At 43.1% G+C, this 62,085-nt stretch overlaps 3 protein-coding genes across 6 annotated transcripts; all 3 read right to left on the minus strand.

Moving 5' to 3' along the window:
* Positions 1–20,796: 20,796 nt before the first annotated feature.
* Positions 20,797–27,806, minus strand: LOC115195418 (sperm-associated antigen 6-like). The gene is made up of 11 exons (XM_029755251.1): positions 27,507–27,806; positions 27,263–27,358; positions 26,946–27,112; positions 25,469–25,652; positions 23,936–24,141; positions 23,526–23,699; positions 23,202–23,354; positions 21,990–22,181; positions 21,710–21,826; positions 21,099–21,244; positions 20,797–20,946 (listed from the first exon to the last, which is right to left on the minus strand). Exons 1-11 carry the CDS (start codon positions 27,529–27,531, stop codon positions 20,883–20,885), a joined length of 1,524 nt encoding a protein of 507 aa, XP_029611111.1. The 5' UTR covers positions 27,532–27,806; the 3' UTR covers positions 20,797–20,882.
* Positions 27,807–32,557: 4,751 nt separating this feature from the next.
* LOC115195419 (polycomb complex protein BMI-1-A) lies at positions 32,558–41,631 on the minus strand. 4 transcript variants are annotated; one of them, XM_029755254.1, is made up of 10 exons: positions 41,266–41,631; positions 37,079–37,209; positions 36,654–36,750; positions 36,359–36,414; positions 36,038–36,088; positions 35,580–35,703; positions 35,265–35,310; positions 34,875–34,973; positions 34,547–34,627; positions 32,558–34,043 (listed from the first exon to the last, which is right to left on the minus strand). In XM_029755254.1, exons 2-10 carry the CDS (start codon positions 37,194–37,196, stop codon positions 33,711–33,713), a joined length of 1,005 nt encoding a protein of 334 aa, XP_029611114.1. In that variant the 5' UTR covers positions 37,197–37,209; positions 41,266–41,631; the 3' UTR covers positions 32,558–33,710. The 4 variants fall into 4 exon arrangements, with proteins under 4 accessions (XP_029611114.1, XP_029611112.1, XP_029611113.1 ...); XM_029755252.1 differs by lacking the exon at positions 41,266–41,631 and adding an exon at positions 38,264–38,763; XM_029755253.1 differs by lacking the exon at positions 41,266–41,631 and adding an exon at positions 38,264–38,761 and having other exon boundaries at positions 35,595–35,703.
* An 886-nt stretch (positions 41,632–42,517) lies between these two features.
* Positions 42,518–48,102, minus strand: LOC115195420 (COMM domain-containing protein 3). Its single transcript, XM_029755256.1, has 8 exons — positions 47,917–48,102; positions 47,081–47,192; positions 46,699–46,762; positions 46,548–46,582; positions 45,228–45,288; positions 45,067–45,123; positions 44,916–44,978; positions 42,518–42,818 (listed from the first exon to the last, which is right to left on the minus strand). The coding sequence occupies exons 1-8, from the start codon at positions 48,053–48,055 to the stop codon at positions 42,759–42,761; spliced, it is 591 nt and encodes a 196-aa protein (XP_029611116.1). The 5' UTR covers positions 48,056–48,102; the 3' UTR covers positions 42,518–42,758.
* Between the last annotated feature and the right edge of the window lie 13,983 nt (positions 48,103–62,085).

The following is a 62,085-nucleotide window of genomic DNA, read 5'->3' on the forward strand; positions in this document are numbered from 1 at the left end:
TGACAGACAAATTACAAAAACAACAACTTTGAGTGTTACTTGTCATGCCATACTCAAGTAGTCCCATGCAGTAGGTGATTGGTAGACCCTCGCTAACTGGACATGAACACAGGTGTGAATAGTAGACCCAGGTTGCTGCATGGGGCTGTAGAGAATTAACTGGGTTGCAAAGGCTACTGTCCGTCTGTGCAGCCAGCGGACCTCAGGGACTTTATCCTGGACACAGACTCTGACCTGGTGGTTAGTTAGAGCAGAAAGGACAGGATGACATCAGCAACATGGTTTCTGTTTTAATATACTCAGGATTGTGTTGTAGAGCAGGGGAACAGATATCCATGATGACCTTAAAAAAGTTCAAGTTTGTTTTCTCATGTACTTGGTAGTTTCTCTGTGATAATGGTGCTGAGTGGTTGTGTTGTGTTCTAACCTTGTTAGGCCCAGTCGGACCGTGGTCCTGGTTCCTGTGTAACACTGGAGTCGACCACAGAGGTGATGGCTGACAGCCACGGGAAACACCACGCCAGAGACTCTTCCCCCTGAAGGGTTGAGGCAGTAAAGCAGCCATGACAGTAGGCACCCGAGGAGAGAAGAGGTCAGAGGTCAGGGTTGGACTTCACCCGTCAGGATGAAGTTACAGATTGAACTATATGTTTCATGTTATTCATAGACACTGTTATAGTGCAAACATTTGCTCAGAGAGATAAAATCTGGGCTGAACAATTCCTCAAATTCACTCAGACTACAGTGACTATCCATCTATCCTATACCACCCTCTTCTGGTGGACAAGTGAACCTGCAGTATAACAGAAGATTTAAAAAATCTTTCTTGTCATTTCGAAAATCAAATAAAAGTCTCCATTCTATCCCCGTGTAAGTGTTTTTTACTGGTCAGTTGAAAGAGATGTGTCCATTTTCCCGTGGTTTACCTGGCATTGGGAGGAGTTGGAAACATCGCTCTTCCTCAAGATGAGCTCTCCTATCATAATACATGTTCCCTGGACAGCACCTGCCTCTCATGAGGAGAGATAGAGGGGGTGTTAAACATACACATGCTTCCTATGAGCCCATCCTTCCCAGTTAAGGTGCCACCAGCCTCCTGTAGTCTAGTTCCACCACTCCTCATGGGTTTGGATGGACAGGATGGATTATCTTGGCTCCTATGTTTAATCAACAAAATAATTTCATACTGATCCTGAAAAGCTATACCTATGAATATGGTAACAACAAACAATCTGCAGATAGAAGAGCTGATATTCCTATTTCCTCCTACCTGATGGACTGGTTTAAAACTGTTAGCTGAGGGTTAGAACTGTTAGCTGAGGGTTAGAACTGTTAGCTGAGGGTTAGAACTGTCAGCTGAGGGTTAGAACTGTTAGCTGAGGGTTAGAACTGTTAGCTGAGGGTTAGAACTGTTAGCTGAGGGTTAGAACTGTTAGCTGAGGGTTAGAACTGTTAGCTGAGGGTTAGAACTGTTAGCTGAGGGATATAACTGTTAGCTGAGGGATATAACTGTTAGCTGAGGGATATAACTGTTAGCTGAGGGTTAGAACTGTTAGCTGAGGGATATAACTGTTAGCTGAGGGTTAGAACTGTTAGCTGAGGGTTAGAACTGTTAGCTGAGGGTTAGAACTGTTAGCTGAGGGTTAGAACTGTTAGCTGAGGGTTAGAACTGTTAGCTGAGGGATATAACTGTTAGCTGAGGGTTAGAACTGTTAGCTGAGGGTTAGAACTGTTAGCTGAGGGTTATAACTGTTAGCTGAGGGTTATAACTGTTAGCTGAGGGTTATAACTGTTAGCTGAGGGTTAGAACTGTTAGCTGAGTGTTAGAACTGTTAGCTGAAGGTTAGAACTGTTAGCTGAGGGTTAGAACTGTTAGCTGAGGGTTAGAACTGTTAGCTGAGGGTTAGAACTGTTAGCTGAGGGTTAGAACTGTTAGCTGAGGGTTAGAACTGTTAGCTGAGGGTTAGAACTGTTAGCTGAGGGTTAGAACTGTTAGCTGAGGGATATAACTGTTAGCTGAGGGTTAGAACTGTTAGCTGAGGGTTAGAACTGTTAGCTGAGGGTTAGAACTGTTAGCTGAGGGTTAGAACTGTTAGCTGAGGGTTAGAACTGTTAGCTGAGGGATATAACTGTTAGCTGAGGGTTAGAACTGTTAGCTGAGGGTTAGAACTGTTAGCTGAGGGTTATAACTGTTAGCTGAGGGTTAGAACTGTTAGCTGAGGGTTATAACTGTTAGCTGAGGGTTAGAACTGTTAGCTGAGTGTTAGAACTGTTAGCTGAGGGTTAGAACTGTCAGCTGAGGGTTAGAACTGTTAGCTGAGGGTTAGAACTGTTAGCTGAGGGTTAGAACTGTTAGCTGAGGGTTAGAACTGTTAGCTGAGGGTTAGAACTGTTAGCTGAGGGTTAGAACTGTTAGCTGAGGGATATAACTGTTAGCTGAGGGATATAACTGTTAGCTGAGGGATATAACTGTTAGCTGAGGGTTAGAACTGTTAGCTGAGGGATATAACTGTTAGCTGAGGGTTAGAACTGTTAGCTGAGGGTTAGAACTGTTAGCTGAGGGTTAGAACTGTTAGCTGAGGGTTAGAACTGTTAGCTGAGGGTTAGAACTGTTAGCTGAGGGATATAACTGTTAGCTGAGGGTTAGAACTGTTAGCTGAGGGTTAGAACTGTTAGCTGAGGGTTATAACTGTTAGCTGAGGGTTATAACTGTTAGCTGAGGGTTATAACTGTTAGCTGAGGGTTATAACTGTTAGCTGAGTGTTAGAACTGTTAGCTGAAGATTAGAACTGTTAGCTGAGGGATATAACTGTTAGCTGAGGGTTAGAACTGTTAGCTGAGGGTTAGAACTGTTAGCTGAAGGTTAGAACTGTTAGCTGAGGGTTAGAACTGTTAGCTGAGATGATTCTGGTCTAGAGGAGCTGTCATGAAGGTAGACACACTGCTATCTCCCTATGGAGGGAACAGACTGAGTCAGACACACTGCTATCTCCCTATGGAGGGAACAGACTGAGTCAGACACACTGCTATCTCCCTATGGAGGGAACAGACTGAGTCAGACACACTGCTATCTCCCTATGGAGGGAACAGACTGGGTCAGACACACTGCTATCTCCCTATGGAGGGAACAGACTGAGTCAGACACACTGCTATCTCCCTATGGAGGGAACAGACTGAGTCAGACACACTGCTATCTCCCTATGGAGGGAACAGACTGAGTCAGACACACTGCTATCTCCCTATGGAGGGAACAGACTGAGTCAGACACACTGCTATCTCCCTATGGAGGGAACAGACTGGGTCAGACACACAGGCATACAGACACACACACAGGCACAGACACACACGTAGGCAGACACACACACAGAAACACACGCATGCACACACACGTGCACACACACCTTAGTGTTTTGTGGATGAGTGTTTCTCTCCTCCCCCTGTCCTCCTCCGGAGCGAGGAGTGAACGGGCGTATCGGACGCAGCAACGAGCCCTGTGACAGGCCGCCAGCACCTGTCAATCACACAGCACAGACTCTTCTTAATATCTCCTCAAATAATACCTATTAAAACCTGAAGAGTTGATTTTCTCTTAGAGTAGGATGAAGTTGTTACCCTGTTGAAGTGTGAGTGTCTCTCCAGGAGCTGATGAGAATGGCTGAGCAGGAAGGGCTCTGGGACACAGGAACCATCTTGGGTCCACAGTTTCACAGTCTCTGCCTGAAACCCAGTGACTCCTGAGAAACTGGAGAAGTCTGGACGCTTCCTGTGCCAGAAGCAGACCGCCACAGCCACGGCAAGGATCTAGAAGAGGAAATCAAACAGACCAGTTACATCAATGTTTTCTGAGTAAGTGAGTAGTATTGACAGCAACCACTTTTAGTTTGGTTAGATTTATACTTGTCTGGGTTTAGATTAAGTTGTGGTTCATGCAATGTTGGGTTTGTGTTTTGTTTTCTTTACCATGACAGGCTGGATGAGGACGACTCTTAACACGCACACACACACACACACACACACTACACAAACACACACACGCATGTGCATACACAAGCAAAAAACGATTTTACAACAATGCCCTGGTAAGTGATTTGTACCATATAAGTCACTGGTAATCATTTGTATCTATAATACAGTCTGATGATGGCTACCTTGTCTGATGTACAACCCTGATGGCTACCTTGTCTGATGTACAGTCGTGGCCAAAAGTTTTGAGAATGACACAAATATTAATTTTCACAAAGTCTGCTGCCTCAGTTTGTATGATGGCAATTTGCATATACTCCAGAATGTTATGAAGAGTGATCAGATTAATTGCAAAGTCCCCCTTTGCCATGCAAATGAACTGAACCCCCCCAAAAACATTTCCACTGCATTTCAGCCCTGCCACAAAAGGACCAGCTGACATCATGTCAGTGATTCTCTCGTTAACACAGGTGTGAGTGTTGATGAGGACAAGGCTGGAGATCACTCTGTCATGCTGATTGAGTTAGAATAACAGACTGGAAGCTTCAAAAGGAGGGTGGTGCTTGGAATCATTGTTCTTCCTCTGTCAATCATGGTTACCTGCAAGGAAACACGTGCCGTCATCATTGCTTTGCACAAAAAGGGCTTCACAGGCAAGGATATTGCTGCCAGTGAGATTGCACCTAAATCAACAATTTATCGGATCATCAAGAACTTCAAGGAGAGCGGTTCAATTGTTGTGAAGAAGGCTTCAGGCCGCCCAAGAAAGTCCAGCAAGCGCCAGGACCGTCTCCTAAATTTGATTCAGCTGCGGGATCGGGGCACCACCAGTACAGAGCTTGCTCAGGAATGGCAGCAGACAGGTGTGAGTGCATCTGCACGCACAGTGAGGCAAAGACTTTTGGAGGATGGCCTGGTGTCAAGAATGGCAGCAAAGAAGCCACTTCTCTCCAGGAAAAACATCAGGGACAGACTGATATTCTGCTAAAAGTACAGGGATTGGACTGCTGAGGACTGGGGTAAAGTCATTTCCTCTGATGAATCCCCTTTCCGATTGTTTGGGGCATCCGGAAAAAAAGCTTGTCCGGAGAAGACAAGGTGAGCGCTACCATCAGTCCTGTGTCATGCCAACAGTAAAGCATCCTGAGACCATTCATGTGTGGGGTTGCTTCTCAGCCAAGGGAGTGGGCTCACTCACAATTTTGCCTAAGAACCGAGAGCAACTTCTCCCAACCATCCAGGAACAGTTTGGTGACGAACAATGCCTTTTCCAGCATGATGGAGCACCTTGCCATAAGGCAAAAGTGATAACTAAGTGGCTCGGGGAACAAAACATCGATATTTTGGGTCCATGGCCAGGAAACTCACCAGACCTTAATCCCATTGAGAACTTGTGGTCAATCCTCAAGAGGCGGGTGGACAAACAAAAATCCACAAATTCTGACAAACTCCAAGCATTGATTATGCAAGAATGGGCTGCCATCAGTCAGGATGTGGCCCAGAAGTTAATTGACAGCAGGCCAGGGCGGATTGCAGAGGTCTTGAAAAAGAAGGGTCAACACTGCAAATATTAACTCTTTGCATCAACTTCATGTAATTGTCAATAAAAGCCTTTGACACTTATGAAATGCTTGTAATTATACTTCAGTATTCCATAGTAACATCTGACAAAAATATCTAAAGACACTGAAGCAGCAAACTTTGTGGAATTTAATATTTGTGTCATTCTCAAAACCTTTGGCCACGACTGTACAAAGCTGATCTGCAAGACGACAGTGACCACCAGAGGTGAGTGAACATGCTAGGGGAGGGGCCACTGTACGCAGACAACCACAGGTGGAAATCTGACAGCTTCAGATACAGCAGCTACACAAACACATGACATAACATACTGTATGACAGAACAACAAATGACATAAGAACATGTGACATAAGAACATGTGACATAAGAACATAAGACATAAGAACATGTGACATAAGAACATAAGACATAAGAACATGTGACATAAGAACATGTGACATAAGAACATATGACATAAGAACATGTGACATAAGAACATATGACATAAGAACATGTGACATAAGAACATTATTTGACAGTGAGAGTCTGTTTGTGTGTTACCTTGGTGAATCATGGGCCCTGATCGAAGACCCTGAGTCTCTTCTCCACCCATCCGTCACCCTCGTCAACAGCCAACCAGCACTGGCATAGGAACAGCCAGCTCCGCCCACTGTCCTTCACCTCACAAATCTCTAACTGTCTGAGGTACCAGCTGGGGGAGGGGTCTGTGTTATCCTGCCACAAGTGCAGCCCCCACAGAGCGTCCAGACTGTCTACAGTATACAGAGACACAAACAGTGACATGGTATCAGTACGGGGGTGTGTCTTTGTCTCTCAGCTACTGTACAGCTGCTGGGGATGGAGGTTTTCATATGCTGCCTGGGCTTATTACTGACTACTGTTCTTATAGTAAACCAAAAACATGTTACACTGTTCAACTTTAGTCAAATGAACCTTGAAGCATGGATGTATAGTAGTTGTTAAAACACCAGCTTCAGTCAGCTGATTCTAGCCATCCCTTCTGCTTCATTCTAGTAGGGCGGCTTAGTCTCCCATTCACAGGAACCCCACTTTTGTTAATGTCTTTTTGGTCAAGGTCACGCCAAATACTTATCACCGCATCTCCTTCAGCCCATCAGTGGCCTTGATTCCCGGGACTTCAGTTTCAGCTAGTCTATGACCCCAGCACAGCTGTGTGGTCAGAAACGTGTTTTCCCCATCCTGATGAACACTTCCACAGTTTTCCCTCCTGCTGAGCTTTTCCTCCTGTGGACTGAATCCCTGTATGTCTGATGTTTAATTGTGCGTGCATCTAAACGTAAGTGCCTTGAGGTCTGTGTCATATTATGTGGAGCTAAGTTTTGTGGTTTATTGTGTACAATTACCGTGTGTTGAGCTTGTTAGCTAGCTCGCTCTCCCGCTAGCATTAGCACTACCATTAGCATTTTGCATTGGAATGCATGAGCATTTTAGCATGACTGTTAGTGATTAGCCGTTTATTACCATTGCTCGTTTATGGTGCTAGGCTATTTTCTATTCTATATATATCACTCATGCTCATTGTAATTATATTCTGTATACATTTCAACATTACTGTAATGTTTATTTGAGCACATTTGCCTGTGTTTCATGAGTTTCAAGTCCGAAAGGCTGTTTAGTCTATTGCCATGTGACTAGGCCTTATGCCTGCTGTAGTGCATAGCCCTTGCTGTTATATACTTAAATGTGTTATCTTATACAGCCATGTCATTCATATTATAGCAGCGCCGTAGCCTATGTTTTCATTCTCCCCTTTCCTTTCAGAGCACACAGTTAATGTCAGTTATCACTGGACATGATTCTCAGTTATCTGAACCATGAGTGGTCAGATGTGTGTAAATGTGTGTGTGATCTTCCATTAAACTCCCCTTAACCTGAATATCCGCCTCTTCCTTGTTCTGACCAGACATTCTATAGTGGTTACTACCGGCCTTAAGCCAGCACCTAAGGTTTCTTATTATATTGTGCCCAAGAAAGCGAAGGTAACCTGCCTAAATGATTACCGCACCGTAGCACTCACGTCGATAGCCATGAAGTGCTTTGAATGGCTGGTCATGGCTCACATCAACACCATTATCACAGAAACCCTAGACCCACTCCAATTCACATACCACCCCAATAGATCCACAGATGACGCAATCTCAATCGCACTCCACACTGCCCTTTCCCCACCTGGACAAAAGGAACACCTATGTGAGAATGCTGTTCATTGACTACAGCTCAGCGTTCAACATCATAGTGCCCCACAAAGCTCATTACTAAGCCAAGGACCCTGGGACTAAACACCTCCCTCTGCAAATAGATCCTGGACTTCCTGATGGTCAGCCCCCAGGTGGTAAGGGTAGGCAACAACACATCTGCCACTCTGATCCTCAACACTGGGGCCCCTCAGAGGTGCGTGCTTACTCCCCTCCTGTACTCCCTGTTCACCCACGACTGTGTGGCCAAGAATGACTCCAACACCATCATTAAGTTTTCTGACTACACAACACAACAGTGGTAGGCCTGATCACCGACAACGATGAGACAGCCTATAGGGAGGAGGTCAAAGACCTGGCAGTGTGGTGCCAGGACAACAACCTCTCCCTCAATGTGAGAAAGACAAAGGAGCTGATCGTGGACTAACAGGTGCCCATTAACATCAACGGGACTGAAGTGGAGCGGGTCGAGAGTTTCAAGTTCCTTGGTGTCCACATCTCCAACAAACTATCATGGTCCAAACACACCAAGACAGTTGTGAAGCCGGCACGACAACACCTTTTCCCCCTCAGGAGACATAAAAGATTTGTCATGGGTCCCCAGATCCTCAAAAAGTTTTACAGCTGCACCGTCGAGAGCATCCTAACATACTACTGTATAACACTAGGAGCCATACGTCTTGTATCTCTCCCATTCATTTGGAATTGATTTCTTATTATACACATAGCTGGATCTACACAACACGAGGATTGGTCTATAGACCTATCCTGAGCTGTAGTCAGCTTGGTGAGCGATCCATGTATTATCGTCTGCATCCACCTTACTAGAGGAGTTGATCAGATAGAGAGTCCAGGTGTACCTGATGGTTCTGGGGGCAGTTCACTGAGTTCCCTTGGCCTGGTAACAATACACTGACACCCTCCTAGATAGGAGGGGGAGAGAGAGTGTGTGAGAGAGAGAGAGAGAGAGAGAGAGAGAGAGAGAGAGAGAAGGAGGGGGAGAGAGACAGAGCGAGAGGGTGAGAGAGACAGAGAGAGAGGGGGGAGAGAGAGAACAGAGAGAGGGGGGAGAGAGACAGAGTGAAAGAGGGGGAGAGAGAGAGAGAGAGAGGGGGGAGACAGAGAGAGGGAGACAGAGAGAGACAGAGAGAGGGTGAAAGAGAGAGAGGGGGGAGAGAGAACAGAGAGAGAGGGGGGAGAGAGAGAGAGAGAGAGGGGGGAAGAGAGAGAACAGAGCGATAGGGGGAGAGACAGAGAGAGAGAGGGGTTGAACAATTGCTTTGTTCGGGAGTGAGGAGGAGCGAGGTGCAGGTTATTAGACTGTACTTGAGAGATCCCTCTACAACCTAATAGAATGATTATGTTGAAATACAGGTTTTGTTGGACTGCAATCAAGAACACAGGGATCAGTGGAGGATGAAAGCCACGTAATCAACTTTGTATTGTTACTCTGCCCGTCTTGGCAGTTGGCATCGTCCTTCTGTTCAGGCACATGCAATGCCATCTTAAAACAATTCAAAAGCTTTCAACATTCATAAAAACCTCTACATATTCGGTTGAATCAGACTAGGCTAAAGCACATGAGAATGACATTATTCCTTACCATTGACCTTGATACTGAGAGCTTGGCTCGGCCCAGTGACCGGTGGTAGAGTTATATCCATAGTGACTGTGTGTGACCACTGGTGTCTCTGACCAGCTGTTGTTGCGAAACCAATAACTAGCCTGCTAATATTGTTGAAGTCACTAAGTCTAGGGGTAATAGGACTAGTTAACTGGTCTATAACCTGATTTAAGATGCATCTATGTGAGAAATCAGTGCATGTGCCAAGGTGTTGCACATGTACACGTGCCAAGGGAGACAGCAACCTTTCCTTGGTCCATTGCCAGCTCTCTCTCTCTCTTGACCTCTTGGTCGACCAATCCAAGCAGATTATTGTTGGTTAAGATGGTGACGAAACAAATATGTACAAAAAGATATGCCCAAACTAAAGACTCAAAAACAAACAAACTAGCAGCTCTCTAAGCTGAAACTCTGACTGACCATCACCTTAATTGTCAGCACCTGATGTGCTTATCAACCAGGTTCAGCACCTGGACAAGGTTGCTGCTGCCCCCTGGGGGATGGAGTGTAGAAGTGTATTCTGGCTAGTGCGTTTGCCTATATCCTAACAGTGACCTTGCCCCCATATCATAACACCAGACACACACGTTCACGGTCCTGTTCTCAGAAGAGACCAGGTTCTCAGCTCTGACCATAACCTCAGCGGTCCCAGTACGGACAAACAACAAACCAACGGTCACCTCCTCCTCTGTGGTGTAGCTGGGGTTCCGGGCACGGATGCGTTCGCTAAGACCACCACAGACATGTTCGACCCTGTTGTGATGGTGAACGACACTGCGTTCGGCCGGTCGACTGTGACCAAACTCAGAACATTCAACACAAAGTCTCTGACTGGATCTTGGACCAGGTGTGTGTGGTCACGGTCGACCGGAGGTGTGTGTGGAGGCCAGCCCAGCTGATTGGGTTGAAGGCTTTGACCATGACCAGATACAGTGCCTTGCAAAAGTATTGACCGCCCTTGGCGTTTTTCCTAATTTGTTGCATTACAACCTGTCATTTAAATGGATTTTTATTTGGATTTCATGTAATGGACATACACAAAATAGTCCAAATTGGTGAAGTGAAATGAAAAATGTAACTTGTTTCAAAAAATGCAAAAAAATAAACATCTGAAAAGTGGTGGGTGCATATGTGTTCACACTCTTTGCTATGGAGCCCCTAAATAAGATCTGGTGCAACCAACTAACTTCAGAAGTCACATAATTAGTTAAAGTCCACCTGTGTGCAATCTAAGTGTCACATGATCTGTCACATGATCTCAGTATATATACACCTGTTCTGAAAGGCCCCAGAGTCTGCAACACCACTAAGCAAGCGGCACCACCAAGCAAGCAGCACCATGAAGAGCAAGGCACACTCCAAACAGGTCAGGGACAAAGTTGTGGAGAAGTACAGATCGGGGTTGGGTTATAAAAAAATATCCAAAACTTTGAACATCCCACAGAGCACCATTAAATCCATTATTAAAAAGTGGAAAGAATATGGCACCACAACAAACCTGCCAAGAGAGGCTCGCCCACCAAAACTCATGGACCAGGCAAGGAGGGCATTAATCAGAGAGGCAACAAAGATACCAACGATAACTCTGAAGGAGCTGTAAAGCTCCACAGCGGAGATTGGAGTATCTGTCCATAGGACCACTTTAAGTCGTACACTACACAGAGCTGGGCTTTACAGAGGAGTGGCCAGAAAAAAGCCATTGCTTAAAGAAAAAAATAAGCAAACATGTTTGGTGTTTGCCAAAAGACATGTGGGAGACTCCCCAAACATATGGAAGAAGGTACTCTGGTCAGAGGAAAACAAGGAAAACGCTGTCTGGCACAAATCCAATACCTCTTATCACCCCGAGAACACCATCCCCGCAGTGAAGCATGGTGGTGGTGGCAGCATCATGCTGTGGGGATGTTTTTCATCGGCAGGGACTGGGAAACTGGTCAGAATTGCAGGAATGATGGATGGTGCTAAATACGGGGAAATTGTTGAGGGAAACCTATTTCAGTCTTCCAGAGATTTGAGACTGGGGCGGAGGTTCACCTTCCAGCATGGCAATGACCCTAAGCATACTGCTATAGCAGTATGCCAACATTCGAGTGGTTTAAGGGGAAACATTTAAATGTCTTGGAATGGCCTAGTCAAAGCCCAGACCTAAATCCAATTGAGAATCTGTGCTATGACTTAAAGATTGCTGTACACCAGGGGAACCCATCCAACTTGAAGGAGCTGGAGCAGTTTTGCCTTGAAGAATGGGTAAAAATCCAAGTGGCTAGATGTGCCAAGCTTATAGAGACATACCCAAAGAGATTTGCAACTGTAATTGCTGCAAAAGGTGGCTCCACAAAATATTGACTTGGGGGGGTGAATAGTTATGCACGCTCAAGTTCTGTTTTTTTTGTATTATTTCTTGTTTTTTTCACAATATTTTTTTTTTTGCTTCTTCAAAGTGGTAGGCATGTTGTGCAAATCAAATGATACAAACCCCCCCAAAAATCAATTTTAATACCAGGTTGTAAGGCAACAAATAGGAAAAATGCCAAGGGGGGTGAATACTTTCCTTGCTGTCGATAAAGTCATGGTCAGGGTCCAGTCTTCCGTGGTCCTGTTGAATGCGGTGGTGTTGCCACTAGCAACCGTCCAAAGCACCTTAGAACCCATGCAGTTGGCCTGCTTGGTTACTGTAAAGTTGTGTTCTGACCATGATTGAACCACAGCACGCCACGGTCCACCAGGGGGCGAGGAAGGGAGGCGGAGAGCAGTGGCACAGCAGGGTCAGAGAAGGAGAAGACTGTGGCTGTGAAGATATACTGCCCATGGTGGAGGGGAGGTGGTAGAGCAGACGGAACTGGCGGCAGCTGTTCTGGCCAGCAGCTGGTCTGACAGGGGGCTGGTGTGCTGGGGGGAGGAGGACATGGACTGTGTGTGGTGAAGGAGAGGGACAGGGGTCTGGAGGGTTGGGGGGAGGAGGACATGGATAGGGTGTGGCTGAAGGAGAGGGACAAGGGGCAGGTGAAGGAGAGGGACCGGGGTAAAGTGAAGGAGAGGGAGGGTGAAGGAGAGGGACAGAGGGAGGGTGAAGGAGCGGTACAGGGGGGGGTGAAGGAGAGGGACATGGCTAGGGTGAAGGAGAGGGGGAGGGTGAAGGAGAGGGGGAGGGTGAAGGAGAGGGACGGGTGGTGAAGGAGAAAGAGAGGGAGGGTGAAGGAAAGGGACAGGGGAGGGGTGAATTAGAGGGACAGGGGGAGGGTGAAGGAGAGGGGCAGAGGGAGGGTGAAGGAGAGGGACAGGGGAGGGGTGAAGGAGAGGGACAGGGGAGGGGTGAAGGAGAGTGACAGGGGGAGGGTGAGGAGTGGGGCAGGGGGAGGGACAGGGTGAAGGAGAAGGTTTCTATGGACTTATTTAGGACCTAAGTTTGTTGCTTACCTTCCCACCTTTGGGACAACGACTCCCATTGTGAGGGTGGAGACATGAGCATCTCGTCATTATATACAGATCTCTGCCCATACAGACCGGACAAGTTGGTGCGCAATAGATTATGGTCATTGTAGTTAATTATCACGTTTTCTTCTCTAAACTACACTGAGTGTATAAAACATTAAGAACACCTGCTCTTTCCATGACAGACTGACCAGGTGAATCCAGGTGAAAGCTATGATCCCTTATTGATGTCACTTGTTAAATCCACTACAATCAGTGTAGATGAAGGGGAGGAGACAGGTTAAAGAAGGATTTTTAAGCCTTGAGACAATCGAGACATGGATTGTGTATAGGTCTGTTACGGTGACCGTATTACAGCGGCCCCCCTCAGCCCCCCTCGGCCCCCCTCGGGCCCCCTGCTTACCCCTCAGTTTGGAAACCACTGCACTAGAGCTGTCACAATAAAAACTATATTAAAACATATCTTACCACCCTGTAGAGGTGTGTGTGTGTCTGACTCCTCATCAGTAAAGCTGTCTGGACACTCCCTGGTCACTAGCCCCTCCATCCCATAATGACCATGGTAACACGTCTCCCCCGACAACGTCATACCTACAACGTACAAGAAAAATGTACTACTTTAATTACAGTTATCTGATGACTTTTATATGTCTCTCTATCTCTCTCCCACTTTCACCCAAGTGGTGCAGTGGTCTACGGCTTTGCATCTCAGTGCTTGAGGTATCACTACAGACACCCTGGTTCAAATCCAGGCTGTATCACAGCTGGCTGTGATTGGGAGTCTGGCAGTGCACAATTGGCCCAGAGTTGTCTGGGTTTGGCTGGTGTAGTCCATCATTGTAAATGAGAATTTGTTCTTAACTGGCTTGCCCAGTTAAATAAGTAAAATTCTCTCTCTCCCTTTGGCTGTGGTTTTGGAATGCGTAGGGGTGTTGCCTTCCAGATTCTAACTCAGCTGTGTGTGAGTGTCTTTGGATTCCCTTCATACGGGACTAAAGGCTGCTTAATGAAAAGGTACCTCAAACACGCCTTACTCACAGACAGTCTCCTATTCTGTCCCACCAGTCACCATTGGTGGGGGCTGTTTATATGTACAGTAGCTATGAATATCAAGTGGTAACTCACTACTGTGACTGAAAGTCAAATCCTCTTTGTATTTGTTATATTTATATCAAACAGTTGGGGTAAGAGAGGGTTTTGAATAAAAACAACATAAAAAAAATATTTGTTTTATTTTCTGTGGGGATTTAAAAAGAAGGGTTGACTCCCTCTCTTCCCAGCCATCCAGACAGCCCTGTAAGCAGGTAACCGGCCATCCAGACAGCCCTGTAAGCAGGTAACCGGCCATCCAGACAGTCCTGTAAGCAGGTAACCGGCCATCCAGACAGTTCTGTAAGCAGGTAACCGGCCATCCAGACAGCCCTGTAAGCAGGTAACCGGCCATCCAGACAGTCCTGTAAGCAGGTAACTTGCCATCCAGACAGTCCTGTAAGCAGGTAACCGGCCATCCAGACAGTCCTGTAAGCAGGTAACCGGCCATCCAGACAGTCCTGTAAGCAGGTAACCGGCCATCCAGACAGTCCTGTAAGCAGGTAACCGGCCATCCAGACAGTCCTGTAAGCAGGTAACCGGCCATCCAGACAGCCCTGTAAGCAGGTAACCGGCCATCCAGACAGTCCTGTAAGCAGGTAACCGGCCATCCAGACAGCCCTGTAAGCAGGTAACCGGCCATCCAGACAGTCATGTAAGCAGGTAACCGGCCGTCCAGACGGCCCTGTAAGCAGGTAACCGGCCGTCCAGACAGCCCTGTAAGCAGGTAACCGGCCATCCAGACAGCCCTCTAAGCAGGTAACCGGCCATACAGACAGCCCTCTAAGCAGGTAACCGGCCATCCAGACAGCCCTGTAAGCAGGTAACCGGCCATCCAGACAGTCCTGTAAGCAGGTAACCGGCCATCCAGACAGTCCTGTAAGCAGGTAACCGGCCATCCAGACAGCCCTGTAAGCAGGTAACCGGCCATCCAGACAGCCCTGTAAGCAGGTAGCCGGCCATCCAGACAGCCCTGTAAGCAGGTAACCTGCCATCCAGACAGCCCTGTAAGCAGGTAACCGGCCATCCAGACAGTCCTGTAAGCAGGTAACCGGCCGTCCAGACGGCCCTGTAAGCAGGTAACCGGCCGTCCAGACAGCCCTGTAAGCAGGTAACCGGCCGTCCAGACAGCCCTGTAAGCAGGTAACCGGCCATCCAGACAGCCCTCTAAGCAGGTAACCGGCCATCCAGACAGCCCTCTAAGCAGGTAACCGGCCATCCAGACAGCCCTGTAAGCAGGTAACCGGCCATCCAGACAGCCCTGTAAGCAGGTAACCGGCCATCCAGACAGTCCTGTAAGCAGGTAACCGGCCATCCAGACAGCCCTGTAAGCAGGTAACCGGCCATCCAGACAGTCCTGTAAGCAGGTAACCGGCCATCCAGACAGCCCTGTAAGCAGGTAACCGGCCATCCAGACAGCCCTGTAAGCAGGTAGCCGGCCATCCAGACAGCCCTGTAAGCAGGTAACCTGCCATCCAGACAGCCCTGTAAGCAGGTAGCCGGCCATCCAGACAGTCCTGTAAGCAGGTAACCTGCCATCCAGACAGTCCTGTAAGCAGGTAGCCGGCCATCCAGACAGCCCTGTAAGCAGGTAACCGGCCATCCAGACAGCTCTGTAAGCAGGTATCCGGCCATCCAGACAGTCCTGTAAGCAGGTCACCGGCCATCCAGACAGCCCTGTAAGCAGGTATCCGGCCATCCAGACTGTCCTGTAAGCAGGTAACCGGCCATCCAGACTGCCCTGTAAGCAGGTAACCGGCCATCCAGACTGTCCTGTAAGCAGGTAACCGGCCATCCAGACTGTCCTGTAAGCAGGTAACCGGCCATCCAGACAGTCCTGTAAGCAGGTAACCGACCATCCAGACTGTCCTGTAAGCAGGTAACCGGCCATCCAGACAGTCCTGTAAGCAGGTAACCGGCCATCCAGACAGCCCTGTAAGCAGGTAACCGGCCATCCAGACAGTCCTGTAAGCAGGTATCCGGCCATCCAGACTGTCCTGTAAGCAGGTAACCGGCCATCCAGACAGCCCTGTAAGCAGGTAACCGGCCATCCAGACAGTCCTGTAAGCAGGTATCCGGCCATCCAGACAGCTCTGTAAGCAGGTAACCGGCCATCCAGACTGTCCTGTAAGCAGGTAACCGGCCATCCAGACAGTCCTGTAAGCAGGTCACCGGCCATCCAGACAGCCCTGTAAGCAGGTAACCGGCCATCCAGACTGTCCTGTAAGCAGGTAACCGGCCATCCAGACTGTCCTGTAAGCAGGTAACCGGCCATCCAGACGGCCCTGTAAGCAGGTAACCGGGACGACGCCACGACCATCCGGGGCTTTTGACAGACCACTGGCAGAACTGCTGTTGATGTTACACCCCACAAGTCACTGTGACGCTGTAGAATAAACCAGATAAGATATCATTTTGTGTTTGATAAAATTGGTTTACTTTCATTTAAGCGGTTGCATAGCCTAGTCAATTAGACTACAAAATGTTGAAATAAATGAATGTCATTTAAAACAACCTAGGCCTGTAACAACTGGTCATTCATTGGTTGACAGTTTAGTTTACAAAAACACCGTTAATAATAAATTATCTATTTGAATGAATTAAGCTACTTTTCCCCCATGTAGTAACCTGTAATTTATATTAATTATAGCCTCTAGAGGCAGGTAGGCTAGTGGTTAGAGGCAGGTAGCCTAGTGGTTAGAGGCAGGTAGCCTAGTGGTTAGAGGCAGGTAGGCTAGTGGTTAGAGGCAGGTAGTCAGGTGGTTAGAGGCAGGTAGCCTAGTGGTTAGAGACAGGTAGGCTAGTGGTTAGAGGCAGGTAGGCTAGTGGTTAGAGGCAGGTAGCCTAGTGGTTAGAGGCAGGTAGGCCAGTGGTTAGAGGCAGGTAGGCTAGTGGTTAGAGGCAGGTAGCCTAGTGGTTAGAGGCAGGTAGGCTAGTGGTTAGAGGCAGGTACCCTAGTGGTTAGAGGCAGGTAGGCTAGTGGTTAGAGGCAGGTAGCCTAGTGGTTAGAGGCAGGTAGCCTAGTGGTTAGAGGCAGGTAGGCTAGTGGTTAGAGCGAGGTAGCCTAGTGGTTAGAGGCAGGTAGCCTAGTGGTTAGAGGCAGGTAGGTAGTGGTTAGAGTGAGGTAGGCTAGTGGTTAGAGCGTTGGACTAGTGAAAGGCTGTAAAATTGAATCCTGAGCTGACAAGGTAAAAATCTGTCTTTCTGCTCCTGAACAAGGCAGTTAACCCACTGTTCCTAGGCCGTCATAGAAATTAAGAATTTGTTCTTAACTGACTTACCTAGTTAAATAAAGGTAGATATGTGAACTGTTGGGGGTACGGGAGGACCAGAGTTGGGAACACTGGCCTATACAACAGTTCAGTTGGGCTTTTTTTTTAAATTGTCTTAATAAACGCCTACCTTTTCCTGAAATGGTTTCGATAGCTTCGTTACAAAAACGGAATGGAATATGCAAACGATAACCGTTTGATTTGATTTGTGTGTTTGTGTGTGTGTGTGCATAAGAAGTGCATTTTCCATTTCTCTGCTTTCATGGGGTTAATAAGTCAGGCGGCCGGAATGCAGTTAAAGAAATCCAGATGTCTGGAGATGAAGGATTGGAGAGGCTGTGTAGATCAAGTGAAAGGTTGGAGGGTTTTCAACCTAACAACGGATGAAGACAGGTAGCGGGTTCCACCAAGCCATGCGTGAGAAACACAATACACACTGGCGTGAGAAAAAACATGACAAACTGAAACTAAACCATTTCAAGAGGAAGAGAGAAAGCATCGCTTTGTACGATTAAACAGATTAAACAGACGGGAGCAGATTGCATAGCACGCACTTATATACACACACACACACACTTTTGAAATTAGCATATGGCCTACCTGCGACTGTTAGTCAACTTTCACACAACCATATTTAAACGATATTGCCTTGCAGATTAAAGACAGGCCTTCATCTGCATGCCACACCTGGTTAGCAGGGTTGTTAAGGTCATTATGGTATTAATAATCCTATGAAGGATTTTGGCTTCTAAATTGCAGAATATAACTGTTCTCTGTAAAAAAAAATTAAAAAGCTGGTTTTATGCACCATGCAAAACACTGTGGAATACAGATTGTAGTCGTTGTCCTCGGCGCTCTGTTGCAGGACGGGCTGTGCTTGTTGAGTACAGTCATTTAGTAAAAGTAACATGGTGCATTTTTATGCACAGAGTCCGATGTAATGCATTAATAAGCATATCATTCTGCAGCCTTTAACCCTTACGGAGCAACGACTGAATAGTAGAGGCCTACCTCTCGTGGGTTTTTATGATCTGTAAGGAACAAATCAAGTTAGGATGCTTGGCACACTGTAGCCACACACACCTGCCCAGATGTTGTGTGCGTGTGCGTGTAATGAAGTACTCGTGTGAATATGACATCCTTTTTAGTTTTTCTCAAATGCTAAGATTAATGGAAATAAATGAATTAACCATGAATAAATGTACTCACACGCCCTGTATCGAGTGTTTTAACAAAATGTATAATAAACTAATTGTCCTTCGATGTGAACAATCGTTCCCTCTTGGAAATAATGAAATGCGCAGATTTGTTTTGTAGCTTAAATAAAAGTTCAGATTTCTAAATTAGTAGACAACCTGCCTATAAATCTAAAAAGAGAACATGAATGACATGAGAGCCATGTTTCACCCGCAGAATGTAGTCCTCTGTTGCTCAGTTGGTAGATGGTTTTCAACGCAAGGACAGTGGGTTCAAATCCCGGGGCTACCCATACATGAAATGTATGCACCGAAGACCGTAAATGCTTTGGATAAATGGCATATATTATTTTTATTATAATTCATCCAGAGTGTATCAGGGCCTTGGCTATTTTGCTAAAAAAAAATCTCTCCAATAAATGTTATTTAAAATGCGACCATTATGTTAATTAACATTAGCCTATCAAAAACAAAACTCCCATCACAAAAATAGATTGTTTTCAGTTGGCCTGTATATTAGTATTATATCATTAATTACTTAGCTTACATTATTTAGTGAGATTGTAAAATAAAAAATGAATACGTTGCTGTTCATTTGGACAGACGTTATTCATTCTGACGTGTGTTCCAGAGAGCTCGCATTGAGTTCTCTCTCTTGTCCGAGGGTCATGACTGCAGTGAACCTCTAAACTATTCCTGATTATGCAGCCTTGTTGCACTCCACGGGCCATTTCATTTCTGCACGTGTTTGTCCAAATTTACATGGCATTCAACACAGCTGAGCTCTCTTCATTCTATTCTATATCCAAGCGATTTAAAAAAAATAAGGGAACATATTCTGGTGGTCATGTCCAGTCCTGTGGTTTATATGCTAATAAACCATGCTATGTTGTTGTCTTAGGTCTCTCTTTATATAGTGCTGTGTTGTCTCTCTTGTCGTGATGTGTATTTTGAGCTATATTTTTATTTCATAAATTTTTTATTTTTAATCCCAGCCCCCGACCCCGCAGGAGGTCTTTTGGTAGGCGGTCATTGTAAATAAGAATTTGTTCTTATTAACTGACTTGCCTAGTTGAAATAAAGGTTAAATAAAACAATTTAAAAAAAGGCTCTTCGCCCACATGTGTCAATAGCGTCACATAGGCTGATACAGTGGTTAGAAACCCTCGCACACACCAATCATATTTTTACCGTCAATGCAATCCCTAGTTAAAGCTTGCCGGGGCCAGTAAACAAAGAGCGGAGGGTCGCCATGTGCAGCACGGCTGTTGGAGAAAGGAAATGTGAGATGGGAGGAGAGAGCGGTCGCCAGGGGGTAGCAGAGTGCTGGTTACAACTGGTAGGGGTCGGTGCGGTAGTCTACAACCGCACAAAATACACCTAAAGACAACTCTCAACAACTTTCCGTCTGTACGATCGAAAATGGCAAGTACATTTCTTAATAATAATCCGAATTAATTTGTTGACATCCAACTGAGTAGACCTACAAGTTTATAAGACGATATCCCGTAAATTCATCGAACGGAAGACCTTCTATGAACGAAGAAGATGCATCTATTGGTCATCGTTCGCCCTCCTAGGAAACATTATTTTAAGGTGGAAATATGGAAATAAAACAGCAGAATTCCTATCTAATATTGGGTTAATCTATATTTTCACTGACCCGTTTTAACGATATTTTGGATGGTATTGGGCTTGTTACATTTACGTTTCTATCCTTTTTGTTTTAATACCTGCATGCTGGATGATTGGGTTTCTATCACTAAAAACGTGCAGTCATATATCCTTTAAATATTACCTGGGTGGTTCGAGCCCTGAATGCTGATTGGCTGACAGCCGTGGTATATCAGACCATTTACGATGGCTATGACGAAACATTTCTTTTTACTGTTCTAATTACGTTGGTAACCAGTTTGTAATAGCAATAAGGCACCTCTGGGGTTTGTGGTACTCCACGTTAAGAACAGCCCTTAGCCGTGGTATATTGGCCGTTTACCACACCCTCTCTGGCCTAATTGCTTAAATATAAAACCCTCTGAATATTAACAGGTAGCCTAGTGGTTAGAGCGTTGGACTAGTAACCGAAAGGTTGCTAGATTGAATCCCTGAACTGACAAGATAAAAATCTGTCGTTCTGTCCCTGAACAAGGCAGTTAACCCACTGTTCCTAGGCTGTCACTGTAAATAATAATTTGTTCTTAACTGACTTGCCTAGTTAAATAAAGGTTAAATTAAAAAGATAACCCAAAAACTAAATGCATATACTGTACAATGGTACTAGTAAATTACTTGTTCAGCAAATGAATGAGGAAGTTTGTCATTCCTCTTCAAATGCTCACATAGGCTGACTCAGCTATGATAATGCATACACACAAAGACAGAATCAGTGCAATAATAAAATACTGTTTTATATAGTCTTCTGTCCTCATATTCATGGATGAGGGTGAAACGGTAAAACCAGAATATCACATTCAGTGTCAGTAAGGAGGGGATGTGAGCCCCAGACCCTCAGACAGGCTGATACTTCTCTACCCGCTCCAGCAGAGTCTCTGAGTAACCGGGGGAGTAGTATCTACAGCAGGACAGAGGACATAACAAAGGATCACTTGGCTGAGAGAATGCCTGGTAGTAGAAACACACTAGATTCATCTGATGTTATAGCCAGTAAATTAGTACATTACATGGCTTTTGTGTGTGTGTGTGTGTGTGTGTGTGTGTGTGTACCTGACTATCTCCTCAGGGTAACAGCTGTTGATAGAGTTGATGTATTCCTGCAGGGCAGATCCAGGATCAGCCTTAATCTCCTGAACCTTCTTCAAGCCTCCGCTGGTCACAAACAGACGACGAGCCTTGCTGTCACGGGGCAGCACCTGGAGAGGGGGAGGGGAGGGGGGAGGGAGGGGAGGGGGAGGGGAGGGAGGGGGGAGGGAGGGGAGGAGGGGAGAGAGGGGGGGGGAGGGAGGGGGAGGGGAGGGGAGAGGAGAGGGGAGGGGAGGGGAGGGGAGGGGGGAGGAAGAGTGGGGGAGGATACAGCAATAAGGATACAGGGATTACAAAGCATTGGACTTTCTGGACTGTCTGAACTTCCAGTACTGTCTGAATCAAACCTTCGGGTTAGGTTTTCCGGACAGAGATCAAGCCTAATCTTGGATTTAATTGCACTTTTAAAATTAACTAATGAAAATATAATTTCTCAAACATGGTTCAAAATAGACAGAGACTGGGTTTACACAGTGATTTTTAGAACTAAAACATTATTAGGCTGTGTGGGGCCCGTGTGGGTCCATTCTGCTATACCTAGTAGTGTAAATAAAAGTTGCCAAACACGCCCCCACCTTGCTGAACTGGCAGACGACGTGTTTGAGGATGTTGCTGGGAGCTTCGTAGAGCAGGGGCTCTAGAGCAGGCAGGTAGGTGCACTTTGGTAGTATGCTCTTCAAAGCCTTCTTAGCCTGGGTGGGGGGGAGGTCAGGACTCAGGGTGATACAGGTTACGTTATGGTCCGTTTACTGTTCTTATGACCCTCAGAAATGTTCAGTGTAGAGCTTCAGTAACACCCTGTGTCTACTACACAAGCTTCTGGTAACCTGTGACAACATTGACCTATGACCCTACCTTGACCTGCAGGTCCTCGGAGCTGTCTGTGTCCATGTAGAGAGCCAGCAGATTGGGCAGGACGTTAGCCGTGGCAACGGCCCTGGCATGCTCCGGGGTGTGGCGGCCAATCTGGCCAAACGCCCACGCTATTGCTGCCTTGATATGTTCCTCTGGCTCCTCAGACAGACAGAGGGCCAGCTGGGGCACCCCCTACAGGGCCGGAGGAGCAACAACAAGCAGGGAGGACAGGAGAGAGGTTTTGAAAAAGAGAGAGGGAGGAAGGAAGAGAGAGCACAGAGCTTGCAGACGATGCACAGTGCACACACCAAGATTGGGGTCATATCTGAATTGAGTTGTGAATTGCTCTTGAATTTCAATTAAATGACTGAATTTGAATTGAATTTGAATTGGCCACACACCACCGGAAGCAATTCAAATGGCTTATTTATTCTACACATCACAATAGTAATGTTTATTTTGACATCATGTATGACCACAACTACCATGTAGCTTGAGGTTGAAACATTTAGTTTAAAGCTAGTTTTCCTAAAACTATTTAAATATGCTAAGATCATGTTGTGGGTTGTCTATAATAATTCATAATTCCCTTAATTTATAAATATCAGCATATTTTTTTCTTCTTCCCAGAATGCATTAGATCAAACACTGCAGTATGGAAAGGAACAATCTAACAAGATTCCCTAAAACCACGCCACTTCGATACAGTTACGACCAGAAGTGCCTAGCAGGTTAGGAGAATTAACGTAGCAGGTTAGTAGAATTAGGTTAAGGTTAGGAAAAGAGTTAAGGTTAGCGAAAATGCTCTCCTAACCTGCTACAAAAAGTCACTTGCAGTCGTAGCTGTATCGAAGTGGCGTGTTTTTAGGGAGTCCCCAATCTAACATCTCATGACAACAAAAAAACACTGTTTGACATCTTTGAGTTATAATCAAACTAATATTTGGAATTATATATGTATTCTTTGCGTTAATGAGTGGCATATCCTTTTGATCAAATATTTCTCAAATTAAAAAGACTTTCATGTTTCACATCTCAGTTGAATTGCTTTGATTTGCTTTGAATTAAATTATACCTTTTTTCAATTCAAATTCGATAACATTTCTGCTTTCTGTGGGGTGTGGCCAATTAAAATTGAATTCAAATTCATTGTTTGAATTGAATTAAATTCTGAAATTCTGAATTGACCCCAACCCTGGCACACACACCTACCTTAGAGACGATGACGGCCATGGCAAGGTTTTCAGAGTGAGCAGCCACGTATCCAAGCATCATGATCCCTGACAACCGCACGTTACCATGGCTATCACCCAGGTAGTCAACCACCGCGGCCACACCACCCGTGTTCACGATCATCTGAGACAGCTGTACACATACACACACATTCGGGCGAGGGTAGGGGCACATGTGAGAATGTGGTAGTGTGTTAGGGAGTTTGGTACCCCTAGTGTATGTTTGGTGTCAATGAGTGTGTGTTCTGATGTCTGGTGTGTGTAGTGTCTGTGTACCTCTGATGTTCGGTGTGTGTGGGTGTACCTCAGGTGTGTGTTTGGTGATCTCTCTCATCAGCGTGGTGACGTTCTTCCTGACATACTCGTCAGGGTCTCGGAGGCAGGCCAGGACAGCAGGGAAGATCTCTGCCTCCACCACCATCTCAGCCAGGTCCACTGAGTGCTTACTGATCTGACTCAGCGCAGAGAACACCTGCCTCTGAATGGAAGGAGAGAGGGGAAGGGTGGAGAGAAGAAAGAAAAAGACAGGGGAGAGGGAGAGGACGTGAAGAAGGGGATGGAGGAAAGAAAAAAAGTGTCATACAGGGTTTAAGAGTGGACTGTAATGTATATTCTAACCTCATCTATGTCTGTTTACATTGACAACATAATGACTGTGTCAACCTGTCAGACTTAAGGAAGCCTTATTTTGTCTCAGCGTTCCTGCCGCCTCACCTTCAGCTTGGCGTCGGGGTTGAGAATCATCTGGGCCAGGTGTGCGATGGCGCCGGTGTCGACCACAGTCTGAGCCAGCTCAGGGGAGTGTTTGGCGATGTCGCTGAGGGCCGAGGCAGCGATGCGTTTCAGGGCCACCTCTGGTTCCTGGATACACAACACCAGCAGCGGAACGGCTCCTGCATCCACTACCTCCTGAGACAGGTCTACATACAGAGAAGAGACGGGTGTTAGTGTGTGTGTGGTGTGTGTGTGTTAGGATTTTCTAATCGTTTCGTTCTGAACAGAACCAATCTTTTTTTTCAACTGTTCCAACCAGCAAAATAAAGTTCTATATTGGGTCGAACGCGAAAAAAGTACTGGTTTATATTGCTCCTTTTTGTTCCTTTTTCAACCTGTAAAATCAGCATTTTTTTTACATTTATCTCACTCAATGACTTCACCAATCAGTGCAGATAGAGCAGGTAAGCTAGTTGTTTACATGCGCGACGGAAAGACAAGTGTAGCCTATAGCGCAAGATGCGACTGACATTTTGTGGGTGGGGAGAGAGCAAGACAGGGTTGAGGAGGCTTGAAGCGCTGGACATCTTGTTATGACATGTATTATCTGAATTAGGTCCACAGAATTATACCTATGGAGGAGCGGCTTCTATGAAGGAACTTTGAATGTCCTTTGAGCTAGCTACAGTAGCTAACAAGCTTGAGCTAGCTAGATAACAAGCTTGAGCTAGCTAGATAACAAGCTTGTGTGTGCAGAGCAGCGCCAGAATTAAAAACACGTATTACCTTTTTGTAGTTAATAAATCCAACATTAAATGTGATAACAAAGCCTATAGTATCCTTAACTGGCATTGAAAAGTTAATCAATTTTTCATTACCGAATAAAAATCTCTCTCCCGATCTTCAGAATCACGATTGTAATGTCAGTACAGTAGCCTATGGTAACATCAGTACATTAGCCTACGGTAACGTCAGTGCAGTAGCCTGTGGTAACATCAGTACAGTAGCCTGTGGTAACATCAGTACAGTAGCCTACGGTAACATCAGTACAGTAGCCTATGGTAACATCAGTACAGTAGCCTATGGTAACATCAGTACAGTAGCCTATGGTAACATCAGTACAGTAGCCTATGGTAACGTCAGTACAGTGACATATGCTTTGAAGGGGGGAGGGGCTACAGTAGCCTGTGGTTTGAAGGGGGAGGGGCAGGTACCCTAAACACACACACACACACTGATAAAGATGTTCAGCTGGCAGGCAGACACTGGAAAACCTTTCTGAGTGACAGAGTGAAGGCTTTGCATCGGTGCTTTGTTGCATTTTTTTGTGGGACTTGAGAAAAATGCCTAGAACTTAAAAGAACGTTATTAACTGATTCCCAAGCCTTTAAAATAATGGTTCTGCTCTGGAACAGTATGGATCACTTTCGTTCTCAGTTCCGTTTCTGTTCCTTGAAAAATATTATTTTCCATTTCTTGGTTTTGTTCCCTGAATCGGTTCCAACCCCTGGTCTGTGTATACTATGTCCTTACTTGCGTTGTGGCGTGCAATGTATCCCAGAGCCCAGGCGGCAGCCTCCTTGACGTCAGGGTCAAACTCCTCCAGAGAGATGACCAGAGCGTCCAGCGCTCCACAGTCCACTACGGCCTGGGCCAGAGCAGGGCTGTGCTTGGCCACTGCACGCAGGACAAATGCTGCTGCCTTCTTATAGAACCGCTACACATACACACGCAGATGGAAGGAGAAAACATTTAATACACATTTAGCAGATGCTCTTTAAAGCTGCAAAATGTAACTTTTTGGGTGAACTGACTAAATTCACATAGAAATGTGAGTTGTAGATTTGTCACGCATTGAAAGCAGGTCTAGCATAGAAAGAGTGCACATAGAGCTGCTCTATGTGCACTATTTCTATGCTTCTTGTTCTTAAAGATGCACTATGCAGAAATCACTGTGGTATTTCCTGGTTGCTAAAATTGTAATAGTTCGCCTAATTTCAGATTATGTGACAAAATTAGCAAGTATAGTGTTGAGAATCATTGTACCATCTAAACCGCATTGAAATATATTTTCCATAACCGAAAATATTGGATTTTCAGCTGTTTGAAGCCGTTGTACAAAACCAAAAGTAAAAGATGCAAAAACTAAACTTAAGAACCGGACGTATAGAAATAGCGCACATAGAACCGATCTACTACTTCTTAGACTTTCTTTCAATAACAATTACAGATCTATAACTCATATTTCTATGTGAATTTGGTCGGGACGGCCGAAAAGTTACAGATTGCAGCTTTAAGGTCTGCTTTTGCACTCCAGTTTCAAACAGCTGAAAATATAATACTTTTGGTTATTGAAAATATATTTCTCAGCGGGTTTATATGGTACAATGATTCTCTGCTCTATACATTGCTTGTTTTGTCACATAAACTGAAATTAGCGAACTATTGGAATTTTAGCAATCAAAAAATGGTGGAGCGATTTCAACATATTGAATCTTTAAGCGAGAGTTTACATTCAGAGCATTAACTATGCATGCAGACCCCTGTGAGAAGGCAAATTGAGAGAGAGAGGCCCTGCTGTGGTGTGAAGGGTGCTTTAGCCTTTGGAGGGGCCTTCTACCCAGGGTACAATGCCAACACACTCTCAGGGTCAGGGACACCATTCAGCAGGGTGAATGAGGGAGTGTATGTTGGTGTATACACACACACACACACACACAGACATAGACACACACACACACACACACACTTTCACACTCAGAGACATACGTTCTGCTCAGCCAGGGAGTAGACACACACACACACACACACACACACACACACACACACACACACACACACACACACACACACACACACACAGAGAGACATACGTTCTGCTCAGTCAGGGAGTAGACGAGTTGTGGGAAGATGTCTCCCTTGACGACGGTTGGTGTACACACACACACACACACATACACACACACACACACACACACACTCACAGACTCACAGACACACGCAGACATACATTCTGCTCAGCCAGGGAGTAGATGAGTTGTGGGAGGATGTCTCCCTTGACGACGGCCTCTGCCAGATCTTCATTGTAGCTGGCCAGTCTTCCCAGAGCCAGAGCAGCTGTTTGCTGGATAGTAGGAACCACATCTAGCAGTAAAGGCCTCAGCAGGGACATCACACCTAGAGGGGGGACGTGTAGGAAAGGAATTCTGTCTTGTTAGAAGTTATCAATAGAACTGTGATCAGCACATAAATGAAAGTCAGCTAAAATAGAATATTGGTTTGAAAAAATACTTATATACAGAAATGGGTACCCAAGTCCCAATTTACCAGCATTTTGTAAAGCTTCAATGTTTTGGGGTCTTGTTGCAAGCTCAGCAATAGTCTGCACAAACTGTGTCCTTGATTTCTGATACTGCTCAAACACTAAAAGATAAAAATTAACAATCCATTAGTATTAAAAAATGTCAACTGTTCTTTAGCTACGTTTTGCAGGCACTATCTTTACTCTTGAGGTTCATTCAAAACAGCTTTGAAAACAGTCTTGAAAAATTGCAACTACAAATGATAGTACCTTGTAAAACCTGTCGTTGATTCATGATTACAAATGTTATTTAAAAAAAATAAACGCCACTTTTCTTATAAATATGTAACTGCAACAATTATATTGTTGCTTGTTAGTTTCCCCTAAAACAGCAGCTGTAAACAGTGCGGCGCAGCGTCGAGGTTTGGTTAGCGTGTTACTGTTGCCGTAGCGACAAACCGGAAGCATTAACACGGGTCTCTCAGCGCCGCTCAAAAATGAGCTTTTTGGTCTTCATGTTAAGGTTAGTATTGGGCATAAAGTTAGCCGTATGGTTAAGGTTAGGGTTAATGATAGAGTTTAGGTTTAAAATCACATTTTAAGAAGAGAAATTGTTGAAATGGGAGAGGTTTATGACTTCGTGGGTATAGAACAATGACTCTACAGATGCTAGTGATGACAGTTCTGTTGTCGCTTCCGCAAAGATATATTGCCAAGTGAGAGAAGAAGACTTGTTTCATTCTATATGTTGAAAGATGCAACATAGTGGTAGCTCACATGCGGTCACACTTTTTATGCACATTAAAAAAAGCTAATCACAGCATAATTATAACGATACTTTGAAGAATCGAATGGTTACACTAAGACGTTTGTAACAATGTTGCCACGGTGGTGGGATAGCCTATCCGGTCTTAGAGCAACATTGTTGCCCTGATTTCTGCATTGAACAAATAATCCTACATGGCTGTACATTTACGCAGTCATAGATAGATTGACTATAAAATAAATGAAAAATACATGTAGCCTTTAGGCCTATATGATGACAAAAAAAGGCAATGCGGCAACCTACATCAAACATAAGCCTATTAAACCTAGCTACAATTGTAAAATATGTTATGATGAAATTAAGCGTTATGCTAATGGGATTGAACTTAATGGATAATAGATAAAATAAGGGAAACACTAAAGCACATTGATGGTGTGCTAAGCCTACATTATTTCAGACCTGTCAGACCAATGCGCCCACCTCCAAAGTTTCTCACATATTATTAGACAAATTAATGAAGACAATGTTCTATCCTGTCGGCTACAACAGAAGCCATACATTAGAAACTTGTACATATTTATTTTATTCTACTAGGAATTAAAAACATTTGATATATGTAGGCAATATTTAATTGTTTTAATAAAAAACAACAGATGAAAAAGCAATGTCGTTTCATGACGACATATTTCAGCAGAATGTAAAAATTAACAATATTAAGCTAATGCATGGGCCTAATTTATGTCCACTTGGGAAATTCAGAATAAATTAAATTAAATGACTGTACATCTATTTTGAGTAAATCAGTAAATCCAAATCTTGATCAGAGAAGGAATGAGTTGGGAAACAGGTTCTAGAGAATGAGACCCGCAATTAATTAATTCATAAAAACAAAACACTACAAAACCAGCAGGCCATTGCAAAATATCTTGTGATTGTGCTCTCAAACCCTTCAATGCAATCTTCACAAACACTGTTTTAAAATTGTGCATAGGCCTATAATCAAATATAAAAATGCTTATAAGTAATTATAATCAATATCAAAATCGCCCTTTCCATTGTTGCACAGATAAATTGTGTTTACATGGAATGTATTGATGCTAATTAGATGTAACTAACTCGTAGCAATTTAGGCAATTTCAAAGTATCTAATTATTTGACAAAGTAGGCATCTGCAGTTACCATAGCTATATGCCTATAGCTGAATATAGCTCAATATGTAAGCCTGTAGATTTATAAAATAGGTTTATATATTTAAGCATATTGCAAATGTCGTAAAATTACATCGAAATATTTGTCCGATTTTTTAAATGTATTTTACTAGGCAAGTCAGTTAGGAACAAATTCTTATTTACAATGACGGCCTACTGGGGGGTTAACTGCCTTGTTCAGGGGCAGAACGACAGATTTTTACCTTGTCAGCTCTGGGATTTGATCCAGCAACCTTTCAGTTACTGGCCCAACGCTCTAACCACCAGGGTACCTGCCGATTTAAGTGGAGTGATATTTGATGGAAGACGCTGGTTGAAGAGAAATATAATTTACTTCAGGATAACATATCTGAGGCCTAAGAACATAATATTTTTTTCGTTGTGGATGACCAAGAAGAAAAATATGAAAAGTGGCTGTGCTGTCAAAAACGGGATTTCCCTGTGTTTTATATTTTCACACTTTGAGGTTGGAATAATACTGTGAAATTGTGAAAATGCTGATACCTTTTTAGTGTAAGAGCTTTTTGAAAAGACCGCCTGACATTTCAGCTCGTTTTCATGGGTGGGGTTTTGGCCTGCGTTATAAGTTATTGTACAATGGGTGGGTCTAGTCCTGGACGCTGATTGGTTAAAACCGCATTCCAGCCGGTGCCTATTCCACAAGTTACCACCGGCTAAAGCAATAAAGTTGAAATGTCTATTTACTCTGTTCTGTGTAATCCACTGTCTCATCAGCCCAGAAGGACAATTTATAAACTTCATCTCCACTGTAAAAAGCATCTAGGCATCATCTCCCATTTCTTTTAGACTAGCAATTGGTTTTCAAAAGCGGAGAGTGGAATAAAACTTGCAGTCTGTCTCTCTGACATTTGCAACATTGTTTCAATATTGAAATTCGATCTCCAGCTGTCCGGTTGTAATGAACGTGTCGGGGTCGGGAGGAGACAGACAGGCGGCAGCTTTTCTCAGACAGTCGAAATCATGAATCAGCATCATTTTTATGGACATGTGAATAGAAAACAGTTATAACGAAACAAAATGCAACTAGCTTGTAGTCGTTGCTGCTTCAGTTTGAAGTGGTTGTGTTAGCTGTGTTGTTGGCTAGCTCCTCTGAACAACAGTGTTCTGACGAGATGCCAGGTGAAATCTTATGAATGTATCCAAAAAATGTCACTAGAAAACAGCTTAAACAAATGCAAATGCAGCTACTTTGCTGTTATTCTGGCTGCACTACTTGATGTGACTGTAAATTAGCCGTAGTTGGCTAGCTAGCCAGCAAGGGAAAATAAAGTTGCCAGCCAGTATGGCAATAGAACATTTAGGTTGAACGACTGGGTCGTGTCCATAGATACAGAACAAAAATGACTGAACGACTGGGTCGCGTCTCTGGCAACCGAACCAATAGAACGAAAAATTAATCAAAATAAAGTTTTTTAATGAAAATATGTCAATCATTATTTGAATATGTTGGTAACCCGTTGTATAAAAGTTGTATAATGCCCTCGAAGCCGGTGATTGGAGGATATATTGGTCTAACAACACCTGTGCCAATATATCCTCCAATCACTGGCTACTCGGCATTATCACTTAAATAGACCAACAAAGGTAGATTCAAACATCTCTGCCAATAACAGCTCGTTTTCAGGTTACATATCCCTCTCATAAGGCTCCTCCAATTAGGTCCCTCACTCAAACCACTCCCAGACAGTTCTAGAAAATGTGTTGCTTGAGAAATTAGTTTTTTGCTTAGAAGCAATTGTTGTTTCTTTTTTTACCTATTTAATTTAAAACAATCACAGTAAGGTACTTATTGTTACCCAGAATGATTTGATAATGAGATAAAAACAGCTGCATTGTACCTTTAAGATATGTCAATGTCCATATTATCTGTCACCACAACCAAGATTACTCCTGTGTGTTCGCCTTAAAGGAGAGAGCTTGAAACCACTCAATGCCTATTCATAAAACCAACGGCCTTAAATAAAAACATATCCTAACACATCACCACCATGTCACATTTTAAAGGCTAAAGCAGCAAGCTCACCAGAAACCTTGGCCCCTCCAGTGAAGGGTTGTTGGGTGCTCCATGCAGTAATGCGCTCCACTTGCCTGTCACGCCAGTAGACCTACTGTATGGGCTACATAAAACAAAACACCAGTCGCCTAATGCAGGCTACACAAAATAAAAACCTGCCCACACCCACAAGTTGTCTATCGCTCGAATTGTAAGATTTAGTAACATCATGCCATCTGCGAGTCAACACGAGGTACATCTTAAAACCATGGCCTTTAGCTCACCACTGAATACACCCTGGACAGACTCCTGAATCTCCCTGAGTTCAGTAACAATATGAGATACATGTATCTGGGCAGAGAAAACTTAACGACTCGCATTTATCAATACTATAAACCCATCACAAAAATGATTGAATAGGACAGTCGTTTGATTGTGGCTTCAGACTACAGGCGGCGGAAACTACGACTTGGTCCTCTTAATCCTTATTTCCCGAACATTAACTGTCTCTCTCTTCCACCAGCAAAATACGAACCAATTTCAACTTCTTTAATATTTATATTTTAATGTAACACTTTTCATTTATTACATGTAACCTAATAAAAACGTGTTTCATTTGGGAGATAGACTAATCTTGTTTGAAGACACACCAGTGTCAGCCTAATGAATTACACGTTCTTATAGCCTACGTGCAGCTAACGAAAATGAACCTCGACATAACATCGTATATTGCGAAACTTTAAATTATATGAAAGTCAAACAAAGATTGGAACATATTTGAATTCTAATACTGAAATATTTGTATATTCTATTCCATGATGGTCGACAAGCAATTGACAAAAAAAAATATGACTTCGGTTTCAAATGCACCTAAATAAATGTGTAGATTTCCTTCACTGAAAACATGTAACTTTCTCGCAGCAATTTCTTTCACCCGTGAATTTTATAATCCTTTATTATGCTACAGATATTGAATGCGATGGAAAATATCTTAGTCAGTGATATTCTGGGCCTATTCAAAACAAACAAACATGAATATTTGAGAGTAGTGGTCTCTTTTGAATGCAATTACATCAGTGCTGCGCCAGTACGAGACATCTGTCCATCTTTTCAACATGTCCTCGGTCGGCTTTGTCTGCCAATTCGCATTATTTCAACAAAACAACGGATATTTAACTTAACAATGCATGAATGAAACCAAAATGAAAACATTCAAAGAGACTAAATTCTAGGGAAATTTGTCCAAATAGGCCCTTGACAGATATTTTTTAAATGCATACAGAAGACACATAGAGACACCACCAGATATCCCAAATAAAAACAGCCCAGCATCTTTAAGTGTAAAAGGATTTATTCAGATGTTTTTATACTGTGCAACAGTAACAATACAATAGTTGTCCATATAATCGAGCGATACAGATACAAAGAACACAGGAGACATCAAAACATTTGTCATCGAGCATGAAATGAAGGGTGAGGGGGGCTGTTCAGGTCAAAGTATTTGCCAATCGCTGATTAAATATGCATATATTTTGCTATATACATGTGTGTGTGTGTGTGTGTGTGTGTGGACTTTCTGAACTGCTTGATGACTGCAAGGCTTCAGGGTGTTTGAGGCTATATGCAATTCAATTCCAATTTCGAGTATAGCCTAATAAAAGTGTTGCAGGCTACATTTAGGTAGGTATTTCGGATGTTTTCCACTAAAATCGTGGGCCTAACACTACAATAGTTGTTTACACATGATATCGATTCATATTTCTTTGTGAAATGCTTTCCAAAAGCCAATCGAAAGAACAATGCAGAGGCAACCGTTTCAAATGTTAGTAAAGCATACAAGGTTTCATCACCATGCTGAAATACACACAAAATACAATCAACACACATTCTGATTTGATGAAAAAAAAAACTTTAAAAGAAAATAATATAAAGGCCATCTTCAGTCACATCTGTCGAATAAAATGCAGCTTTTGGGGGACTTTAATTTGCCATTCACCACCAGTCTAACATTTTCACTGTGGCCAACATCCCTTTCACTAACTTAAAGGAAAAATCCACAAAACAAAAATGTTTTGGGTATTTTTGTCATCACTGTTAATACAGTCCCAAAATATTTAGCATGTCAGTAGTCAAGTTCAAGATAGGATTTTCAAGAAGCAAAATGTCACATCATCATGATGATGTGGCAAGTGACACTTCGCTTCTTGAACATCCTATCTTGAAAACTTGACTGCAAACATACAAAATATTTTTGGACTGTATCAACAGTGTACGAATGAAAAAAATACAAAAATATTGTTAGAGTGGATTTTTCCTTTAACGTCCCACCTTGCTATGTTCCTATAGAAATGCTTCACTTCCACTACATTAAACATATATCATATATTTATAACAACGATAACAAAAAGAGAGCGTCTACAACAATGGAACTACATTGGCATGAAGATATTAGCAGAGCGGTCTGGCGTTGGCTGTCGGCCCGGTTTTCAGGCCAGTCCCGAGGACAAAGAAGAACCATTCAGCGAGGCCTTCCGCGGTTTGTTTCCGAAGAGGAACGGTCTGGTAGGGGCAGGGGCCGAGGTGGAGGCGCCGTTGACGGGTTTGGAGATGTGGGGGAAGTGTGGGGACTGCACCGGGGTACCAGGACTGGGCAAGGAGGAGGAGGTGGAGGGGACGCCGGCAGGGCTGCAGGCTTTGTCGCTGGCAGAGTCGCTGTCAGCGGACCGACCGGTGCTGTTCTGGCCCTCCTGCTGCGGATGACTCATCTTCATCTTCTTACAGCTCAGTCTGACGCGGTACTTCAACGGCAAAGGGCCATTCTGAAAAATATTTGTAATATTTAGACCTAATTTGGCTCGAAAATCAATGCTTGAAATTCTCAAATGTTTCCTTTCATGGGAAATAAAGCATTTGAACTTTGAATAGTGAACTTTCATGCATTCCACACTCCAAAGTAGGCCTATAGGCCGTGTAAAAATCACAGAGCAAAAGATTGAAATAATAATTTGTCTACATAATTACTTACAAAAAAAACCTAAATCATCCAGCTTGCTAAAAAAAATAAACGTATCCTTTAAATACAAACAGCAATGAAATCTTTTGAAATTTGAATTCAATACAGCTCTTAAATAATAAATGTCTCCACTGGACTGTGTGTGTGTGTGTGTGGGGGGGGGGGGGGGGGGGGTGGAATTAGGTTGGCATACCTTCCTTGTTTGGAGTTCACATTTTTCATTGTTAAATTGTAAATAACTTTATGCTCAAAATCAAAACCTTTTTCAAATATTTTTACAAATGTCCCCTTTAATGTTATGTTTCTTACCCTTCTCCAAGTGTAGATATAGGCTACGTCCATTAATGTGTAGTAACCTTTCAGCGGCTCATCTTCATACATCACTTCAACCTATATTGTAGAAATTACACTATTATTTTATCAAATAGGACAACAAGTATTTTTTTCTATTCAACTTCCATTGTCCTCCGATATAATATATATTGTCAAATCATCTTGCAGTGATTTGTACTAATGTTTCTAAATTCATCTAATTTAAAAAAAAAGTTTTAATAAAATAAAAAGTGATGCAAGAGATGTGGCTGTGTTTTTTTTAAATGCCAAACAAATAAAAAATAAAAAATGTATAAATCTTCACCTGATAGGTACAAGGAATGTCCATCTTACTGCGGAGGAACTTTCTCAGGTGCATGATGGTCATGGCTGCAGGACACTGCAGATACCTCTTATTATTGACCTGGAGGAAGACACACAGATTTCCTGAGAATGTAGATAGTTTCTAAAGACAACTGGATTTGAGGGAGACTTCACTACCTTTTGTTTTCTACTTTAAAGTATTATTAATGTCCAGTTCCATCATAGAAAATAGACATGAGACATGCAGTGAGATTTGAAGACAAGCTCTTTAAGGGCCCAGATTGAAGAACAACTCTATATCAGAAACCAATCAATAGGCTCTGTGCAACAACAGAGTGTCAGAACGATCTGACAGCGGAACGCTCCTGAGCTTCAGCAGTAGGCAGCTTACCTGTTCTTTAGACTGTTTGTCCTCAGCCACGTCCGTCTTTTTAGCCCTGAGAAAATCAATGTCACACTTGTGTTAGAAAACATCTTGATAACGCACTCAAGATCTTCATGGTTTGAAATGTAACTTTAAAAAAAATGACAATAAACTGCTGAAACCAAAGTCAAGATTAAAAGTATTCTAGAAAGGAAGCCGTTCATGTACACTAAATAATAGACACACTAACTAACACAGCTGAGCGAATCAGTTTATCACTCTGAACTATAATAACCATAGGTATTCACCTAGACATTTCCAAAAAGCCTGGCTGTAAGAGACGTGTTGTTGACGTACGTGTTGTGGTCGAAGAACTCAATGGAGAGGCTGATGATTTCATCGTCTGTGATGATTCTCTTGTCCTCGTCCGCCACCTCCCCTCTATCCTCATTAGACCTTGTCGTCGCTACACACACACACACACACACACACACACACACACACACACACACACACACACACACACAAAATCAACAAGTTGCAAGAGTTTTCCCAGAAACTGTGAAAACCGTGAAAGTGAGATCTCAGAAATCCTAGTCACTATCAGCTAATAATATATTGAAGTTTGAGGGGAAAATCAAGACAATCTTACTGGAGCAGGAAATAAATACAGCCTATTCAACCGTTTTGGTTAGAAATAAAACTACTTCATGAGGATAGTATATATATATATATATATATATAAAATATACACACACATTAGAAAGAAAAGCTCTGAACCCTTTCCAATAGAGACTCACCATCTACAGAAGGGTGCGCTGCGTAAAAGTCTCTCCTCCTCTTCATCTCATCTAACGGAAGAGAAAAAAAACTCTGTCACAAATGTTTCTTTGAATAGGGATTAAAAACACAGTCTGATGCATTGCACCGTCAATGCTTTAGCTAAATAGCACCCATTTCAGCATCTGTCCGTAGATGGGTTTTAATCTATTTTCCACGGGAGACAAGCAAGGGGAGACAGCAGCTCCGATTTTAAACAGAATAACCAACCATTCAGGACATACAGATGACATCACTGAGAACAAGACAATGCCATCACTGATATGAGGGATTCCACTTACTTTTGAAGAGACCAGGGACCAGCTTGTAGACAATGTCTTGTAGGGTTTTGTCAGACCTTGAAAAGAGTTTTCATACTCAGTCATATTGACCCAGAACTCATTGCATGCTATGAGGTTTTAATATATTGAAAGATGTGGAGAAAGTAGCCTACCAAAGTTAATGGAAACAGACCAATCCTTTTGATGACATCTAACTGCATTGGGTGGATAATAGCAACAAACAGCAGAAATGTGACAAAACAATGTACGGCTAAATATAAAAATGTTTTTCCCAAGAAACAAGGTGATTCATTACCTTATATTAAGCAGAGGTTTGGTTTTGTGCACTGGCACATCACAGATGGGGCAATACTTGCTGGTCTCCAGATAGCGTACAATGCACATCTTGCAGACTGAAACACAAGTTAAAAAATCATATGGATTATTTTCTCAGTGGATAACCCTCTGTTACACTAACACACTACAGTCCAAATACGGTATAAATAATGCAACTGACACTTAAGATCTCAGATTGAAGAGTTGTTCATTGCCACACATTTTTAAAAATATTTTTACTTTGTTGCATCTAGTGAATCTGACATAAATAGTACAGCCCAACGCATTCATGACAAGAGAAAGTAAGAGTGAAATATAAATACTAATAAACTATAGTGTGAATTTACAACCGTCATTTCATGACTGGTCCAATTCCCGTGTCTGTATTCAGCCCGTGTCACTCACATGAATGAAGACATTCTATAATGGTGGTGGCATCGATAAAGTATCCACCACACAGCACACACATGAGGTGGGGGTTCAGCTCCGTTATCTTAATTCTGGTCGTTCGATGCATCGTCATGGAAGGAAGAGACCTGCGAGGGAGAGGAACAGAGTCACAATCTAACAGGAACGGGTAACCTATATCTAGAATAAAGATTTAATAAATTGAGGATACTTTTTTTTTTTTTTTTAATTTTTAACATACGGCAACAATAAATGCCTATCGATCGGGACTGCAGTTCTTTCACAGCTTGATCAAGCGGTCGTTCATTAAACCATTTGGAAGGATGTTTTGTTGTTCTACTGGTAGAGAAACACCATAAGTTATGCTAATAGTAGCCTATAATAAACTGGGAAGAGGTTGGGCGTTTTTGAGACGCTGACCTGGAGCTTGATTGATAGGTAACAGTTGGTGGGAGTCGATCCGTGTGGATTTGTTGAGGGCACTGCGTTTATCATAAATCCATCCTTTCATTGGGATTGTTCTTATATACTGTACATCCCAGCGCTCCTCTATAGATAGATATGGGAGAATGGCGGTCCTTTGGTCGCTCAACGGATCTCATATAATCCTACACACGAAGAAACGCTGTATAGACTCAGGTAGCCAACCTACATCAGCTCGTCTATTCTAACGCGATTCAGTACAGAAGAGCCAAAGCACAGAGCGTCTAACCTTCTATCAGCCTATTGGATGATAATGGACAACATCATTCCGGCCAGCTGCAACATTGAATAAGACATTCTTCAATGAATCCTTTAACCTTTGAGGATGCGGCAGACCGTAATTCACTGCGTGTCAGGTGTAACCACACGTGGAAATTCGTACCGTTTCTATGGCAACTTAGGTTGCACTACTTGGCATCTTGCCAGTGACCAATACCGAGAGACTTGCTTCGCTCGGAGACCGATCACCGCTCGCGTTGACGCTAATGTGACGACGAATACTAGACTATGAAAATAAATATCCGTCCTTCCTTCGCGAAGCGAGTACAGTCAGTCCCCACACCATGGCTGCCATTTTGTAAAGAACGCCTCGCTAGAATATATTAGTGCGATTCCCGACAAGGGGGAACAATTTCCACATCGACGCATGTTACATTCGGTTCCTAATTCCTGGTAGCCAATCGTATCCCGATGCCTTACGCATTAGTTTGGATAAACATCTTTTCCGTTGCTTGTGTCGTTTCCGTGTGCATCCTGCAGTCTGCCTGGTGCAATAACAACATGGCTCGACCTTAAGATTACATTGACCAAGTATTTTCTCTGCTCGTATGAAGTTGAAGCCCCAGAGAAACCTCGGCACTGATCAGCCAACACAACATGGATCACGAGTTAAGTGCCATAAAACGGCCAGATTCAGAAAGACAGCAGGTAACAGCAATATGGGGTAGAAAAAGGTTTCAGAAAATACTGTCTGGCGGGAGGGACATTTTTTAAATAAGTTCCACAATATTTTTTGTAGACATTTTTTGGGGGGGTAATAGGCTACGAGCTTTTTTTCTGCAACATGGTGAGTGCGGTGCCAACTTATCGACTATGGGTCTGCGTCCGTCTGTTTGAGCCTTCAGTCAAAACATGGGGAAAATGGACTGATTCTGTGTGGCAGAAGCTTTTGGCTTCCTGGCACAAGGAATAAAACTCACGACCAAACAAGAAACATAGTCACATGGGCACTGCTGGTCATGCGTAACAGCACGCTCGCGCTATATAAATTGGAACGATTCTGCGTGTACGGTGAAAAAAAAACTACCGGGCTCGTCATTTTATAAGGATAGATGAATAAAAATAGAGATATGGACTCCACTGGTGTGGAATACCCCAGCTCTTCCTGTCATTAAAACATATATTTGAATGAAAATTTGAATGAAACGCAGTGGACGATCCCACACTGTCATCACAGTGGCTGTCATCACAGTGGCTGTCATCACAGTGGCTGTCATTACAGTGGCTGTCATCACAGTGGCTGTCATCACAGTGGCTGTCATTACAGTGGCTGTCATCACAGTGGCTGTCATCACAGTGGCTGTCATCACAGTGACTGTCATTACAGTGGCTGTCATCACAGTGGCTGTCATCACAGTGGCTGTCATTACAGTGGCTGTCATTACAGTGGCTGTCATTACAGTGGCTGTCATTACAGTGGCTGTCATTACAGTGGCTGTCATCACAGTGGCTGTCATCACAGTGACTGTCATTACAGTGGCTGTCATTACAGTGGCTGTCATCACAGTGGCTGTCATTACAGTGGCTGTCACGCATCGTGTGCAACGCAAACAGACAGCCTGTTACGCCATCAATCGATGAACTAGCTGATGTTTGCACAACTGGTCCTGGTCATAGCAGAGCCTTTGTAAAGTAAATGCTGCCATGCCGTAACATGCATATTGTAACTTCATCTGCAAGCATCACTATGGAACAACACATGTATATATACACAGGACACATCTCTAAAACATCAAGAAAGCACTAGAGAGGAAAAAGTATCCTAAAATGTATTTCCAAATACATTTTAGTTGAGACTCATAAAACAGCGGTATTATCAATAACAATGTTGGCAAGACTGGATCCCAACTGCCATCTAGCTTACTGTACTCTAGCACATTGGGTCATGCATGAACTGTGTGTTGCATGGCGCAACTCTGGGTTTCTCTCTAGGTATAAAAGGAATGGCTGAAAATGGTATGTAGGATAGGCAGATTTTTGTCTCTCCCCCCAAAAAATAAGGAAAAGTGGAGCATCACCCATGTATAATCTAAACACAATACACACTATTTCTTCTCTGGTAATGCAATATGAATACAGATAATACAGTATAGCACACTGTTTTGGTCTATCTATAATATCCTGCACCATTCTCGACATTTTTTGGATGGAACCCTAATCTAGATTCATCAGCAGCTGGATTTGCGTCACCATTTCCAGATATTCATTTCGCTATGGGAAAGACGAGGCCTCACTTTATAGAATTGATCAATAAGTCAACTTCGAAATCTATTTTTTTTTTGGCTGGGCGTCAAAGTTGTACTTCAACAAGTATCCCAAACAGAAACATTGTATCAACATAAATCAGGCCACAACAATAATATACAAGCACCGAGGTTGGCAACCTCACTCCCACATAAATCATCTATTGGTAGGTTGTCAACTGTCAAACAACGTTAGGATATATATATATATATATATATATTCAGTAACAAACAGTACCCGTCCACATGACAGATTATCTCCCACTCAGCATGTGCAGGTTGATAACCTGATCATAACTACGTTATTACGAAGCAAGGTATATGATGAAGGCCCAATACAACATCAAGGAGGCTACGGATGGTAAAAAGTCGTGACGAAACTCAATAGTAAATAGGCATATCTGAATTTTACAGATCATTTCAAGATGGTACGCTACTTGAGAAGACCCTTGTACTCAATCAATCAATGCACTTTTGTAGCCAACATCTTTAACGTAAGAAAAATCCTACAATTGGTTTCTTGCATGATTCATGTGCGTCAACATCGTTATGCACTCAGCTTGCGTGTGTACGTTCAAATCCATATTTTACAATTGTTGGTGCCGATATTTTCATTAATAATTGAAATGGTTCACCCTCCACCAGGCAACTGAAGACCCGGTCACCATGAGGGAAGTTAAGTTAATCAAAACAACACTTGGCGACGTGGGCGTAATGCAACCACACTGATCTGTCCCCAACATCCAACGGATCATATTTCTATAAAACGGGGACAGTATGTGGAACCAAACCAACCAGGAGAACCATTGAACTGTGTGCTGCCGTAAACACCTCACCCATCTCCGTCCTGTTCCATTGAGATCACCGACTTTGTGGAAATCTAACAAATGTCACAGAAACACTCTCCATGGACACGCATAACAGATCATTACCTGAAATACTACGCCATGTGGTGCGCTGGTTTATTGAACACAAATCCAAGGCGTACGCGTGAAGGGAACCAAATTTAAAAAGCATTGCCAGGACAGAGCTCCACGTCCGTGTGCGGGAGACACCGTCAAAGCCTCGCATCTACCACCTTCTGGAACCCCATTTAAACCCGCAGAAAAACACAATTAAACGCCGAAAACCCAATCGTTATTCGTCCGTTGGTAAGAATATATATCGAATAATACATACCTAGAGACTCGGCTGGCGATCTGTGAGACTGGAGACGGAGAGACAATGAAAGTTAGGAGGCGATCAGCAGTAAATTAATTCGAGCTCAGCCGCCATCTTGAAACGAACGAGCTGCAGACGCTGTCAATTGCGGAGATTGCAAGGCAACCCGGGGCTCATTTCAGATGCGTAAAATTCGTATTTTCTCCCGCTGTGCACTTTAGGTGCGTAAAGTGTCCTCCGTTGTCGAAGATTTCAGACTTTTGGCTGTGCGTTCCGAATGGTGTGTTTGCGTTCCTGATTACTTTGCCTCCAAAATCGGCTCTTTGAAAAATGCAGCAGTGTGGCTCCGTAGAAACTGACACCGTCCCCAAAATGGCTTGTAGTTCGACCGCCCCGCTCTGGTCACGTGCTATGATTCCTTAAGGGTGACCTGGAGATTAGTGTCGGTGTATTCGGGAGGCTCGCCAATTCACGATGCTTTGTAAAATGACACAAAGAATATCTAGGTTATCCAAAGCCCATCATGTTGACTGATCGGGTCATTTGCTTTGAACGTTTTAGTAGCACTTAAAGCTACAACATACAGCACCGATGTTTTCAAAACAATAGCCAGCGTGCGTTTTTCCAACTCCCGTTTCTATTCTGTGCCTCCCCCATGTCCATTTCCAAAAGAATGAGCTTGGCAAAATGCGTCTTTGTCATAAATGCGTTGGATGCCTTTTCCAACATACCATTCATTACCAGAGTCGATAGAACTCTTTAGCTACTGTGTTTATATTCCATAACCGACGACCCCATAGCGTACTAATTTAGGATCGACCTCAAAAGAGGGGCATCTTCCAATGTTGAAGAATTTGAAGTATTGTAGGCTACAATAGCTCGGCTGTAGGACGAGGCTCTGAACCATAAACTAGAGACTGTGCAGGTCCCTTTGGCGAGCCATGATGACTGCCACAGTGCACTGACACCAGTTTATAAACTAGATATGTAACATCCTCACCTTTGTCACGAGGTTCTCTCCCATTTGGATTATTTGTTTGATACTAATACCTGTCCCCTTCAGCTTTCGTCGTCATGTGCCAGAAATCCCCCTTTGGCAAAGTCTCTTTCCAAAATACCTACAAGCTCATATCAGGCAGAAAGTGTTCTCTACATAGACTACAGATCTAGAGATGATATGAAGTATGTGCCTTGGACTGTATAGCCTACTTTAATATAATTTGGCTCCTCGCCTCTTCAGCCTGCAAGTTCCCAGAATAAAAAACATGCATTTCATTGAACGTATTTATTGATAATACATCTTTGCAGAACGGACAACCAACAGTATATATATACTTACGAAAGAAATTAGTATAAAATACAATGTGGACACAAATAATAATCAACACCGTTTGAAATCGCTGAACTTCAGTGCTTTGAGAAGAGAGAAGAGTGGAGCAGATGAGAAGAGGGGGTCACGTGAGAAACCGGATTCCACAGTTCTTGCAGCGCGCTTCGAGCACAACGCAAGTTTACAACTGCGTAGCCTTCTCGAGACTCTTGGCAGCGTCTTTCATCTTTCCCACCAAATCCTGAAAACAAAGTCACAGTCAGTCCTCTACAAAACTGTGAATGGGGGAGAGTTTGAATCACAAACCATTTAATGGTTTCCCTCACTGTCTGGATAAACTATGTTGAATATAAATTATAACCTTGCCTCGGTCACTCCATGTCAGTCAGATTACCAAGAAATGTTCTGCTAAAACCTGGCAGGATGGGAGTCGATTCCTTTTAAATTCAGAACTGAATAGTCATCATAGTAGGCCTCTGTACATTTCGTTCATTAGTGAATATATTTTTTATTATTATAACAATGTTCACGTCAACAAAATGGAATGCAGCCGTTCAGGTTCACCTCACCCAAAGAGGGTTAAAACAGTGTTTCCGAACAGACACGTTGCCAAACTCCCCATCTCTCGTTCAGGTTCACCTCACCCAAAGAGGGTTAAAACAGTGTTTCCGAACAGACACGTTACCAAACTCCCCATCTCTCGTTCAGGTTCACCTCACCCAAAGAGGGGTAAAACAGTGTCCCGAACAGACACGTTATCAAACTCCCCATCTCTCGTTCAGGTTCACCTCACCCAAAGAGGGGTAAAACAGTGTCCCGAACAGACACGTTATCAAACTCCCCATCTCTCGTTCAGGTTCACCTCACCCAAAGAGGGGTAAAACAGTGTCCCGAACAGACACGTTATCAAACTCCCCATCTCTCGTTCAGGTTCACCTCACCCAAAGAGGGGTAAAACAGTATCCCGAACAGACACGTTATCAAACTCCCCATCTCTCGTTCAGGTTCACCTCACCCAAAGAGGGGTAAAACAGTGTCCCGAACAGACACGTTATCAAACTCCCCATCTCTCGTTCAGGTTCACCTCACCCAAAGAGGGGTAAAACAGTATCCCGAACAGACACGTTATCAAACTCCCCATCTCTCGTTCAGGTTCACCTCACCCAAAGAGGGTTAAAACAGTGTCCCGAACAGACACGTTACCAAACTCCCTCTCTCTCTCGTTCAGGTTCACCTCACCCAAAGAGGGTTAAAACAGTGTCCCGAACAGACACGTTACCAAACTCCCTCTCTCTCTCTCGTTCAGGTTCACCTCACCCAAAGAGGGGTAAAACAGTGTCCCGAACAGACACGTTCCCAAACTCCCTCTCTCGTTCAGGTTCACCTCACCCAAAGAGGGGTAAAACAGTGTCCCGAACAGACACGTTCCCAAACTCCCTCTCTCTTGGCACAAAGTAAACTCTTTTCAAAATACATTATGGGGCTGTTTCAATGCAATTAACTCTGGATAGAAGCTTTAGCTACATGGTTAAAATGTAGTGAAGAAGCCACAGCACGAGATGACTTGTTGAAGCAGACAACCTCAGGTCGCAGTGAAGACATACAAAATATAAGGGATTTGGCTTACATCGAACTCAATTAAGCAAACGTTTAAAGAACATGCCATAATTGAGACTTTTTTTTTAGGACAAGCATAGGTTTATAGGCTAAACTTTTAAATCCTGAGACCACTGCATGCCCTGTCAAAAAGCTGAACCGCTGAGTCTTTCCATCAATATCCACACAGAAAAAGGATGATTTGGCAACCGACAATTTGAGATATTACTGAAAAATGTGAATTGAAATCACCATTGTTTTTCTGTTAAATAGATGCATATTTAGAATAAGTTGAAGAAAAAGGTCAAACCCGGTGGATCGAACCGTCTCCAGAACAATATTACTGCACATGGACTAAAATACAGCTATTTTGTACGATAACATTTACATCTCTTCTAAATCTTGTAGAAAGACACCCATCTAGATACACATTGTTGAAAGACATCTTATTCAAGATAAAGTTTAATAATCATTTGAATTGCAGGCTGCACCCGAAACGGGTTTTTTTCTCCGTGCGATTGTCTTTGTGCTCATTCACGTGGACCTAGACGCTAATGATATAGGCCTACAGATCTGTAAAGTAGCCGAATGCTGAATTGGAAAATACAGTGTTGTCTAGTCAAATCAATAGCACATTCAGAATTGTATGTCAAACATTATCACAGATTTTCTGTGAAATGACCTTAAACCAACCAATGGATAGACCCACATTCCATATAGGCTGCAAAAACACATTAGCTACCTGAAGTTGTTCCATCGAGCAGCTAAAATGTACATCTTCTGACGATCCTCCGTTGTTGGCATTCTGGAAAAGTATAGGCTCACATCGGTTATGATGACCCGTTTAATATAGCAAACTGTTTTAGATCATTGGCTTCTGGAAAGGGACATACCTCAACGTTTAATGAAATCAGATAGGACGGCTCGTTGACCTTATGCACATGCCCGTTCTGTCATGGAAACAAACAAAGTTAGAGCGCTATATATATATATATAATTATGGTTTATAAATCATATATATCTGATCGTATTGCCGTTTATCACCGACCAATACCTTGATACAGTACTCCAGGCGCCAGGACACGTCATTGATATGAGGTGGGCATCTCCCTAAACTAAAATGACAAATACTGAATTAGGCTACCAGATACATACAATATTAAAATATTATATTCACAAGGAAAAGAGCATGCATTCATGATCCCATGAATAGAGATGTATCTATAGGCTGTTCAACGGGTAGCCTTATTAAATGAAACCAGAGTCATTCCAAGTGTTGGTGATATTACGTGTAAAAATCAAAAACGTCTTGTCACTTCTGGAGCCCTATGGGGAACAGGCCCAGGGCAACAGGCCCAGGGCAACAGTTTTCAGATTTCTGAAGTTTGTTTGTCAGGATGAAGACAATGAAGACACTCGTTTTGATGAATTACAATGTAAAAGCAGCTTATATAAATGCGCTACAAACAAACGCTCCTCGTAAAATAACCGCACTTTCTCCAAGGAAAATAAACCGATTCAAAGTGTTTGTTTGAACCAAATTGTCATGTCACATTTGCAGGGCAATTCAATCATCTTAAACGATCAAGAGATCATGCGAAAATATAAGTCACAAATAAATGTGAACTGAGTTAGACTAGTTCCATAGCCTAGTTTGCTGCTCTCTAGGAAAGTGAAGCATCAAAAAATGAAGCGATATGGTCAATGTGCTGACAGCTCAGTAGCTATAAACTTTTTTAATTGAGCTAAAAATGGTGGAAAATAATCATATTAATTGCAACGATGCTAATCAAATTTATTCATCTAGGTTTATGAAAATGTAGAATTTATATTTTCTGATGTCACAGTGTCTAAATAAACCCCCAAACTTCTATGACTCAAACATTAAACAAACACATTTTTATCCAATGAAAACCTCTATATAGTTTTAATGGCCTCTTTTTTTTAGGCTGTACATGATGTTTCAATGGGGATGGGATGTGTACTGGGGAAAATATAATATTACTGGAAAATGTCAATGGAGGAGATCAATAGCATTTGTAGGACTACAGAGGTGTTAATGAAGTGTAAACTGCATCATCAATAAAGTGATGTTCCATGAACCATATAAAAAACACAACACAAATCAAACTCTGATAAAGTATTTTCAATACGTCTGATGTGTTAGAATGTGGGGCCACGGTAAACAAACGTATCTGTACTGTGGTGACCCAGAAGTATTTTTGTACAAACAGACAATATAGTATTTTATTTTTAAATCTCGTTTTTTAAATCAAGTAGATTTGTCCACTCAAAGCTTCAGCAACAATAACTCCAGTCATGAATTGTTATGGCATTTCAAATTGGCCTAGAGGAAATACAGACATAATCTCACCTTGACAATAGAGTTTCCAGATCACTTTTATATTTCTGGAGACACATAAAAAAAAGACAGTTTGGGGTTGAGATCTGGCATGGATTTTAAATGAACTTCTTTGCAATAAGAAGTTATTAACATGCGATGTACATAATAAGGTAGTTATCACCAGGTATGTAGTGTAGAATACTTCTGTTCTCTCCGCATCAAAACTAACATCCTCCAGGCACGCACTGTAATGACAACATTAGTTCCACTTTTTATCAATACAGTAATCATAATGAACTCACACTGTCTTTCTCCTGATCAAGACCTACTGATTTGATTTGTAGGCAGTGAAGTGGAATAGTCTTCATGGCAGAGTGCTCCACATTTTGTCATGTGTCATTTTATCAGGCCAAAGGCAAACCCTCAACATTGTGTGGACAGTAAAATATGTTCTAGGTCTATTCTTCTCCAGGCTCTGGGGGACCATCAAGATTAATTATTCACTAACTTCAGCGAGGTCAACCTCCATTTGCAATAATATAACAGGACAGACCAAGCGTTACCTTATAGTGGATTTGTCAGCATTTTGTTTGACCCCCTCCAGTATGCAGGTCGTGGCAGCAGTATGACAATGTTTCAGCAACTTCTGGTCAAGAGCTTTAAATTCAGGCTGATCTATGATCAGAGAAAATCAATTACCAGTTATACATCACATCTATAATAACTGTATCCTAATCTCTCTGTGAGCTGTTGTATCGTTTTATAGTGAACCTAATCATCATTAGAGTGTATATTCTCCAGTTCCAGTACCCTTAAACTTAACAAAAGGGGTTAAAATTGATCATGCAAATTAACAACATGCAACTTGCAAATTAACAACATGCAACATTCTGTAGCACGCACGCACACACACACACACACACACACACACACACACACACACACACACGGCCGATAATTTCTATAGCCCAATTAATTCACTATTTTCGGCTACAACTAGAAACATACAACATCGTAAAAATATCAAATTTCGTAATTGGGAGCAATGCCATTTGCAAGTTTTTGGTTCCAGATTGCTTCCTAACATCATTTTAAACGGTAGCCAAGCCTGCACCTTCACTAGCCTTGTCAGTGGGCCTATTGTCACATTTCCTGGCCATAACTAGCTACAAAGTATCCGATTACGCTACCACGTAAAACATGGAGGACACAAACACTGATACGTTTCAGATCGATGGGTGTTACACTGTATCGTACATTCCAAGATTGACATTTTCCGATAAAGCTAGTTTTCAAGCCGATAACGCTAGCCTTCAAATCAAACTGGGAATAAACCGGAAGCTCTGGAAGCAGCAGAAACAAAAGGCAGCAGGAAAAAGTGAAAGCAGAGCGGTCTTACCGAGAACACTACGATCTGCATGGGCTGATAGCAAACTGCGAAAAGCCACTTCTATCAACACTGAGAAGGTTTTCATGTCGAAAACCGTCGCGTCTGCTAGAGACTGCAGCCCTTTCTGCACGGACTCAGACAACTCCATTTTGAGAGAGGAACGACACCGGATCACGTGACGCGATCAGCTGACACTGCACGCAGAGCGGATAAAATAAGACAGTCACGGCGTTCATTCACCGCTCAGAAGTGAAAACATTTATAGTTTCACAATGTGTCGCGTCTACCGTATTTACGTTTCCTTTAGGCTACAGTCGTCCTATCTTTAATTGAGGAAAAATATATAGGCATAGTTTATTCTCAAGTAGGTCTAAATCATGATTGAGCATGTGAGGCTACAGGATAGAGCGCTACCTCTTTTATTGCTCCATTTCCAAAGGTCTTTTCGAGGTGGTGAACTGATAGACGTGACGTCATTGCACTCAGAAGAAGTTGGAGGGTAACCTAATGCAGTAATCCTATGTTTACGTTAGTCCTAGGCTTACTTTAGTCCTAGGCTTACTTTAAGTCCTAGGCTTACTTTAGTCCTAGGCTTAGTTTTACTTCGGTCTGGATCTTATAGCCCATTTCTCAAGACGGGCATATTATTTCCCCTCAATAAAAATCAGTTTTTCAACCCTGAGGAAGTCCCATCATGTTTAGACTAATTAGACCTACTATCTGAATAGATCATGAAAGAGACAGTTGCATTGAGGGCTAGTTTGGTAGTAAAACAATATTCCAATCCTTGTCCCAAAGACAACATAAAAATATTCAGAACCTTGTCCCAAAGACAACATAAAAATATTCAGAACCTTGTCCCAAAGACAACATAAAAATATTCAGAACCTTGTCCCAAAGACAACATAAAAATATTCAGAACCTTGTCCCAAAGACAACATAACAATATTCAGAACCTTGTCCCAAAGACAACATAACAATATTCAGAACCTTGTCCCAAAGACAACATAACAATATTCAGAACCTTGTCCCAAAGACAACATAACAATATTCAGAACCTTGTCCCAAAGACAACATAAAAATATTCAGAACCTTGTCCCAAAGACAACATAACAATATTCAGAACCTTGTCCCAAAGACAACATAATAGATATCGTAGGGACCTTAACCCAACACCTAGCGACCTCATCAAGAGGTTCGCGCCTCTTGGTGTAACTTTTAAGGTGTTGGCTTGACAGTCGCTGGACCCAGATTCGAGTCCCAGTCAGGGCTACCGCCCGAATTCGCTACATTGGTGTCAGAAGTAGGATGGCAGCCGCGGGGCCATCAGAGAGTCTGAGAGATGTGGGGACATGCTCTCCAGAAGGAAGGGGGTGATGTAGCAACCTTAACCCAACGTCTAGCGGCCTCGTCAAGAGGTTAGGACCTCTTGACGTAACGGTTAAGGTGTTGACTTGACAGTCGCTGGACCCGGGTTGGAGACCTGGTCTCCTGTACGAAAAACCAAGTTAGTTTACAATGTGTGCATCTACAGGAGAAAGACAACCTGGAGCTGGTAAAGGTCAAAGATCATGACCTCTCATCTGGCTGGCTCTCAGGGGTCATCCCAGACAGTGCAAGGGCCCCCAACTTTTTTCTTTATTATATTTGCCAACATCCAAATGTCAGCGAAACATTTGAATATTGCAAATTGCTATTGTTGTTCTTTAGGAAAATATAACCGATTGCTATGAGAAATTGCTTTATTTTATTTTTTAACTCAGTAACAACCGGTTAACCCTTTTATTTTGTGTCTCTGGGGGCTAGGCACGCATCTCAGAAAAAAACGTTTCTGACACTGGACATCTTTCGTTTCTTTTTTACTTTGTCATCTAGCTGGCTCCGTCCGGCGCCTTATGCTCTCTCTAACTAGCCCACTTTGGGCCGTGGGATTCCGCTGACCATTAATCATCCGCGAGTTCATAGATAAATCTAAATTTGGCCCGACGGTCAATAGCGGACGGTCAATAATAGAATCTGCATAAATCTGCATTATAACCACTGACTGTCGTTTGATGCCAAACCGATTTCCAATGATTAGAAACAGCCAGAATAACAAAGCCTATAGCCCAAAAATGTTGTTGGGTGTAGACTATGCTGTCCACACCCAACTAGCGACGACGTCAAAACAATCCATTCATATTCTTTTACTTGATATATGACTTTCAGCTGTTAGCTGTTCGGTGACATCTTGCCTGATAGTTTCACAGATAATTCCCCAAACGAGAGAGGCCTTTATAGCCTATTCTAATTGTCCTATTTCTGGACAAACCAATATCGATTGGATTTATATATCAAGGTAAACACGAAGTCTTAATATCAAACTCGAAAGCTTCTGTTTAGAAACTCTTGTTGAAAAGTTAATCAATTTCAAATGTTCCTTCAAATCATTGTAATTTAACGATGAAATGTGTTTGGTCTAAATCTTTATGTATCATAACCAGATGTTAATCATCGGTTTTGCACCCATGCGAGGATACAAAAACACATGGATGCCAACTGCCAAACTCAGTCAGGTTAAAAATAACAGAGCTTTCCAAAACATGATGTTAGTATTTTTCTGTAATAATCGTGGATGTATAATGAAGCTGTTGAATACCTTTACTCTAACCGTTTTACTCAGGAAACAAACATAAGGCTTTGGACAGGCCTACCTCACTCAACATGTCTGGAACAGAGAAAGAGATCTTGATGTTTGGCCGTATTGCATTTATCAAGATATTTGACATTAGTTTATATAAAATGTTTTTTCTCACGTCAATGAGTAATACTCATCTCGTCGCCTCCATGGATTCAGTATTTGGATATGGTTTCTTACGCTTTAATTCTTCAACTAAAAAATAAGAAGCCTATGGGGGGGTCATCGAATATTTTAGTTGAATGACTCACATTATTCCGAATAAAAATTGCCTGTACACTGCGGGTCCACACATTATTAACTCAACAACATGTACAAAATAAAATAGATATAGTTGTACAAGCAGGCGTTAGAAAAATAAAAACCGGAAGTGTCAACTCGTGGAAACGTGCAAGGGGCCAGTCCTACTAGGTTAAATATTTTATTTCCTACATAGTTTTCAAATAAGCCTTCCCTGTAGCTCAGTTGGTAGAGCATGGCGTTTGCAACGCCAGGGTTGTGGGTTCGATTCCCACGGGGGGCCAGCACAGAAAAAAAACAAAAAAAACAACAAAAAAAATATGTATGAAATTGTATGAAATGTATGCATTCACTACTGTAAGTCGCTCTGGATAAGAGCGTCTGCTAAATGACTAAAAATGTAAAAATGTAAATGTAAATATGTATTGTTTTATTTTTATTATGACGTATAGTAAATTGTAACTATAATACCGGAAGCAGTGAAGCTTAAAAGCCTTGTGAAGTAATATGAGACTGTGTCGGTTTTGTCAATAACTGCAGATTAAACACATACATCTGGGCCTGAACGGGCTCTAAGTAGGGCTAGTCTAAGCAGCCTAAGTAAACATGTGAATAAATTAAAATCAATTCAATTTCAATTAGACTTCTAATCCAAAGACATGCCATGTGACTGAATCGACTCAAAACTTTTTCATTGCAGATTGGCCTAGATATGGTCTTGGAATACTTTAACCAAAGGATCCGTAGAGTTGATTAAAAGTATAGGCCTACATTTCAATCTTAGTCACCCATGTGACATTGACATGTGGCATTGGTGGATTGCTTTACAATAAATCAAATATTATTTATTTATATTCATATAAATTGCCTTTAATTACGACTTACACATAAGGATTTGTCACTAAACTGTTAATGATGAAATTGATTAATTATGACTTTATGTGAATATCTTATAATTGTTCATTGAGTTTTTGATTAAAGTGAAACGTTTTGAGGGGAGAATTCCTCTTGTTATTTTCAGTTTAAAATGTGTTATTGAAGGACCACAGAGGCCCTTATCATTCAAAGGGAACTGTACACTATATGCTCACGTCGAAGAATTGGTGACAGTGAGCCTTTGTATTTTATTTTTGTAAATGTCTTCTGGAAAGTGAAAACGCCGTCCAACGACATACTATTATGAGGATGCAGGACAGGCCAATAAAACGGCAAGTAGGCCTATTAATGCCACGTGATTGTTAGAAAGAACAGAGATTTGTAACAAAAGTGATTTTTGTTGAGAAAACACTGTTAATAAGATATACTTGTTCAACAATGAGATACAGATTCAAAGCTCTAATTTCTGAGTGCACTGCGCATTCTGTGAGGCGCGAGGGAGGAAACAGACAGAGAGAGGGGGCGTGTCGTGCCCCCGGGTTGGCGACCTGCCCTAATCATATTCTCATGGCATTGAAGCTATAACGTGACCAACCTAAATAACGCATCCATAACACCACCGGGTAGTTATGACCAAAGAAAGTTAGGTCATCCTCCACTATTTAGTAGACACAAATAAGGCATGCATTATTAGAATCAGCACAGAAATACATCTATAGCTGATGCTTTCAAGGAGCAGGATTCTAACCAAGAAATCCCGCAATGCCCTCTAAGATTGAATCCTGCTACACCGGCTCCGATGCTTGTTGGATTTGGCAGGGGTTGCAAACTATTACAGACTACAAAGGGAAGCACAGCCATGAGCTGCCCAGTGACATGGTCATACAAGATGGGCTAAATGACCTCTATGCGCTCTTTGAGGCAAGCAACACTGAAGCATGCATGAGAGCACCAGCTGATCCGGACGACTGTGTGATCACGCTCTCCGTAGCCGATGTGAGTAAGAGCTTTAAACAGGTCAACATTCACCAGGCCACAGGGCCAGACGGATTACCAGGACGTGTACCCAGAGCATGCGCTGACCAACTGGCAAGTGTCTTCACTGACATTTTCAACCTGTCCCTGACTGAGTCTGTAATACCAACATGTTTCAAGCAGACCACCATAGTCCCTGTCCCCAAGAACACCAAGGTAACCTGCCTAAACAACTACAGATACGTAGCACTCACGTCTGTAGCCATGAAGTGCTTTGAAAGGCTGTTAATGGCTCACATCAACACCATCATCCCAGAAACCCTAGACCCACTCCAATTTGCATATCGCCCCAACAGATCCACAGATGACAAAATCTTTATTGTGCTCCACACTGCCCTTTCCCACCTGGACAAAAGGAACACCTACATGATAATGCTATTCATTGACTACAGCTCAGCGTTCAACACCGTAGTGCCCTCAAAGCTCATCACTAAGCTAAGGACCCTGGGACTAAACACCTTCCTCTGCAATTGGATCCTGTACTTCCTGACGGGCCGCCCCCAGGTGGTAAGAGTAGGTAACAACACATCTGCCACGCTGATCCTCAACACAGGGGCCCCTCAAGGTGCGTGCTCAGTCCCCTACTGTACTCCCTGTGAACCCATGACTACCTGATCACCGACAACGATGAGACAGCCTATAGGGAGGAGGTCAGAGACCTGGCAGTGTGGTGCCAGGACAACAACCTCTCGCTCAACGTGATCAAGACAAAGGAGATGATTGTGGACTACAGGAAAAGGAGGACCGAGCACGCCACCATTCTCATCAACGGGTCTGTAGTGGAGCAGGTTGAGAGCTTCAAGTTCCTTGGTGTCCACATCACCAACGAACTATCATGGTCCAAAAACACCAAGACAGTCGTGAAGAGGGCACGACAACGCCTATTCCCCCCCACGAGACTGAAAAGATTTGGCATGGGTCCTCAGATTCTCAAAAGGTTCTACAGCTGCACCATCGAGAGCATCCTGACTGGTTGCATCACTGCCTGGTATGGCAACTGCTCGGCCTCAGACCACAAGGCACTACAGAGGGTAATGCATACGGCCCAGTACATCACTGGGGCCAAGCTTCCTACCATCCAGGACCTCTATACCAGGCGGTGTCAGAGGAAGGACCTAAAACTTGCCAAAGACTCCAGCCACCCTAGTCATAGACTGTTCTCTCTGATACCGCCAGGCAAGCGGTACCGGAGCGCCAAGTCTATGTCCAAAATGCTTTTTAACAGCTTCTACCGCCAAGCCATCAGACTGAACATCTAATCAAATGGCTACCCGGACTATTTGCATTGACCCCCCCCCCCCCCCCCCCATCCGCATTTTTACTCTGCTGTTACTCTCTGTTATTACCTATGCATAGCCACTAATAACTCTACCTACATGTACATACTACCTCCACTAACCGGTGCCCTCGCACATTGACTCTGTACCGGTACCCCCTGTATATAGCCTCCACATTGACTCTGTACCGGTACCCCCCTGTATATAGCCTCCACATTGACTCTGTACCGGTACCCCCTGTATATAGCCTCCACATTGACTCTGTACCGGTACCCCCTGTATATAGCCTCCACATTGACTCTGTACCGGTACCCCCTGTATATAGCCTCCACATTGACTCTGTACCGGTACCCCCTGTATATAGCCTCCACATTGACTCTGTACCGGTACCCCCTGTATATAGCCTCCACATTGACTCTGTACCGGTACCCCCTGTATATAGCCTCCACATTGACTCTGTACCGGTACCCCCTGTATATAGCCTCCACATTGACTCTGTACCGGTACCCCCTGTATATAGCCTCCACATTGACTCTGTACCGGTACCCCCTGTATATAGCCTCGCTGTTTTTATTTACTGCTGCTCTTTAATTACTTGTTATTTTACTATTTTCTTATTTTTTATGTATTTATTTTCTACTTCAGTTTATCTTAGTAAATACTTTCTTAATACTTACTTTTCCTAAAACTGCATTGTTGGTTAAGGGTTTGTAAGTTAGCATTTCACTGTAAGGTCTACACTTATTGTATTCAGCATATGTGACAAATAACATTTGATTTGATTTGACGATTGTAAAAAGTGGTGGTGAGATTTAGAATAAGCTAAGGGGTTGGAAATGTTTTATAAAGGTCAGCGGTTTAGGTGTGATGTCATAATTCTCCTATTAGTCTTTTTAAGACCTCCAATGACTTTATGTTCTTCATTTCTTATCCCCCAACCCCTCCTCTCCCTTCTTCAGAGGGCGCGAGGTTGCAGGGCCCCTTTCACGCCCCGGGATCGCGGCCAAGCTGTTTGTTTCTAAACGAGCAAACAACCCATTTTGCAGGATAACATAAACAACACACAAACACGCACACAAACACGCACGCACACACACACGCACGCACACACACACGCACGCACGCACGCACACACACACACACACACACACACACACACACACACCCTACTGCGGTGGGAAGCCACTGATTAATCTCCCAAATCGCAAGAGAGAGAAGAAAAAGTTAGCAAGCATGCATTATCTGTGACAGGTAATTGTTGCTGTGTGTGTGTGTGTGTGTGTGTGTGTGTGTGTGTGTGTGTGTGTGTGTGTGTGTGTGTGTGTGTGTGTGTGTGTGTGTGTGTGTGTGTGTGTGAGAGAGAGAGGGGGGAGAGAGAGAGAGAGAGAGCGAGAGGCCAAAATTGAAAGAGAGCGAGGGAGAGGTTTTGTGTAGAGTGATTCTGCCCTCTATGGGCTCTGAGCGTCTCTCTCTCTCTCTCTTTCTCTCCCTTTCTTTCTCTCTCTCTGTCTCTCTCTTCCTCTCTCAATTCAATTTCAATTTAATTTAAGGAGCTTTATTGGCAATGGAAACAAAAGTTATACTAACAAAAGTTCCATAAGAATAAAGACATTTCAAATGTCATATTATGTCTAAATACTGTGTTGTAATGATGTGCAAATAGTTGAAGTAAAAAAGGGAAAATAAATAAACATAAATATAGGTTGTATTTACAATGGTGTTTGTTCTTCACTGGTTGCCCTTTTCTTGTGGCAACAGGTCACAAATCTTGCAGCAGTGATGTCACACTGTGGTGTTTCACCCAGTAGATATGGAAGTTTATAAAAACTGTATTTGTTTTCGAATCCTTTGTGGATCTGTGTATTCTGAGGGAAATATGTGTCTCTGATATCGTCATACATTTGCCAGGAGGTTAGGAAGTGCAGCTCAGTTTCCACCTCATTGTGTGGGCAGTGTGCATATAGCCTGTCTTCTCTTGAGAGCCAGGTCTGCCTACGGCGGCCTTTCTCAATAGCAAGGCTAAGCTCACTGAGTCTGTACATAGTCAAAGGTTTCCTTAGTTTTGGGTCAGTCACGTTGGTCAGGTATTCTGCCACTGTGTACTCTCTGTTTAGGGCCAAATGGCATTCTAGTTTGCTCTGTTTTTCTGAATGTCAAAGTAATTCTCTTTTTTTTTCTCATGATTTAGAAACGAAACGAAATCCTTTTCTTTAAAATATTGTCATATTGTCCTTTATATTGTTCCTTGTGGATTAAACGTCAAGTCAAACGACACAAATATCGTTGTCATCTGATCATCCATCAGATATCTGGTGACAGACGGGCAGAGAGGAATGGATGTTCATTTAATTTAGTGGGACATTTAGATGGATGATTAATCCTGTTAAATGACGCATTCATCTTATCGTATCTGATGAAAAAATGCCCTGAAAGAGAGAGGGTGAGAGAGAGAGAGAGAAACATGTAGGCCTTAACATATGCTTCCCGGAGCCAATAAAGCCCTTTGAATTGAGAGAGAGAGAGAGAGAGAGAGAGAGAGAGAGAGAGCGAGAGAGAGAATTGAATTGAGCGAGAGAGAGAGGGAGGGAGAGAGATCTATAACGGTAATTACTGTTTCCTCGTTAAGTATCTCATTAACATATCTAGGTAGTAGGCCTTAAATTAAATTATGTGCATTACATCAGAAGCCTAATAAGAAAAGGTGCTTCCGGTTCCATTGTTCTGGTGAAAAGCACGAAGAGACGCATGTCTGGTGGTAACAAGGGATGTGCACGGCTGAATCCTACATTCTTTCAAATATGCCTTGTCGATTTGTATGTTTTTTCATTACAGTAGCAAGTGGGCTAATATTTCTGTAAATACTCGTTTACAGTAGGGTGTAGAACAAAGAACTCGCATACACGCACGACGCACGTACACACACACACACACACACACACACACACACACCCACACACACAGTGGCCGCTGGGTGGCAGTGGTGTGGTTTGAGTGAGGAGCGCGAGCTTGCCAGCGCCCCCCTCCCCCTCCCCCCACCTCGCCCCTCTCTCTTCAGTTTATATAGAGAATCAATGGAGGGGAACAAAGAGCGGAGAGAGGAGGGGGGAGCAGGGACTGGACCGACAGGAATTTGAATATGTTTCCAAAATTCTCATCATTCACCGACCCAAAATGCCCACCACACTCTCCAACGCGGTCATTCCCACAACGGGTACATTGCCAGTAGGCCTGTATAGTACAAGGCTTGATCAAGGACTTTGAAAGGACAGCTTTCAATGTTTAGACCTATCATACATTATTGATATTCTACAACCATATCTTTAGAATATCATAACTAGAATTCCCAAAACCATGAAATCCCCTTCAGTGTATGAATCAGTAAATGAGGAACACATTTCGTTATCATGTGACTGTGCATAGACAACAACTGTACAACAACTAGTCGGCCTTGGTCAAGGAGGAGCGAGCAGGGGCCACTGGCCTGGTCATAACCCTGGTCATAACCCTGGTCATAGGCCTGGTCATAACCCTGGCCATAACCCTGGTCATAGCCCTGGTCATAGGCCTGGTCATAGCCCTGGTCATAACCCTGGTCATAACCCTGGTCATAGGCCTGGTCATAGCCCTGGTCATAGCCTGGTCATAGCCCTGGTCATAGACATGCATTTTGAGAAACCCATAGGTGCAGTGCAGAATATATATCATCAGAATTAGAATGCATCGAGCTAAATATTATAGCAGCGCATGGAATGTTTGACGTGTGGTATTTAATGTAGGCCTAATGATGTATTTATTTAAAGTCATGACTACATTATTATTATGATTAGGATTATTTTGTATTGTTATTTTTTATTATCATTATTGAGTAGGCCTATTGTCATTATATCAAGTTATTGATATGCTATTGTTATCACGCCTATTATTGTTTTATTGTTAGGCTTTTGTTTATCTGATTTATTTAATTATGTAATGATGACATTATATCATAGGTTATATAATTTTCCTACAGAGTAAAACTTGTTTTTTCTCCCTTCTCTTTTCCGCAGCGGTTTTTCCTCTCTCGATCTAACCGGGGAAAAGCAGCTCGCTTCCCGGCTCTAGCAACTCACAGCAGCCGCCTTTGCACGCACAGATCTCGGTGTGAAATCTGGCCTGCTTTCCCGGCCTGCGGGACTTTCCACTGTGTAATAAATACCCGCCAGTGATATATGTCAAGATTGCAGGAATACGTTTAGTTGCCTACAGGTTCTCAGACTTGAGACATATCCCTCCATCCACCGCCATACTTTCTTCATTCACCGACGCACCGCACGTTGCCATAATTTCTATCGCACGTGCCTCAGGTTCTCGACGGTGCACACGGGGCTTCATGGGCCGCTCGGACAGATGGACTAAAATGTAGGGCTACTCTCCTATTTCCGTTTTTCCAACACTATTTCTGGTCATTTGGTCCGTGTGTTTACATTGAGACTCTGTGCTTTTCTACCAAAGCTGTTCACTTTATTTTTCTCCTTTAAATGAGCATATTTATAAATGATAGACGGTTGGAAAAATGTGTCATGTCAAAAGAACATACATGGTCAGGACAGCAATTGTTTTGCTTTCATTCATCTACTGAAGAGAAGGTTGCACAAAAGTGCAAAAAATAGGCACAAAAAGTTATTTATAAATGAATTATAAATAAATGTATAAGTCACGTTTTACCTTTATTTTCTAGTATGAAAATTCGATTTCAAATGATACATTTCTTAAGCCAATAGGCCTGGCCTATATAGGATCTGTATTAGAATTTTGCATGAATTTACCCTAAACTATAGTATTTTCCAAAAGCAACAGTTGCTTTTCCTTTGAATTGTCTGTGCTTTTATGGGCCTATTCCTGAAATACTTTACAAATAAATGAACACAAATTGGTAGGTTTACCTGAAATCCTCATATCATTCATGCATTCATTCATCCTTTCAGTGTGTGTGTGTGTGTGTGTGTGTGTGTGTGTGTGTGTGTGTGTGTGTGTGTGTGTGTGTGTGTGTGTGTGTGTGTGTGTGTGTGTGTGTGTGTGTGTGTGTGTGTGTGTGTGTGTGTCAGTCATAACCTCTGCCCTCGGGCAATATTTGTCCCTGGGTTTGTTGCATTTTCCCGGTGACCGTTAGGCATGAGGCCTGATCTGCACCGTGGTTCTTTCCGTTATTCTGTTACGTGCCACATACAGTTGAATGTATGTTCCTGGAAGTATATAGAAAATAAATGAATTCTTTAAAAAATCTATTTAATGTATTATAGTTTTAATGTAATATATTTGGAGGAAAAAACTGCATCAAAGTCCCACATATTGTGCCTATAAATGTTCAGAGTATTGATGCATTAAATCCATTAGAATTTATTTGTGAATAATAATTTATTGGAGGTTTATGCAGAGTAAAAAAGAGCGAATACAGTATCAGGAATTATGAATGTATTATTGTTATTATTATTATTTTCTTTTTTTCTGAACTTTTTCTGAACATCCTCTCTCAGTTCAAATTCTCACTCTCGCTTTCTTTCTCTCTCTCTCTGTCTCTCGCGAGCCTTGCCCACCGAGAGCTGCGGTAATAGCAGTAGAGCGAGAAAGAGAAAGAGAGCATGCTTTTCCCCTGCTCTCCCTCATAGGCAGGCATCCACCGCTGCCCAAATCAAAGTGCTTTTACAATCAGGCAGGGTGAAGGACGGCCCCGGGGCCTCCCAGGTTCCTTGTGCAGGGGGTCTTAGCAGAGGATCAACTTTCATACATGTGCTCTGAAAGAAGGACGTTTCTTTGTTCTGTTTCCCCAAGACTCTCTGCTGCCTGTGTGTGTATGTGTCTGTTCGTGTGTGAGAAAGAGAGAGAGAGAGGGAGAGAAAGAGACAGAGAAAGAGAGAGAGAGAGAAATAGAAAGAGAGAGAGAGAGAAAGAGAAAGAGAAAGAGAGAAAGAGAAAGAGAGAGAGAGAGAGAGAGAGGGAGACAGAGAGAGAAAGAGAGAGAGAAAGAGAGAGAGAGAGAGAGAGAGAGAGAGAGAAAGAGAGAGAGAGAGAGAGAGACAGAGAGAAAGAGAAAGAGAGAGAGAAAGAGAGAGAGAGATAAATACATCTAAATCTTATCTCAGTGTTATAGCTGTGATACATTTCAATACAACAGTTTTTTGGAATCTCATGCATCTGGATCCCTTTTGGTATACTGATGTTTCTCATTTTAATTGTAGAATACTTAACCCCTTAGAAATAATGATTTTCTTCTTGTACAACATGTTGTGAATTCAAATGCGAGTTTGCTGTTTAAAGGTAAGGATGGCGAGATAGCTTGTAATCTGTGGAAGTGAAGAACAGTTCCAATATGACAGGCATCATCAGAGTATTGGACTGGCATTTTGTTTCACAAAAATGTCTTGACTTTGGTCATTTTTGTTGCTTTGTTCAGAAAATGAAAGTGACTACGCGGTACAGGAAACAGTATTTTGAATGTGTGATTTGAAAAGAGGAAATGTTAAATGCTTCTTCCCTACTCAGTAGCCACAGTGTGCTAATCCTGAACTTACAGTATGACAAATGGACACCCTATATGTCATTGTTGAGACGCTAAATGAAGATGACTGTGTAAATGATGTTAATATGGTCGAGATGAGGAGAAATGGTCTCCCCAGATTCTACCAGTAGATTGTAGAGTGAATACGCATACCAGTCACAAAAGGAACAGAGCAGAACGGGAAGTGTCAATCTCAACCTGGCCTACCGCCCATCACAGAGCCACAGGAGAGGATGACGTGTGTGTGTGTGTGGCTCACTAAATTGCAATGGACTATCATACCCTTTCTATCACTACCCACATGCCCCAGTCTTACTCACTTCCTCCCCTCACCTCCCCATTGTGAATCTTTTCTCTCTCCCACCCCAGACGAAGAGAAAGCACTAAACAGGCTGTATATCTCAAACAGGTAGCACAAAGCAAAAACATGCTTCTTTCTGATGGAGACAAACAAAATCTATTTTCTGTCTAATTCTATTTCCTCCTGTTTCTTTCACTGTCTGTTCATCGATCTCTCTGTGTCTCTGTGTCTCTGTGTCTCTGTGTCTCTGTGTCTCTGTGTCTCTGTGTCTCTGTGTCTCTGTGTCTCTGTGTCTCTGTGTCTCTGTGTCTCTTTGCCTCAACCCGTCTTCCATCAATCTATCCATCCTTTATCTCTCACTCTATCCTCCCCCTTCTCTCTTTCTCTCTCTCCCTGTTTCGCTTTGTCCATCCGAACATCCCCGGCCTCCATCCGCAAAGTGATGAAATCTGGGGTCACCGTGGCAACAGGCAGTGTGTGTGTGTGTGTGTGTGTGTGTGTGTGTGTGTGTGTGTGTGTGTGTGTGTGTGTGTGTGTGTGTGATGGTGAGGCAGGGCAGTGCGACCAGAGGACTGATCCATACTAATGTCCATTGATAAGAAAATCAATCCTGCATTGATTCAAGTGAGAGAGGGAGAGGGGGAGGAGAAGAGGGAGGGAGGGAGGGGAAGAGGGAGAGGGAGAGGGAGGGAGAGAGGAAGAGAGGGAGAGAGCTAGAGATAGGTAGAGAGGGAGAGAGGGAGAGAGCTAGAGAGAGGGAGAGAGGTAGAGAGGGAGAGAGCTAGAGAGAGGGAGAGAGGGAGAGAGGGCCAGAGAGAGAGAGAAGTGAGGGAGAGGGTCAGAGAGGATTAGATTAGTTCTGGAGGGGAGAGGGTCAGAGAGGATTAGATTAGTTCTGGAGGGGAGAGGGCCAGAGAGGATTAGATTAGTTCTGGAGGGGAGAGGGCCATAGAGGATTAGATTAGTTCTGGAGGGGAGAGGGCCAGAGAGGATTAGATTAGTTCTGGAGGGGAGAGGGCCAGAGAGGATTAGATTAGTTCTGGAGGGGAGAGGGTCAGAGAGGATTAGATTAGTTCTGGAGGGGAGAGGGCCAGAGAGGATTAGATTAGTTCTGGAGGGGAGAGGGTCAGAGAGGACAGGAGAGGAGAGGAGAGGAGAGGAAATGCCAGGAGAGGAGAGGACAGGAGTGGACAGGAGAGGACTGGAGAGGACAGGAGATAACAGGAGAGGACAGGTG

This window comes from Salmo trutta, chromosome 6 (genome assembly GCF_901001165.1).
Source record: "Salmo trutta chromosome 6, fSalTru1.1, whole genome shotgun sequence".
NCBI lineage: Eukaryota > Metazoa > Chordata > Actinopteri > Salmoniformes > Salmonidae > Salmo > Salmo trutta.

What these genes read in the sequence shown, in the direction of transcription:
- LOC115195419 (XM_029755252.1), bottom strand. Translation starts at nt 38,346, where the DNA reads ATGTTGTTATTGCACCAGGCAGACTGCAGGATGCACACGGAAACGACA. An exon ending in ACAAACAGTCTAAAGAACAG is followed by an intron (nt 34,974 to 35,264) that starts GTAAGCTGCCTA and finishes GTCTTCCTCCAG; the next exon opens with GTCAATAATAAGAGGTATCT. An exon ending in ACATTCCTTGTACCTATCAG is followed by an intron (nt 34,628 to 34,874) that starts GTGAAGATTTAT and finishes TCTACAATATAG; the next exon opens with GTTGAAGTGATGTATGAAGA.
- LOC115195418 (XM_029755251.1), bottom strand. Translation starts at nt 27,531, where the DNA reads ATGAATCAACGACAGGTTTTACAAG. An exon ending in TCAACGACAGGTTTTACAAG is followed by an intron (nt 27,359 to 27,506) that starts GTACTATCATTT and finishes TTTATCTTTTAG; the next exon opens with TGTTTGAGCAGTATCAGAAA. An exon ending in TACCCTGAGGAGATAGTCAG is followed by an intron (nt 20,947 to 21,098) that starts GTACACACACAC and finishes GTCCTGCTGTAG; the next exon opens with ATACTACTCCCCCGGTTACT.
- LOC115195420 (XM_029755256.1), bottom strand. Translation starts at nt 48,055, where the DNA reads ATGGAGTTGTCTGAGTCCGTGCAGAAAGGGCTGCAGTCTCTAGCAGAC. An exon ending in CTGGAAACTCTATTGTCAAG is followed by an intron (nt 45,289 to 46,547) that starts GTGAGATTATGT and finishes TTGTCATTTTAG; the next exon opens with TTTAGGGAGATGCCCACCTC. An exon ending in TGATTTCATTAAACGTTGAG is followed by an intron (nt 44,979 to 45,066) that starts GTATGTCCCTTT and finishes ATACTTTTCCAG; the next exon opens with AATGCCAACAACGGAGGATC.